Source organism: Thamnophis elegans, chromosome 1 (assembly GCF_009769535.1).
Source record: "Thamnophis elegans isolate rThaEle1 chromosome 1, rThaEle1.pri, whole genome shotgun sequence".
Lineage (NCBI taxonomy): Eukaryota > Metazoa > Chordata > Lepidosauria > Squamata > Colubridae > Thamnophis > Thamnophis elegans.
This window is the reverse complement of record NC_045541.1, coordinates 182,585,492-182,657,580: the sequence shown is the minus strand read 5'-3', so window position 1 is coordinate 182,657,580 and position 72,089 is coordinate 182,585,492. Positions and strand designations below refer to the sequence as shown.

The window sequence follows — 72,089 nt, the reverse complement described above, 5'->3', positions numbered from 1 at the left end:
GCAAACTGGTAGTGGTGGTGGCAGGAGGCTTTGCCCACCCACCCAGAAATCCTGGTTCTGAACCGGTAGCGAAGGTAAGAGGATTTCATGATGTCCATGGCTAACTGACTGATGTTTGCAGTTGGAACTTGTCACGTGTAATATAGCTAAAGGTAATCCCCATTTGATGAAACTAATTGACACACTAACACTTGAGCCACAGTATAGAAAAAAATCTCAGCTTTCCCAGCATCATCACATAACATGAAGCCCCTGCTGCTGTAGCATAGCCTCAGAGAGTAAAGTCCCCAGTCATTCTGGCCAAAGTCATAGTGCAAAGATCCAACTGCAGCCACCACCATCATCCTACAATCTACATTCCTGCAATTATCTTCTCCCTCAGATGACCTTCACCATATTTTTGCTCATGATGAAGCAAGCCCTGCCAGGCTATTTGGGAGGAAACTCATGTCCATATGAGGCTATTTCCCCAGAAGAAAACCACCATGAGTGACCTTGGGAAGAAAGCTTTATGCATGTCCAGGAGAACATGAGCTTTTTTTCTGAATTCAGGACATTTCTTTCCAGCTCACCTTTTTGGCCCAGATGATTGCATTGGAGTTGATGGTGAAATCCTGGCCTTGGGAAACCCTGGGATCCATTTGCCCAACTTTCATGTAGACAAAAGATTGATTGGGGAGGAAAATCCAGTTGAGAAGATCGTAACAAGCAGACATTGGTCCATTTTCTAAGAAAGAGACTTCATTTCCATCACTGTTATTGAACCTGATATTCTTCAAATAGGCAAGAAGCTGAAACAAAAGAGACCCTTGGAAAGTGGAGTAACAAAAATTGAGACATCATGGATTCTATCACTCTCTGCTGACAAACATTTTAGGAAATAATTACAAATCTTTAAATCTATTATCATGTGTTTTTCTGATTTCAAGTTCACTTTTAATAGAATAATTATGATATATTAATATTTTAATGCCCCTCTCCAAATGCAATTCTATAGATGCTGAGATAGTTATGCTTCCATTTTTAATCAAACCATTAACTGTTTGCTATTTAATAATTTATTTTATTTTCAGATGTAATTAGAAGGGCGGAAATTCCAATGAAATTCCTAAGGATCTGTGGACTGAATAAAATTCAGAGAAATTACCTGCCATGACTGGATATTTGTGATCCTTTTTCCAAGCCTCATTATGGCTGGTTGTGATCCTGATCCATGAATTGTATGTAGTGCATGTGCCACAGCATGAATGGCATTGTAGATATTATAACTTTCACCTGTCATGCTCGTTTCAAACATGTAAGATGGCACATTCTTTAAATTCTCCTTTCCTGTACAGTGTTTTTCCCCCTTTTTAAGGATCAATCCTGGTTTATGGATCTTGCAGCCGAAAATCCTTTCCCACCATAGAGGGAGAAAGACATCTCCTTGGGGGTTCAAGGGGTCTAAAGACAGAAGGAAATGCCTGAATTCTGGGTTATCATGGCTTTGATCCCTGAAATGGAAAGTACCATGGAAAGGCTTTAGATATTTCAACATTGTGTGAGATGCGCTTATTTCCCAATGGGAAGTCAGGATCCAAACAACTCTAACTGCAAAATTACTCTTGGTTTCCCAATGATAAAGAGAGAGATATATCATTTTAATACATTTGGATTCTCCAAATACAATAATCACCTCAGCTTTATCCCATGTTGGGATTAAAGAATGACATTTTTTTACTGATAGAAAAGGAGATAAAGATTCCAACAGGTGAGTGAAGGCCAGGCAGATCTCCTTCTCCTTCAGCATTGGCATCAGAGTTGAGATGAAAAGTTCTCCATTGTCATTTTCAGGGGCCACCAGCCCAACCCAGTTCCACTGGAAATACAGGAGCAGCCGGACTAAACCCACATACTGAGGAAATTCATTGGGGCTGATCCGGAAAAAAGAAGGAAAAGCAGTTTTGTCTCCTTGAGTGAACTTGAGGAAGTGAAAACCGAACTGCAGAAAAGGAGAGTCTTGTCATAATTTTTAGGACAATATTTTATAGTGATGTTAAGGGTCAGTATCAGTAGCTTTTTGCCCTGCCAGTTTGATTGATTCATTTTGAATGGAGTGAGAGGCTTCCAGTTACAATTACAAATTCAGATTTCAACAGGTGTGTGAAGATCATGCAGCTGAATGCTTTTTCTCTGCTATGTATAAACAAGATTGGTTTATTTTACAAGTGTACTTTGTTTAAGCACTATTAAATATAATTTTGCTTTTTTATCTATCACTTCCCTTTAACTGAGCTGAATTCCCTGTGACCAGATGGTTGTAGATGGTCTGCATCTTTGGATGTCAAGTCTGCCATCTTTGGCCTGGCACGTCACAGGCATCCTGCCATCAATGGCTGTGGGGTAGAGTGGTGGGCATGGGGAAAAAAATGGGCAATAAACCTGTGTGAGTAATTCATGAGAAATAAGGAAGGGGGAATGACAGCTTGAACCAGTTTGTGCCAGCCCTCAAGGCTATGCACCATGAAGAAGAATTTGGATTTCCCCAAACAACTCGGCGCTCTCAAATCACCTAGGGAAATCTACATTGGCTGAAGACAAACTGGTCATGGGGAATGCAGGGATGAGGGAAAACATTTTGTATTTTTTTCATGCCAGAAACATTGTGGTAGCTTCACTTTATGGCAGCCAATAACCTTCAGTAGGAGAAACTATCACTTCAACTAAATGGAGTTGAGGGTCTTTCTTTCCTAAGGGAGCTACCTGGGGCAGGTCTGACATTGGAAAACTTGTGGGTCTGTAAGGCTCTCCTACACCCTCAACTGGGATAGCTACAGAGTCCCCTTGCTCCTCCATCAAACTGTGCTTGAATCACATCTGGTTTGTTCAGTTTTCCACCTCAGCCACCTTTCTCTTTTCCACCCATATCTCATGCTTTTCTTCCTGCAATACAGGTGTGGTCCTTTGCTCTCTTAAAATGTCAACAAACCCAATCCGTAAGGAAGGAAAACTCACGAGAGCAGACTTGGGTCTTTCCTAAGACAAGGATAAACCTTGTGAAGAGTATAACTGACATAGTTTGCCTGGCTCTGATATATGAGAAGCCAAGGTAATAAATCATCAACGTGATTCACACAATAAACCAGACAGAAGCATGGTTACATTTACATTGCATTAGGAAAGAATTCATCCAGGAAAGCATTTCAGAAATACTTTATTATCTGTTTGCAATGTGTGTATAAAGAAATTTATCCTGACACACAAAATATACAACATGAATTCAACTGTGGCATCTTGTAATTCCTCAAATCTCGTAGTCCTGATTTTTCTCAAGTAACTTTGGCTTCATCTGTGACTTCTATGTCTTGTTTTCTGCTTGCTCTATACTGGCACCCTACACAAACCCTTTACCTGTGGCACCTTGAAGATGCTGAAGATGGAGGCCATCTGCCTTGAGTATTGGGAGTTGACATCTCCAACAACAGAGAGCAATGCATCCTGCTTGTCATATTTGTAACCTGGAACCATTTGACCTCGTGTAGACAGAAGAGAGAGGCTGTTCCAGGAAATTCTCCTAATACTATCCTTATTGTCATAAATATGGAAGCCGAGGGTGATGTTGGGAAGCAGAACCAAATCCTTGTTGATTTTTGTGACTGCGTGTATCACCGCCAGAAATAGCTGATAATTCTTGAATTCAACGCTATAATGAGAAAACATTGGGAAATATTAGAGAGAAGCTTTTGTGTGCTAAGGGAGGTTGTCTTTCCTTTATTGCGTTTGTATGTGTGCTCTCCCGGTCTTTGAGGTGTTGAATATATTTGTTGTGATCCTGATAGGTTTAAGAAGATCGTGTGGATGGTCCATGGTCCATGTAAAGAGGGGATGAGAAGTTTACACCTTTACAACCCTAAACAGCCATGACTCCTCCACATGAGAAATATCTTTAATAGATTTGGTAGTTTGATTAACCCTTTGAAGGGTGTTTCAGCTCTGGAATCACTCTGTTCACAATACTCCACTGAAGGCCACAAGATAATGAGCTATCCATTGTAACTGGATTTGCCTTTTTTTTGGAGTTTTCCAACATGACTTTTTTGACCTAATAAATAATAAATGACCTTTCTCACTAACCCAGTGCAATTTCTGACATGTGTACCCTTCCTCAATTATTCTGTTTATCATTTTCCTGATGAAACTGGTACATTCTATACTATTTTAGAATAATGCTTCTTTATCCAGGAAAGCACCAAGGCTTCTGAACCTCAAAGCATCATTTGAATAAATTTACGAAAGGAGTTTCCTGAATCCCAAAGAAAGCAGAATTTTTTCTAATCCATTACCTTCCAAGTGAAACTTACCTTCTTGTAATTCTTGTCTTTAATGGCTCACGGTCAAACTCTATCATTTGTAAGAGAGCAAACTTTTCCAGGAGCAAATTCCCCCCAATAATGAGATCCCCAGACTTGTAGTAGTCCTTTACAATTTGCAGAGGGGTCTTGGCTACACATACGGTTTGTGTTATTTTATGAGTTCCTGAAGGCAGGAGCCAAAGGAGAAGCAGCAGGAGAGGCAGCCCATTCATAATTCTCACCTTCCTTCCTAGATCACAAATCAACTTTTTTTGAGATGCTGAAGCAAGTGGGAGCAAGTGGTTCCCACAAAATCCCACCAAGGTTTTAGCAGAGAAGAAGCAGACTGTGCCACATGGGTGGACTTGAGGCAAATTAATAGCAAGTTAGCTTTCTCTTACCTATTCTGAGTTGTCACTGAAAACAAAACTGAGCCCAGTTCAGTTTCATGGATCTAAAGAAATGACTTGTTTGCAAAACAGCCTAAGGTGACATGTCCAGCTTCCCTTGGGAGAGTTCAGACATTATTTCATTTAAGCAAGTTTTATCTTGGAAGACTTCTGTGGGTAAAAATCTATGGGGGATACATTAAGAATTATTGTTCTTCTGATAATTGAAGGGAAGAGTAACATCCTATCCACTTAGCAATTTCCTTCCTGCACCAGAAGGGGAAAACATGTTTGTGTCTCTTGTTCTTCATCAAAGAACAGGTGGAATTGAGGGTCAGAGTCCAGGTGGGATTTGGCCTACCTGAAACCCCTCAGCACCAGCATCCAAGATAGAGTCTGGGTTGTGCAAGGTTTTTTTTCCAGATAGGGCTAAGCATGGTGATGAGTTGTAGCCTTGCAAAAGTGACCAATAATGCAGGTGTTTGTAGAAGAAGTATTTTTATTCTTACATGGTTAGGGATGATATAGAAGCTCATTTCTCTTATACCCCTTACAAATAGGCATTTCCTTTCCTCAAAGAACAAACTTTTTTTTTCACGCATACTATCTTTTATTGCATGAATGAAGTTGCCACAAGGAGAGCCGTACTCCGGTCCTTTGACGGTTTGCCCATTGAGGGAAAAAACCCCAAAACTCCTGGTCGTAAAAAATGAAACCGGAGAGGCTTTCTGGGTGTGTCATGCTCCTAGTCCTTAAGGACGAGAGGCGCCTTCGTCTGGGTGGCCACTTCCTTCCCCAGCAGCGTTTCCACGATCACCAGGCCAAATTCGAAACTGGTGCCCGTTCCGCGGCTCGTCATGATGTGCCCATCTTTTTCCACCCGATTCTCTGAGTATTTGTAGTGATCTCCACTCATCATCTTGTCTTTGGCCAAGGGGTGAGTGGTCACTTTGCTTCCAAAGCTGATTCTGTGGGCGAGGAGAGCTGTGGGACCTGCGCATATGGCTGCAATGAGGCCCTTCCTGCTCTCCTGATCCTTCAGCACCTCTTTCACCAGGGGGGAATCTGACAAGTTCTGAGCTCCCAGGTTGCCCCCTGGCAGGACCACCACATCATAAGGCCCCTTCTTCTTGGCTTCTTCCAAACTCGTATTGGGACAAATCACGACATCGCGGCTGCACTGGACAGGCTCCTTCCCAGACAATCCCGCTACCATCACAGAAATTCCTGCTCTGCGCATGAGATCCGTCGGGATGACCGTTTCCATTTCTTCCGCCCCTTTGGCCAAAATCACCAGCGCTCGCTTGGAGCCCATCGCGATGATCGCTCAATCTCGGCTAGAGCTCCGCTGACCCTGCGCGGCGCTCCGAAGGGCTGGTGCTGCGTCACCTGAACAAACATATTTAAATACATCATCTTGGCATGAACTGGTGAAAAGCCAGTTCTAAAGTTCCTGGGCTTTCCCTACCCAACTATGAATAAGAGTTTCCTATTTTTCCAAAACAATGTCCAACCGGGATGGAATGTGTCACTAACATTTCTGTATATATTGTATTTTAATAAAACTGAAGTTGAAGAAACCATGATACCCAATAATAAAGAGAAATTTCTGTTTGACCCATTGCGACCCCATGGACAACATTCCTCCAGGCCTTCCTCGCCTCTACCATCCTCTGTAGTCCATTTAAGCTCCCATCTACTGCTTCAGGGACTCCATCCAGCCACCTTCTTCTCTGTCATCCCTTTCTTCTTTTGCCCTCAATTGTTCTCAGCATTAGGCTCTTCTCCAGTGAGTCCTTCCTTCTCATTGAGTGGCCAAAGTATTTGCGTTTCATCTTAAAGATCTGGCCTTCTAAAGAGCAGTCCCTTCTTAAAAGATTCCAGTGTTGGAGCACTCACAACTTCTGGAGGCAACCCCCTTCACTGATTAATTGCCCTCATTGTCAAGAAATTTCTCCTTAATTCTAGTTGAATCACTTGTTGATAAAATTCTACTTTTACTTCTTATCCTGCCTTAAGGTGCTTTGCAGAATAGGTTGTCCCCCATTTCTCTGTGACAGTCCCTCAAATATTGGAAGACTGTTATCATGTCACCCCTGGTCCATCTCTGTTAGACTAGACATATACAATTCCTGATATCTAAATTAGATTAAATTAGACTAAACTAGAAACCAGTGAAATATTGTCGACATAATATACTTAGACTTCAGCAAGGCATTCGACAAAGTAGACTACAACCGACTTTTTGGTAAACTAGAAAGAAATGGGATACATAGCATCACCATCAAATGGATTTGCAACTGGCTGACAAACCATACTCAATGAATAGGGCTTAATGGTACTACATCTACATGGAGGGAAGTGAGCCACACCTAGAATACTGCATCCAGTTTTGGTCACCACACTATGAAAGAGATGTTGAGACTTGAAAAAGTACACAGAAGAGCAAAAAAGATGATTAGGAGATTGGAGGCAAAAACATACAATGAATGGTTGAAGGAACTGGGCATGGCTAGTGTAGTAAAAAAAGGATGGCACTGTTCCAATATTTGAGGGGCTGGCACAGAGAGGAGGAGGTCAAGCTATTTTCCAAGGTATCTGAAAGCCAGACAAGGAATAATGGATGGAAAGTGATCAAGGAGAGATTCAACCTGGAAATAAGGATAAATTTTCTGACAGTGAGAACAATCAACCAATGGAACAGAAGTTGCCTTTAGAAGTTGTGGGAGCTTCATCACTAGAGGCTTTCAAGAAGAGACTGGACTTGGAGGATTAAGCTCAATATCTTCCCACCATCTTTCAGAAATGGTATAGGGTCTCCTGCTTGAGCGAGGGTTGTACTAGATGATCTGCAAAGTCTCTTCCAACTCTGTTAATATGTATTTTGTCTATAGAAATTCTCAGTCATCCAGGTCATATTTGTCCCAAAGATTCTTTTTCAAACGGCAACTGGACTTTCTGGTTTTTCTTTGAAGACATTTCCTTTCTCATCCAATAAGATTCTTCAGCTTTGACTGGATGGTGGGGAATGGAAGGATTTATCTCCTTGCATTGGATTCATATCTTTCTATTCCATGCCATCCAGTCACAGATGAAGAAGATTCTTGGATACGAAGCAAAAATTCTTCAAAGAAAATCCAGAAAGTCCAGTTGCTTCTTGAAAAAGCACCTTTATGACATGGGTTCCTGCAATTATTCATCTTAGTTTTTGGCCTCCAGCCATCTAACCATCTTTCTTGCTCTTCTCTGCACTCTTTCTAGAGCTTCAACATCTTTTTTATATCATAGCAAAACTGGATGCAGTATTCCAAGAGTGTTCTTAAGAAGGTATTATAAAGTGGTACTAACACTTCATGTGGTCTTGATTCTATCCCTCTGTAAAAGCAGACAAAAATGTAAAGATGACTGTTCCTCCCATCCAACAGCCTTCATGCACCAGGGCAAAACCTTGGCAGTATTGTTTGGTTAGACCATGGATATACAACTGAATATCATCAGCATAAGGAAGATGCATGATGTCAACTGAGAAGGCCTTATTGATGCACCCTGAAAGTTGGTGGATTGAGCTCAATCTCTTCCCACCAGCCAACATTGAATGGATCCACCTTCAGATGAAGAAGAGAATCACATAACAGGATGCACAAATTCTCTGTTACTCCAGAGTCTAATTTCATCTGCTGCCCTGCGGTTACAAATAAACTACTATTTCCAACCAAGCATTGCTCACAGTTACAAGAGTATAACTGATTCTCATGTGCCACCAAACCCCATTATCATTCATGCTAGCTGACCAACTGTGACAAAGGCCAAACTACAACTTGTATGCAGGAGGTCACTTTCATGGGGGTCAAATTCACAACTTCACCGTGACTCCATCTGCTCTGTGAATTACAAGAAGAGACCCAAACATGTTTTCCATTTTGCTGCATGAAGCGAAGCTGTTGCTAAGGGGATGGGACAGTGGCTTTTCCCTGCAATTATCAGAAGAACAGTAATTCTCCATGTATCCCCTGTGGATTTCTAGACACAAAGATCTTCCAGGATAAAACTTGCTTTAAAAAATATCTCTGAGGTTTACCAGCTTTGGGAGAGGGGGAACATATCACCTTAACCTGTCTTGCAAAGAGCTCACTCCTCAGTTGGAACAGACTCACATCCCTTTGATGATCCCAACTGGACCTGTGAATGAATTTTCAAGAAAAGAATTTCAGACCTAGAAATTTGGGGAGCAGCACCCCAAAAGGCCAAAAGAGACACCTGGATGACAATTCCTACCCTTAGGCTACAGCAATGGAAATTTGCAACTCTTGCCAAAAAATTGCAGTTAATATCTTGAGATTCTTCCTCAAATTACATTTCTGCCTTGTGCCACTATACCCAAGTTGCACTCATATTATCTGACCAAACTGGGGCAAAAGCCCAAATCCATCTTGTATGCAGGGGTCACTTTCATGTAGGTCAACTACACAGCTTCCCCATGACTCCATCTGCTCTGTGCATTACAAGAAGAGACACAAACATGTTTTCCATTCTGTTGCATGAAGAGAGGCTGTTGCTAAGGATAGAGGCCCATGGCTTTTCCCTGCAATTATCACAAGTGCAGTCATTCTTCATGTATCCCCATGGGATTTCTACACACAAACATCTTCCAGGATAAACCTTGCTTCAAAGAAATGTCTCTGAGTTCACCAGAGAGAAGAACGTGTCACCTTTGGCTGTCTCACAAAGAGTTCACACCTGGGTTGGAAGAGACTCATGTTCCTTTGTTTCCTCCATGGTCACAGCCCAAACACAGGTAAGAGGAAGCATGGTTGATATAAATCTGTCCTGGGGCCATCAGGTTGGCACATGGGTTGTCTGCTCTGCTAAAGTTCTAGTGAGATTTCAGGAACATTCAAATCTGTTTCTGCATAAACCTTGATTTCTGTTCTAGGAGGGAAGGTGATAAGAATGACCAGGCAGGAGTCATGCTGCTTCTGATGCTGATGCTCTTCTGGCTCCTGGCTCCAACTACAGTAAAGAGGCTGCAAACCATTTGTGTGCTTAAGAATTATATCTCATTAGAGGAACGCCACTATAGGCCTGGTGATCTCATTATTGGTGGGAATTTTCCCTTCGGAACTATTTTCAGTTCTCCTGTCCAAGACTTTAATACATTGAATCATCCTCTACATGATACGTAAGTTTCAGCTGGAGGGGAAGCATGCAGATCATTATTCTCTTTGCTATAAATTCTGGGACCCCTTTCAGAAATCCTTCTTCTAGTGCTTTGAACTCTCCTGGTGTAGTACACATTTTGTGCTTTTTTCAATAAAATAGCAAGCTCTTAAAATAGAATGGAATTTCTTCATCAGGAAGATGATAAAAAACAGAAATGAAGATGTGCTGGCCTAGTGAACAAGTTGAATATAATAATAATCTTAATAGTTTACAGAACAAATTCTGGTAGAAAATTCAAATAAAAGTTCAACACTCTTCAAGTGTTCAGGAGTTACCAGAATAACTCTTTAGTTTTAGAGTCAGCATTGCTCATGTACAATGGCCTTCAGTACATCAATGAGGTGACCCTCCCTCCCACTGTGGTCCTATACTCAGCAATGTTTACCCCTCCTGAAGAAGCTGCTCCAAGAAAGACATTAAATAATTATGGTGAAAGGGGGGCAGTTGGAAAGGATTGCAGCCACTGCAGCAAAGTGAATATGGCAGGGATGATTTCTCACAAAGTTACCCAAGTTTAGTCAAGGGAAATCCTTTGAAAAGAACCAAACCCAAACCCAAGTTGCAAGTTTCTTCCCCCCAAAGTCCCCCCCCCACAAACAGTGAAGCAAATTCTACAGGCATGCACAAGCTTTCCTGTAATGTCCTCCAATGTTTTTCTCACTACAGAGTCATCACCAGTTTCTACCAGCAGTTCCTTGCATTGATGTTTGCTGTCTCCGAGGCCAATAAGGATTTTCTTCTGCTCTCCAACATCACCATCTACCGCCATTTCCAGAGGGAGATGGATATTTCCTTTAAAACTCTCTCCATGCTCTCCTCACAAGCCAAAATGGTTCCAGGTTACAAATGTGACACTCTGCAGGACACTCTCCTGTCCATCATTGGGGGTCTCAATGCCAAATTCTCAAGGCTGATGGCCTCCATCTTCAGCATTTTTAAGATCCCACAGGTAAGAGAATTCTCTTGGATACAGTATGGACTAGACAAAGATCAAAACCACACACAGAAGCTAAAGATGAAATTAAAATATTTTTCGTTGGAGAGGGGGAATGTAATGAGCTTGTGACACTTAATTTATTCTTTATTAAAGGGTAACAATCAGTTCAGTGCCATTTATTCTCTGTATCAGGTTGCTGGTTCCTTCTCTTGTCTTCTGAAGTACCACAACCAAAAAAATGGCTAAGAAGGGAAGAAGATTAGGTTTGCAAGTCAAAGAGAGTCAGCCTGACTGCGAGGGCCATCAACCACACAATGGTCACTACTAAAGTCAGCATAAAACTTTTACTTGGTCTTTGAAAAAAAGAATCTCTCTTTCTCCAGCTCGGTTTTAGATTTAGATTTAGATTTTAATGAGCATTTATATGCCGCCCTTTTCCCTGAGGGGACTCAGGGCGGCTTACAACAATGGGGGAAGGGAGTGCAAGACAAGACTTAAAAGAAAAAAAAATGTGAATAAAGAAATTAACCATAAAAACACAACATTCACTCAACATTCGGGCGGGGTGAGAATAAATCCTATCCCCAGGCCTGACGGGATAGCCAGATCTTGAGGGCTGTGCGGAAGGCCTGGACTGTGGTGAGGGTGCGGATCTCCACGGGGAGGGTGTTCCATAGCGTCGGAGCTGCAACTGAGAAGGCTCTCCTCCACGTAGTCGCCAGTCGGCACTGACTGGCGGATGGAATTCGGAGGAGGCCTACCCTGTGCGATCTGATGGAACGCAGGGAGGTAATTGGCAGGAGGCGGTCTCTCAAATAGCCAGATCCACTACCATGGAGCGCTTTATAGGTGGTAAGTAAGACCTTGAAGTGCACCCGACGATCAACAGGTAGCCAGCGCAGCTCACGGAGGATCGGTGTTATATGGGCGAACCGTGGTGCGCCCATGATCACTCGCGCGGCCGCGTTCTGAACTAGCTGGAGTCGCCGGATGCTCTTCAAGGGCAGCCCCATGTAGAGCACATTGCAGTATTCCAGCCTAGAGATCACAAGGGCTCGAGTGACTGTTGTGAGAGCCTCCCGGTTCAGGTAGGGCCGCAACTGGCGCACCAGGTGAACCTGGGCAAATGCCCCCCTGGTCACAGCCGACAAATGGTGGTCAAAATTCAGCTGTGGATCCAGGAGGACTCCCAAGTTGCGGACCCTGTCTGAGGGGTATAAATTTTGCCCCCCCAGCCTGATTGATGGAACGTTAGCCGAATTTTTGGGAGGAAAACACAACAGCCACTCGGTCTTTTCTGGGTTGAGCACTAGTTTGTTAGCTCTCATCCAGTCTTTAACAGCCTCAAGGCCCCGGTTCATCACGTCCACCGCTTCATTGAGTTGGCACGGGGCAGACAGATACAGCTGTGTATCGTCCGCATATTGGTGGTACTTAATCCCGTGCCTCCGAATGATCTCGCCCAGCGGTTTCATGTATATGTTAAATAGCATGGGGGACAGGACCGAGCCCTGCGGCACCCCACAGGTTAGGGGCCTCGGGGACGATCTCTCCCTCCCCACCAACACCGACTGCGACCTGTCCGAGAGGTAGGAGGAGAACCACTGTAAAACAGTGCCGCCCACCCCCACCTCCCGCAGTCGTCGCAGAAGGATACCATGGTCGATGGTATCGAAAGCCACTGAGAGGTCAAGGAGAACCAGGATGGACGCATAGCCTCCATCTCTGGCTCTCCAGAGATCATCGGTCAATGCGACCAAAGCGGTTTCAGTGCTGTAACCGGGCCTGAAGCCAGACTGGAAGGGGTCAAGATAGTTAGCTTCCTCCAAGGTACGCTGAAGCTGTAAGGCCACCACCTTCTCAACAACCTTCCCCACAAAGGGGAGGTTGGAGACTGGACGATAGTTATTAAGAACTGCTGGATCCAAGGACGGTTTCTTCAGGAGGGGCCTCACCACCGCCGCCTTAAGCGCGGTGGGGAGGTGTCCCTCCCGAAGAGAGGCGGTAACAACCGCCTGGATCCAGCCTCGTGTCACCTCTCTGCTGTTGGCAGTCAGCCAAGAGGGACACGGGTCCAGTATGCAGGTGGAGGAACTCACAGCTCGCATAGCCTTGTCCACATCCCCGGAGGCAACATCCTCAACCCAGAGATGGTCTACCAAGTCATTCCCTTGTGTCTCGGCTGGATCTGCGGGGGTGGAGTCCAGTTCCGATCGAAACCGAGCAACTTTGTCCGCCAAGAACTGACCATACTCCTCAGCCTTACCCTGCAGGGGGTTCCCCGTCTCCCTCCTATTTAGGTGTTGGCTTTGAGTTTTCTCAGGGAGAGAGAAGAGTTTATCCTTCCTTCTTCCGGATTAATCCCAAGGAATCTCCTCAGTATGTGGGTTTAGTCCAGCTGCTCCTGTATTTCCAGTGGAACTGGGTTGGGCTTTTGGCCCCTGAAGATGACAGGGGAGAACGTTTCATTTCAACTCTGATGCCGATGCTCCAGGAGAAGGAGATCTGCCTGGCCTTCACTCTAATGCAGAAATTGGATAGTATTCAAATCATTACGAAAAAGTTAATTCTCAATTTCCATACCTGGTTTAAAAAAGCAGAAGTGTTTATTCTGTTTGCAGTCCCAACTGTTACTGACAGTTTAATAGGGGCAGTATTTTTTTATGAACAATTCAAAAAAGTATCATTTAGGAAAGGTTTTATCTTCACTTCTCATTGGAAACTTGGTGTGAAAGAATTTGAACTCACATTGTCATATATAAAGCTTTTTCATGGGGTCTTGCATTTTAGGGACCACTCTGGGGATGTCTCAGAATTCAGCCACTTCCTCCTGTCTTTAGACCCCTTGAACCCCCAAGGAGATGTCTTTCTCCCTCTATGGTGGGAATTGGTCTTTCGCTGTGAGATCCATAAATCAGGAAAGATCCCTCCAAAGGGGAAAAAAACAATGTACAGGAAAAGAGAATGTGCAGAATCTGCCCAATTACACTATTGAAAAGAGAATGACAGGAGAAAGTTACAATATCTACAATGCTGTTTATGCTCTGGCACACGCTTTACATGCAGTGCATGGATCCAGAGCCCGACCGACCATGATGAGGCTTGGAAAGAGGATCTCAACTGTCCAGTCATGGCAGGTAATTTCTGTGGCTTTTGACTCAGTCCAGACGCTTAGATCAGAAAATCCCCATATGAATCTCTTCTGTTACTGATTAAATGTCTGAATGCTCCCATACCAATTCACCTGAGACCATGCCCTTTTCTTTGGTTTATCACGTGTTGTGATACTCAGCTTGCTGTGTGATTAATAATGGATGGAAAGTAACCAAGGAGAGAAGCAACCTAGAACTCAGGAGAAATTTCTTAATGAACAGATTATCTCTAGAAGTCATGGGCACTGTTCCCTCTAAGGTTGCGCATGTGGCAAGAAAACACCGCGCAGCCGTTTCCAACTGCGCGCAGTGATTTCTGTCACAGGCTCCGGAAGCTGAGGGGAATATCTGCTGCCGCCTCCTCCTCCAACAGCACTGCCAGATTTGCTGCCGGTGGCAGTGGTGCCTCCCCCTCCACGCAGAGCACCTGAGCTGGCCCCCGCGTTATCCCTCCCCCTTCCTCCTCCGCCATGCTTTTGAGGAGCCATTTGGTCGCGGGAGCTAGTAGGAAGGCGGCGGAGGGGGCGGGAGCAGGAAAAAAGGCCTCATGGCTTCTCAAAAGCATGGCGGAGGTGGAGGCGGTGGCAGGGGTAACCCAGAGCCCAGCTGAGGTGCTCCGAGTGGAGGGGGAGGCACCGCCGCTGCTGCCATGGGTGGGGGCGCCTGCGGGAGCTTTGGAGGCTTCACCTCGGCTGCAGCGCCGGGCAGCAAATATGTTGGTGCTGTTGGAGGAGGAGGAGGAGGAGGAGGCGACAGCAGTTATTCTAGCGGCGGGGGCTCGTCGGCATCTTCAGCGGCAGCCCTGCCCCCTGTGAAAAAACCTGAAGATGGAGCAGATCCACGCAGATGACGTTGCTGCAACATGACTGGAGGAGGAATTCTGGGAGTTGAAGTCCACAAATCTTAAAGCTGTCAGGTTTGAAGACCCCTGGGTTTTTTTTCTAAAGGGTTAGGGGTGCAAGGGTCTTGTAACTTGACAGCTTTAAGACATTCCCCTCAGGGAATGTTATCTTTTTTGTTCCTGCTGTGTTTTGGGGAATGTCTCCCCCAGTATGGAATATTCTTGCAATACTTTTGCGCACAACATGCAAAATACTAATTACTATCAATTACTTAAATGTCTTTAAAAAGCATAATAACTTACCCTATTTATCTGCCAAATGCAAATAGTTGCAAGATATACTGAGTTTCAAGAAAAATATTGAAATTAGGAGATACAAGCAACAATAATAGCTTTAGAATAATTGGTCATCCTCTGCTGAACCTAGCAGATATAAATATGAATTATTATTCATAAATACTAGGAAAATGTCCCTTCATGAAAAATTACTTTTTCAGTTAACTCTGCCTGGCATTAGTTGGGGGAACAGAAATATTAGTTGGCCAATTCTAAAAGAGAGCACCACAAAGAACTTAAAATATTTTTAAGAGAACTGGGTTTTTCATTTATATTATATGTATGAACAGAATTAACACAAATTGCAGATACCAATCAAAAATAAAAAAAAAGGATGAAATAAGGCTCATTTTTAAAAACGAAAATAAATGAAAATAAAAACAATATACCAAGAAGGTGGTATACTGGTTGTGATTTGATCTCTTCGGGGGATCCCGGGGATCCCCTGTACAAGTATTTTAATATTGTAGACTTGCAGTATTATAAGTCATACTGATATTATAGAACACTTTTAATTAAGCGGGTCCCTTGAATAAACATAACTTTGAATTTAAAATAATTTCGTTGTTGTCTTATGTGACATCTGTGAAAAAAATTCAGGTGCTCAGGCATGAAAATGTACCGCTCAAACACTATACTTTTCCGCTCACACTGAAAAAAAATTAGAGGGAACATTGGTCGTGGGTGCCCCATTGCTGGAGTCATTGAAGAAGAGACAGGATAGACACTTCTGTAAAACTGTAGAGGGTCTGTTGCTTGATCAGGGGGTTGGACTAGAGGACGTCCAAAATGGTGATTCTGTTTCTATGTCAACCACTGCACAGAGCAAGATTCAAAGGGGTCCTAATAGGTTCCCGGTCTGAAATTCATCAGAATTTCCTGCATCAAAGGCTAAAAAGTTGGACCTCTCTGAATAGTGACCAATAGAAAAGTGAAATACGTAGAAAAAAGAAATGTACAAAAATTATTGCTATGTCAGTAAATACTTAGTGGGGTAACCTTTAGCATGAATTACGGCCTTACAACGTCTTCCCATGGAGTGAACCAAATCTTTCTGCTCTGCAGCTGTTATAATGTGAAACCAAGATTGAATGATTGCTTCTATTGACTGGGTTTTATTGTTGGGTTGCTTTTGACTAACAAGTTTCTTCAGTCGGATCCATAAATTTTCAGTTGGGTTAAGGTCTGGACTATTCCCAGGCCATTCCAGCAGTGGAATATGATTCTCTTGAAACTCCAAAAAAAAGGGGGGGTGTTATTAGCCATCAAACCTCAACAATACACTTTTCTCAAAAGATTTCCACAATTTTGGCCACTACTATCAACATTCCCAACAAATTCTTATAATTCTTTGTTGCTATTTCTAGCATTTCTTCCTGCTGGATTATTTTGAAATAAGTTAATATACCTCTAACGTCCCAATATCCAAATAACTGAAAACTCCAGAAAGAAACCACTTGTTAATAAGATTTGGTCAATCCCAAAGTTATTCCTCCAAGTCCCCAAATTTTCTATTAGTTTGTGCTTCTCAGTTTTTATAGTTTCCAATTTACACCTTCCCAATTTTCCAGATTTTAAAGTCTTATTTATCTTTTCTTCTTTTGTTCCTTCAAGTCTTTCAAATCCTCTTTTTAGTATACAATTCTAGCATAGTTTTAGTGTTCAATTTATTTTTCTTTTTGAATCTTCAAAAAGCTCAGTGAATAATTCCCATCATCCACACCTACTAAGATAAAGTCAAGGTCAAGCAGTTCTCCAGATGTTATTTACTTCTCTCCCCACTTTCTTTTAAATTACACATGTTGCAGTAATCTTCTTTCTTCAGTAGATGGCTCCCCTGCTCCCAATTCCAGTGTTCCACAGAATAAAAAAAATCAGAAACAGCTGCTTGTCATCCAATCAGGGGAGTTAGAAATAGCATTTAGAAAAACAAATTAACAATGAAAATTGAATTTAAAAAAGGGATGATCAAAGGAAACCATTATAATGAAATGTGGGGGGGATTTATGAAATCAGTGTTGGTGGAAAGCAAAGGGAATAAACCTACTCAATATTATATGTTGTTTTGGAAGGGATAAGAGCACAATTGGAATATACTGTATAAACAATACAATACAATAGCAGAGTTGGAAGGGACCTTGGAGGTCTTCTAGTCCAACCCCCTGCCTAGGCAGGAAACCCTATACCGTTTCAGACAAATGGCTATCCAACATCTTCTTAAAGACTTCCAGTGTTGGGGCATTCACAACTTCTGGAGGCAATTTCTGTTCCACTGATTCATTGTTCTGTCAGGAAATTTCTCTTCAGTTCTAAGCTGCTTCTCTCCTTGATTAGTTTCCACCCATTGCTTCTTGTTCTACCTTCAGGTGCCTTGGAAAATAGTCTTTTAGTTATTATATGCGAAGAAATAGAAGGGGGGGAAACAGGCTATCCGAGTGGTGGGGGTGCACTGTAATATTAGGTTTTTTCCTTTTTCTTTCTTTTTTTGCATTTAGATGTATATTTTTATATTTGTATTATTTGCATTTTTAAAAATAAAAATATTAAATTTAATAGAAGATAAAAGAAAAACAATTTCTCCCAATAGTCACTTTTCACAATGTTGTTTCCAGTTTTTCTATGTTTTAAATCATACTTTAGGGCTTTTCTTTTACTTCTGAATCTTTCATCTTCCTCTTTAGTTTTTAGTTTTTAATCTTTCTCCATAAATCCAATCACCACTTTTTTAACATTTGGAGATCATTTTGTGGGTGGAACTTTTAACTTAGGTTCAAAGTTTTATGAACCACAGTGGCGCAGTGGTTAGAGTGCAGTACTGCAGGCTACCTCTGCGGACTGATGCCTGCATGGAATTTGGCAGTTCAAATCTTACCTGCCTCAAGGTTGACTCAGCCTTCCATTCTTTGAGGTGTGTAAAACGGGGATCCAAATTGTTGGGGGAAAGAGGCTGGCTCTGTAAAACCACTTAGAAAGGGCTGTAAAGCACTGTAAAGTGGTATATAAGCAGGGGTGGGTTTCAGGCGGTTCGCGGCGGTCCCCGCGAACCGGTTGGTTGGCGAACCCGGAAGTAAGTAACTTCTGGGAACGCTGAAGGGTCCACCTGCCCGCGTTTCTTACCTGGTTTTGACGAGTTCTGCGCTTCCACGCATGCGCAGGACGCATACAGCGCCTGCATGATCCTCCAGGAGCAGCTGGAGCATCGCACAGACGCTAGTACACATGCGTGCACTGCGCGCGTGCACGAGGACGCCAACGGCCCAGTTCCAACCGAACTGGTTGGAACGGGGCGAGAAACCCACCCCTGTATATAAGTCTAAGTGCTATTGCTATTAACTCTCTAAAGAACCGTATAAGACGCACCAGAGTATATGATGCACCCAGGTTTTGAAGAGGCAATTTTTAAAAAAAATAGGTAGGTAGATAGAGGGATAAAGAGCTAGAGAAACAGAGAGAAATACAGTAGGTAGAGAGAGAGAGCAGTTAGGTAGATAGGTAGATAAAGGGAGAGAGAGAGAGAAATAGAGAGAGAGAAATACAGTAGGTAGATAGGTAGGGAGAGAGAGTGTGTAGATAGGTAGGTAAGTACAGGGATAGAGAGAGAGAAATAGAGAGAGAGAAATACAGAAGATAGTTAGAGAGAGAGAGTGAGTAGGTAGATTGGTAGGTAGAGGGATAGAGAGAGAAAAATAGAGAGAAATACAGTAGATAGGTGGGGGGGAGAGAGAAATACAGTAGGTAGGTAGGGAGAGAGAGAGAGTAGGTAGGTAGATGTTTCCAGGTGTATTTATCCATGTGGTGGAGAAGGAAATCGCTGACAACTTGTAGCACTCTAAAACTTTGTTTCTGCTGGGACAGCACTTGATCAATCTAATTCTCATCAACTACTCTAACCAAACAGCTTTCCGAAAGGAAAAAAAAGAAGTTTTTGCACTCTGCAAACCTTCCCCAAATGGCCCATTTTTCACAATAACAGGCCTGTTTTTTCCCAAATAAAAGGCATGGATAGCCTTTGGGGGGGGGGGTGCTTGCAGAGTGCTCCTGCGGGGGATGGGGGGGTCAAAAATGAGCAAAAATGGTCTGTTTTTCGCAAAAATGGGCCGTTTTTTGTCAAAAGAAATTGCATGCATAGCCTCATGGAGGCTTGTAGAGTGCTACTGGGGGGGGGGACAGAAAACAGCCCGTTTTAGGCTCATTTCTGCCCTTCCCAGCCCCCAGGAGCTGTCTGAAAGCCTCCATAAGGTTATACATGGCCATTTTGGTGAAGGGGGTGGGGCTTCAGGAGGCAAAAATGCTGTATTTGGTGTATAAGACGCACCCCGAATTTCAGCCTCTTTTTAAAGGAAAAAGGGTGTGTTTTATACTCCAAAACATATAGTAGCTGTTGGAAATTTTCTCACTCAATGCTCTGTCTACACAGCACTCCAGTGCAAGATCTTAGTGTCTCAGATCTCCCATCTTGTGACTGACCAAAAATTACTGTTTCCCCTGCTATTGCTGGTGCTTTTTTCAGATCAGTGAGGAAATTGCAGTGTCCTCGTGATCGATGAAGGGTCTTTCCTTTCTTCACCTCCCCTCCAGGGAGCATTAACCCCATAGGGTTTCCCAGCAAGCAGTTGCTAGTTGCATTTCATGGAGCTGGTAGAACTCCACCATTTTCCAACTGTTTTCACTGAGACTTCAACTGAAAGTCCTCCCTGAATTTTCCATTGTTCTGATAGAAATCATTTATTCATTTCAAGCATTCATTTATCAGTTAACAAGAACTTGGGTCTGAAATTCATCAGATTTTCTTGCATCAAAGGCTAAAATGTTGGACCTCTCTGAATAGTGAAGTGACCAACCAGGCCAGATGCTTCCTTCCACATGGCCCAGTGGATCAAACCTGGTTCCTGCATTCTGCTGCCTTAACAATGAGCCACAGAAAAGCAGTTGAATTTTCTATGATTCTGATAGAAATCATTTATTCATTTCAAACATTCATTTATCAGTTAACAAGACCTTGGGCCAAAGTAACTATTGGAAAGTGCATGTAGCCAAGTATCAAAAGAGGAAAATCTAAACTTAAATTTAGATTGTGGAACTAAAAGTCTTGAGTTTTGGTGAAATTTGAGTTTATTACCATGCCCAGGAATAAAGGGGAAATATTTAGTTTCAGTGTTAAATATTTGGTGCTACAGGTCATTCCTCAGATCTCCACCAAGAAATGGAACTAGCTTCTCAAAATATTAATTCATTTTCTCAAGATGGACATTGTGTTATGATAGAAGCTATGATGTCTCATTTGTAGCTCTAGCCCAAATACTCCAATTTGTGAAAGTCTCATTTCTTTCAGATTCTTGCCTATTTGAGGACTGTGCAGTTCAACAACAGTGCTGGAGATGAAGTTTCCTTCTCAGAAGATGGACTGGGATCTGCTCGTTATGAACTTCTCAACTGGGTTCTCTTCCCCAATCGATCTTTTGTCCCCATGAAAGTTGGACAAGTAAATCCTGAGGCTCCCCCAGGCCAAGATTTCACCATTAACTCTGATGGAATCACCTGGGCCACAAAGGTGAGCTGCAAGGAAATGTAACCTCATGGAAAGATTCATTCTCTTCCTGAGATGAAGTGTGAAGGTTCCAAGAGCTGACCTAATTAATTTACGAGCCTCCAGACAAAGTTCAAAGAAAACCCATTAATTTCTTAGGACTAACATCTTGGCACGGACTTCTGTGGAGCCGAAAATAAATCCCACTTAATGGCGTCTGAACTTTACCCCGTGTCCCCTCCCCTCTGCCTGAAGTCATCAATCACCAACAGGGAATTAAGGCAGGGTTCTGGAAATGCACATTCACATCCCAGTTACAGAAATATGAGACTTTTACTCTGGCCAAAAGTATGCATGGAATTTTTCCCCCTTCTCAAATTGATAGTAGTCATGGAAATGCTTTAGACGTTGACATGCAGAATATCTTCCTAACCTGAAAAATAATCCATTGAGTCAGAAATTATGGCAGTCATTTGGTGAAAAACCTACTTTGCATGTAACACCTTTGAGAACTGGTTTGTGTCATTCCATAAAGGCTTAGGAACGACTTCTGCTTGAAATGCAGGATGCAAGTATAACAAGCAACAGTGATTTCCATGCACCATTATCACTCAGTTGTATCTTCATGGTTCTTTCTTTTAGAAATGCTGTGGTTCATTCAGAATCCTTCCTCTGCAGGAGGAAACCCCAGTTCCAATCTCCAGCATCTATTGATGTCTCGGGAATGCAAGTGGTCTGAATCTCTCAGGAAATATACACCGCTCAAAACAATAAAGGGAACACTTAAACAACACAATGTAACTCCAAGTCAATCACACTTCTGTGAAATCAAACTGTCCACTTAGATAGCAACACTGATGGACAGTCAATTTCACATGCTGTTGTGCACATGGAATAGACAACAGGTGGAAAGCATAGGCAATCAGCAAGACATCCCCAATAAAGGAGTGGTTCTGCAGGTTGTGACCACAGATCATTTCTCAGTTCCTATGCTTTCTGGCTGATGGTTTGGTCACTTTTGAATGCTGGTGGTGCTGTCACTCTAGTGGTAGCATGAGACGGAGTCTACAACCCACACAAGTGGCTCAGGTAGTGCAGCTCATCCAAGATGGCACATCAATGCGAGCTGTGGCAAGAAGGTTTGTTGTGTCTGTCAGCATAGTGTCCAAAGCATGGAGGCGCTGCCAGGAGACAGGCCAGTACATCAGGAGATGTGGAGGAGGCTGTACGAGGGCAAAAATCCAGCATCAGGACCGCTACCTCTGCCTTTGTGCAAGGAGGGACAGGAGGAGCACTTCCAGAGCCCTGCAAAATGACCTCCAGTGGGCCACAAATGTGCATGTGGCTGCTCAAATGGTCAGAAAAAGACTTCATGAGGGTGGTATGAGGGCCTGGCATCCACAGGTGGGGGTTGTACTTACAGCCCAACACCATGAAGGACGTTTGGCATTTGCCAGAGAACACCAAGATTGGCAAATTCGCCACTGGCGCCCCGTGCTCTTCACAGATGAAAGCAGGTTCACATTGAGCACATGTGACAGACGTGACGGGGTCTGGAGACACCGTGGAGGACGTTCTGCTGGATGCAACATCCTCCAGCATGACTGGTTTGGCAGTGAGTCAATAATGGTGTGGGGTGGCATTTCTTTAGGGAGCCGCACAGCCCTCCATGTGCTCACCAGAGGTACCCTAACTGTGATTAGGTACTGAGATGAGATCCTCAGACCCCTTGTGAGACCATATGCTGGTGCGATTTGCCCTGGGTTCCTCCTAATGCAAAACAATGCTAGACCTCATGTGGCTGGAGTGTGTCCGCAGTTCCTGCAAGATGAAGGCATTGTTGATATGGACTGGCCCGCCCATCCCCCAGACCTGAATCCAATTGAGCACATCTGGGACATCATGTCTTGCTCCATCCAACAACACCACGTTGCATCACAGACTGTCCAGGAGTTGGGGGATGTTTTAGTCCATGTGTGGGAGGAAATCCCTCAGGAGACCATCCGCCACTCATCAGGAGCATGCCCAAGTGTTGTAGGGAGGTCATACAGGCACTTGGAGGCCACACACACTACTGAGCCTCATTTTGACTTGTTTTAAGGACATTACATCAAAGTTGGATCAGCCTGTAGTGTTGTTGTCAACTTTAATTTTGAGTGTAACTCCAAATCCAGACCTCCATGGGTTACTAAATTTGATTTCCATTGATAAATTTTATGTGATTTTGTTGTCAGCACATTCAACTATGTAATGAACAAAGTATTTAATAAGAATATTTCATGCATTCAGATCTAGGATGTCTTATTTTGTGTTCCCTTTATTTTTTTGAGTAGTATAGTTGTTCTATATTTCTGATAGACCATGGCAATGCATCTCTTTAAAAGAGAATCTGAACATAGAAGTAGGAATAGGGAAAATAATGAATACAGCAGGTTCATTCCTTAAGCAATTTCAAATACTTGTCTTTCAGACAATCCCCATTGCAAGATGTGGAAGGAAGAGGTGCCATGAAGGAGAGAGGAGAAGAGTTCCAGAGGGCAAGCAGGTTTGCTGCTACCACTGTGACACTTGTCCAGAAGGGACCATTTCTAATGAGACAGGTAGAGCAGAGATGAAATTTAAATCTTCCAGAATCAAGGAAGTCATTCTTTAAATCAGTATATTTTTGTTATTGTATCAATTTTTAAATTGACATGACTCATACTTTTCAAAGGAACGTTGAGGTTTACAAATCTAAACTGTCCTGGGAAGAGAGGCCACCTTTCCCAATTCTCAACAAGGATAGTTTGAGGGTACAATTTATCAATCCAACTTCCATTTCTACTTCTATTTTCATATCCAATTGGGAAACCAACTTCCAATCTTCTCCTGAGGAAGTGGGGTACGAAATATAAGCTTTTATCTGATAATGTACAATGTGCTTCTTCCGGCAACTCTATCAACCTCTGAGGAAATAGACATGCCAGGGAAAAAGGTGATGTAGGTCTCTTTGATAGAGGAGGAGGGAGCAAAAAAAGTCTGAATGAACACTTGTGAAGCAGAAAGCAGAGAGGTTAAGGCGGGGATAATGTACTCAGGATCAAAACAGCCACATTCAGCATTCAACATCCAGCAACATTCCTGGATAACAGATCTCTTCTGTGGGTACCATTCTAAAATGGTGGAAAAAACAGGCAAGAATCTCAGGCTGAAAGACATATTACTTATTGAAGTGCACAGTAAATGTATAGCACTCAATCATTTTCTCTGGCTAATCTATCCCCAGGATGATCATAAATGAAGGATGATTTGCTCTTTTTCTGCCCCATAAATAGCACATGGGTTCTTTCATCATTCCCTTTGTGAGGAGGCCAACAGCAGAAAGGAAACACGCCTATCACACTTGTGGGAGGGATAATGTGAATGGCAGTTGCTCAAGAATTACTTAGAAAAATAATTTTTATTTCAGATGCAGCTCAATGTGAACCCTGTCCAGAAGACCAATATTCCAACAAGGACAAGGACCAATGCATTGCCAAGAAGATCCACTTCCTTGCCTATCAAGACACCCTGGGATACCTTTTAGTTTTTCTCACTCTTTTTTTCTCTGTGATCACTTTGGCAATCCTGGTGATTTTCCATAAACATCATGACACACCCATCGTGAAGGCCAACAACCGAGATCTCACCTACATCCTCCTGGTCTCCCTCCTGCTCTGCTTCCTCTGCTCTTTCCTCTTCATTGGACAACCTGGGAAGATCACCTGTCTCTTACAACAATCTGCTTTTGCCGTTCTCTTTTCCCTTGCGGTTTCCTCTGTGTTGGCAAAAACTGTCATGGTGGTTCTGGCCTTCATGGCCACCAAGCCAGGGAACAAGACAAGGAAACTCTTAGGAAAACCACTGACCAACTCCATTGTCTTAGCTTGTCCCCTGGTCCAAGCTCTTCTTTGTGCCACCTGGCTGGTAACCTCTCCCCCATTTCCTAACTTGGATTTCAATTCCTTGTTTGTAGAGACCATTTTAGAATGTAAGCAAGGCTCAGCTTTAATGTTCTACATTGTCCTTGCCTACCTCGGTCTTTTGGCCCTTGTCAGTTTCACAGTGGCGTTTCTAGCTAGGAAATTGCCTGACAGCTTTAACGAAGCCAAGTTTATTACTTTCAGCATGCTGGTCTTCTGCAGTGTTTGGATAACTTTCCTTCCCACCTACCTGAGCACCAAAGGGAAGTCCATGGTGGCTGTGGAGATCTTCTCCATTTTGGCCTCTGCGGCTGCTCTCTTGGCTTGTATCTTTTTCCCCAAATGCTACATTATTGTATTCAGGCCTGATCTGAATTGTAGAGAAAATATAGTAAGAAACAAGAATTTCTAAGTAATGCAAAGATTGGCTTCATTTATATTGGAACGTGATAAATGTTCTAAGAAATGATGGCATTAAGAGGAAATTTGTCCATAAAAGAATTCCTTATCAAGTGCTGCAACTGGTTACAATATAACTGTTTTTAACAACAAACAACCAGCATTTTGTTTATCAAATTTTATTATTTATTTTGTCGTGTATGTATCTTGGTGAGCTCCAACGCCCTCTGTGGATGGAAAGCTAGTTTTTAAAGAAATATTTATTATTTCAAGGAGTTGGGTTTTTTCTTATAAGGTTTTTGAATTCAGTTCAGAAGCTGATAATTCCAATGAAACGCTGAACATGAGGCTACTGATAATCAGATTTTTTTCTGCAGAAAGCAAAAAGAGTCGAATGTCATTTTAGTTTCCCACCTTAACAAAGCAGGCAGAGAGAGAGAAAAAAACAGGCTCATGCCTCATCGTGAAAAAAAACCCTTTTTGTCAAACTTCTTATAGTCTTATACAGCTTGCACAGATCGTCATAGTATTAGAAACATTTTTCATGTTATGCAAACCTCATGATTTTTCTCAGTGCTCCGAAAACAATAGACCTTAGAAGGGAAAAGTAATACATTTTCTGTCATAGAAGTCAGAGCTTTGTTAGGGAATGCTGAACACATATTTCAAGTTACAAGCAAGTTTACTTGGCAAAATACTTTGCTAGGCTAAGCTTGGCAATTCGCCTAAAAGTTTTATATATGAAGTTGGCATGTTAGGTTACAATGGAACTTCTCTCAACAGCAATTTAACAAAAACTGAATTAGGTTGCACTCTGTGTATGCTCTAATCCTTCAGGGATCCTTTCATTCTCCTTTTATTCTTTTCATTTAGTTATTCTTTCAAAATAGTGTTTGAAAGGATTGAGTTCAGTATCAATGTTTTAAGCAGGTGAGATTGTTTCCTTGGATTTCTGAGGCTTTATGGAGATCCCTATCAATATTCAGTTATTTTTGATAACATTGCCCTTTCCATCAAATGGTCTCTCATGTGGGAAGAAGAAACAAAAGGAATTTGTGCTAATTGCCCCATACAATAGCAAACTTGAATGCTCTCATGTTGATTCAGCTTTATCAACATTTCTATGGCAACACAACTGATTTGTATTTTTTTTTAATTAAAAGAATACTTCTTTGTTAAAAGGAGCAGTAGGATGGGAAAATAACTGATATTCAAAATTATGAATAGGTATGATTACATTATCTATTCCTTATGCATTTATCATTTTCTCCTCCTTTCTCAAATGTATGAATATAACTGCATCCTTTGGTTATAGCAATAGCAATAATAGCAATAGCAGTAGACTTATATACCGCTTCATAGGGCTTTCAGCCCTCTCTAAGCGGTTTACAGAGAGTCAGCATATTGCCCCCAACAATCTGGGTCCTCATTTTACCCACCTCGGAAGGATGGAAGGCTGAGTCAACCCTGAGCCGGTGAGATTTGAACCGCTGAACTGCTGATCTAGCAGTAGCCTGCAGTGCTGCATTTAACCACTGCGCCACCTTGGTTATCAAGCATCCCTCCCACTATTCTCTGGAGAACATTTATCCCTGGCATAATCTTAAGAAACAATACTGCTGTGAGACTAGATTATTGGTTTTTCATCCTGCATTTGAAGCCTGAAGGCTGAAGCAGATATAATAGCTACATATACATTACAGATAGTCCTTCTTTAGCAACAATGATGAAATAGTAACGTTGCAACCCATCATATTGACAGGAATAGGACAATTGGCAGCAGTCGCTTTGACCCGGCCATCTCACCCCAGCCCCCCCATCCCAGTTAACCCACCATAGCCACCCCTCCCCATCAGTCACTCCCCAATAGCCCCTCTCTATCATTCCCCCTGCTGATTCTCCGCAGCCACCACTCCTCACTTCCTCACTCCAGACGATTCACTGCAGTACAAATTGCCCCAGCAGATTTGCAATGTGGGACAAATAGCCCTGCATGTCTCAATTGTTCCCCCCACCAAAAAAACATTCCCAGAAGGTCCTTCTCAATGCAACAACCTCCTCCTCCTCTACTGATTCCTGGAATTGGGGCCCATTCCCCATTTTTTTCATCTCCTCCCATATGAGAATCACTCTCAGCGAAGAGGGACAGGGCCATGTGAGTTGCAGACAGTAAGAGTGATCTGCCATAAGGGATGAGAGTGGGGAGACAGGGAAGGGGGAATGACAGGAAAGAGAAGACAACGATTGAATGATACAAGGACACAGGTATGAGAACCGAATGCAAAGGGTCACCACAGAGGCACCAAACTTTAGAAACCAAAACAGCTAAACTTAACCTCATTGGACACAAACAAGATGACATATGGGGGAGAACCTGGCAGAAAGGAAAATTACATGGTTTATGCGGGAATCTTCAGATCTGGCTTTGCTTATGCTGTAACCACTTGACTTTTAGTAAATGTATTCCCAACTCTACAAATAGAGTCAAGAGTTTTTCTTTCCTAAATGTCTAAGGTGGGGCAAGCCTGACATTCTGTCCACCAGCAAGGCCAGCAAAGTGCACCCTTTGGTCCCAACTGGAGACCCGTAGATGATGCCTCCTAAATTAGAGGCTCTGTCACTCCAGGAGAGATTGAGAATTTTCTCCCCCCAGAAAGTTTTATGGAGAGCACAGTCCTGCCCTGAATTGACAAGAGGTTACAGTTTGCGGGCCCCTCTTTGCAAACTGGACACCCCAGGCCACAGAATTGATCATCAAATTGAAGCTCTGGGTTGGTTGCTGCATGGTGGGAACAGAAGCTGTCTGGCCTACCTGCTCACCCTACACACTTCAGTCAAAGTCGGGCAGCTCACAGGGAGTCAAAAGGCAAACATGATCACTCCTGCCATGGCCTGGGTTATCCATTTTGCAAAGAGGAGAGCGTGAACCATGGCAGCTACGGAGGGCTGAATGCAATGGGTCAGCTGGGGTGAGGGGGTTGGGATGTAGCCAATTGTCCTAACTACACATTGACAATGTTCACAGGTCTATAAAGCATAAAAACTGATGTTGTTCCATAAGTGTTGGGACACATTTGCTTAGCAAGCACTTCCAGCATGATTTTGGTAGCAGCCACCAATGGTGTCAGGTTTCCAAATCATGAAACCCATTAAAAGAAGAAATGTGCAAAGTTCATCTTTAAAAACAAGTTTCTTTTATTTAGGTAGACATCAAATTGGCAAAATCTGTTGTAATTCCTAATCTGAGACAAACCGGAATGACACCACATAATATTGTAAGTTAGAAACATCCTTCAAAAGTCACACTCTCCAATAAACACTCCATCCACATTGACCGGTGTCTTCAAACTCCACCTTCCATTCTCACCAGGAGCAGCCTCTGTTCCCACAGGAAAGAAGGTCACCTAGCCAGAACAATCCTCCCTATCTATTCACTCCTTCCCCCCACCCAACCTTAATCAAGTGGCGAGCCTGAAAACCCCCCTGATATAGTAAAGAGAAAGAAAAGGAATAAATGAGTATAATAGAGAGCTAAATAAAATGGTTACACATATGTCAAATTTGGGCTCGACAAATGGCCTCATTCAATTGTGGTCAGGTGGAATCTGTTTGCCACTTCTGTAATTGCACCATGTGGCTGTGTGACAAAATCATTTGTTCCGCTTCCCTCTTGCTGTTTGTGGAGCATTGCAGAAAACTCTGGAGCTCCAGAGAAGATGAAGTTTCAGGTGGGGGGGTCAACAACAGTGATTTCATTTAACAAAGATTATTAGGAGACTAGAGGCTAAAACATATGAAGAGTGAAGAATGGTTGCAGGAACTGGGCATGTCTAATTTGATGAAAAGAAGGACTCGGAATGACATAACAGCAGTCTTCCAATATTTGAGGGGCTGCCCCAAAGAAGAGGGAGTCAAGCTATTCTCCAAAGCACCCGAGGGCAGGGCAAGAAGCAATGCGTGGAAACTAATCAAGGAGAGAAGCAACTTAGAACTAAGGAGAAATTTCCTGATGGTTACAAAAATTAATCAGTAGAACAACTTTCCTCCAGAAGTTGTGAATGTTCCAATACTGGAAGTCTTTAAGAAGATGTTGGATAACCATTTATCTGAAGTGATATAGGATTTCCTGCCTAAGCAGGGCGTTGGACTAGAAGATCTCCAAAGTCCCTCCCAACTCTGTTATTGTATTCTGTTCTGTTCTCTTCTGTTCCATTCCATTCCTTCTATTTATATTATTTTTATTTATCTTACTATCTTACATTAAAAGGAGAAAATATGCCATTTTAAATTAGTAATTATTCTAAGTGGGGTCTCTCTTTGATAAGTTTCCAGCCATTACTTCTTGTCATTCCTTCAAGCGCTCTGGAGAATAGGCTGATCCCTTCTTCTCTTTGACAATCCCTCCAATATCTATGCACCTTTCTGGTCTAGCCATAATGGCCACATCACCATGTAAATTGTTTTCAGGCAACACTGGTTCCTTTGGCCAAGAAAGAGGGATGAACACCATTCGCAAGAGCTGAACACAGGCTGGTAACTTAGCTCTCCTGGTCCAAGGCCATGGAGGGCTTTCAATGTGATAACTCAAACCTTCAGTTGGACACGGATGCAACATAGAAACCAAGGCAGCTTGTAAAACAGGGCTATTACATGGGTCCATTCTAGGGGAAGATGACATTGTCCACCCTGTTTCATTCTGTTGCAGAAAATGACAGGGCGTAGACTTCTCGGGATGCAAGGAGACGTTTATTGGCAGCCAGGTTCAGAAAACTAGCCAAAGGCTAGGATTGCAAGCTCTGAACAACCTTCATGATCGGAGAACACATTCTTATACATGCAGTGCAATACGGAAACACTTAACTCATTTCTTGTTATGGTCTTACTTGTTGCCTGTGGGTCTGTAGTAGGTGTGAAATTCAACCGGATCAGACCAGATTGGGCAAATGAGTAGAGATGATTTGAATCGGTTCCCTGAACCCGTAGAAATCACTCCTGGTTGGCCTCGCCCATGCCCGCCCAGTCACCCGCCCAGTCACCCGCTCAGTCATCCAGTCGCTGTTCACCTCTTCTGGCCACTTGCTCGGCCGTTCCAGCTGTTTGACCCGCCCACCCAATCTGAACATTTCTCCCTCCATTCACAGTGGAGCTGCTGCAGCCTGTCCCTTTAAGGTAGTCCCTGGGAGGGAGGGGGCATGGGGGGTGCCAAAAAGGGAGCAGCAGCTCTGCTGTGAATGGAGGGAGAAAAGTTGGGATTCTCTCTGCCGCAGAATTCAACCTTAAATGCAGCTGAGAAAATCCGAACATTTCTCCCTCCATTCACAGTGGAGCTGCTGCAGCCTGTCCCTTTAAGGTAGTCCCCATGAGGTAGGGGGCTGGGGGGGCATTAAGAGAGCAGCAGCTCCACTATGAATTGGAAACCCTTCTCGTGCTCATACACAGATTTTTTTTACTGGGTTCTGTGGGTGTGGCTTGATGGTGGGGTTCCTGTGACTGAGTGGGTATGGCCATGAGTGACATTGAGTTGGCCATGCCCACTCAGCCACATGACCCTCCCACTAAGCCACACCCACAAAACCAGCAGGGAAAAATTTGAATGTCACCCCTGGTCTGTAGCCATCTGGTTATTATACATAATGGCTAAATGTAAAAAATAAATTAAAAGGAAAGAGGGGAACCTAGACTTGGGGAATGTCCTGTCAGCCCTGGAAGCTTCAAGCATCAGGGCTGCCACAGTCAATGTTGTGGGGAAACAGGAGGGAGTTTGCACGGAGTTTGTGGAGATTTATAGCCATAACAACATTCCTTTCCCTGGGAGTCAAGGACATTCGGCCTGCGTCTGGAGAGATTTAGAGATTTAGAGATTTATTAATATTTGTAGGCCGCCCTTTTCCCTGAGGGGACTCAGGGCGGCTCACATAAAATAGGGGAAGGGGAGATACAGACATTAAGATAAGACATATAATAAAATAATAAACAACATACATTCATCATTCGGGAGGGGAATTATCCTTGTCCCCAGGCCTGACGGGCGAGCCAGTTCTTCAAGGCTGTGCGGAAGGCCTGGACGGTGGCGAGGGTGCGAATCTCTACGGGGAGCTCGTTCCAAAGGGTCGGGGCTACTACTGAGAAGGCCCTCCTCCTTGTAGTTGCCAGCCGACACTGGCTGGCCGATGGTATACGGAGGAGGCCTAATCTATGTGATCTTATTGGTCGCAGGGATGTAATTGGCAGAAGGCGGTCTCTCAAGTATCCAGATCCACTGCCATGTAGGGCTTTATGGGTGACTAATAGCACCTTGAAGCGCATCCGGAGATCGACAGGTAGCCAGCGCAGCTCGCGGAGGATAGGTGTTATGCGGGTGAACCGAGGTGCACCCACAATCACTCGCGCGGCCGCATTCTGTACTAGCTGAAGTCGCCGGATGCTCTTCAAGGGCAGCCCCATGTAGAGCACGTTGCAGTATTCCAGCCTAGAGGTCACAAGGGCCCGGGTGACTGTTGTGAGAGCCTCCCGATTCAGGTAGGGTCGCAACTGGCGCACCAGGCGAACCTGGGCGAATGCCCCCCTGGTCACAGCCATTAAATGGTGGTCAAACGATAGCTGTGAGTCCAGGAGGACTCCCAAGTTGCGAACCCTCTCTGAGGGGTGTAGAATTTGACCCCCCAGCCTGAGTGATGGAATATTGGTCGAATCTCTGGGAGGGAAACACAACAGCCACTCGGTCTTTTCTGGGTTGAGCACGAGCTTGTTAACCCTCATCCAGTCCATAACAGCTTCGAGGCCGCGGTTCATCACGTCTGCCGCTTCATTGAGTTGGCACGGGGCGGACAGATACAGTTGAGTATCGTCCGCATATTGATGGTATCTAATCCCGTGCCTGCGAATGATCTCACCCAGCGGTTTCATGTAGATGTTGAATAGTAGGGGGGATAAGACCGAGCCCTGAGGCACCCCATAAGTTAGGGGCCTAGGGGACGATCTCTGCCCCCCCACTAACACCGACTGCGACCTGTCCGAGAGGTAGGAGGAGAACCACCGCAACACGGCGCCTCCCACTCCCACCTCCCGCAGTCGTCGCAGAAGGATACCATGGTCGATGGTATCGAAAGCCGCTGAGAGGTCGAGGAGAACCAGGATGGAGGAATGTCCTCCATCTCTGGCCCTCCAGAGATCATCGGTCAATGCGACCAAAGCGGTTTCTGTGCTGTAACCGGGTCTGAAGCCTGACTGGAAGGGGTCTAGATAGTTTGCTTCCTCCAAGGACCGCTGGAGCTGGAAGGCCACCACCTTCTCAACAACCTTCCCCAGAAAGGGGAGGTTGGAGACTGGACGATAATTATTAAGGATAGCTGGATCCAAAGATGGCTTCTTCAGGAGGGGTCTCACCACCGCCGCTTTCAATGCGGCGGGGAAGTTCCCCTCCCGAAGTGAGGCGGTGACAACCGCCTGGATCCAGCCTCGTGTCACCTCACTGCAGTTAGTAACTAACCATGAGGGACACGGATCCAGTACACAGGTGGAGGTACTTACAGCCCTCATGGCCTTGTCCACATCCCCGGGGGTAACGTCTTGAAACTCAACCCAGAGTTGTTCAAATTGATCCTCCTGTGCCTCGGCTGGAGCTGCAGGGGTGGAGTCCAAGTCCGACCGAAACCGAGCAATTTTGTCCGCTAAGAATTGGGCATACTCTTCGGCTCTGCCCTGCAAGGGTTCCCCCGCTTCCCTTTTGTTCAGTAGGGAGCGGGTTATCCTAAACAGGGCGGCCGGGCGGGACTCAGCGGACGCAACCAAGGTGGCTATATGGGATCTTTTTGCAGCCCTAAGTGCCCTGGTGTATTCCTTGGTGCAGGTGGTTACCATTGCTCGGTTCGCTTCGGACTTATCGGACCTCCAACGGTGCTCTAGGCATCTCCTCCGGCGCTTCATCTCCCGGAGTTCCTCGGTGAACCAAGGAGGTCTCCGGGATCCGCCGCCTCGGAGGGGCCGCAGTGGCGCAATCCGGTCAGGGTCTCCGATGCTGCCGAGTGCCACGCAGCAACCAGAGTCTCCACCGGACTGTGGGCGAAAGTGTCAGGAATAGCCCCAAGCTCTGTCTGGAACCTTGACGGTTCCATAAGACGCCTGGGGCGGAACCACCTGGTCGGTTCCTCCTCCCTACAGTGGGGGTTTGGTCTCCGAAAGTCGAGCCTCAGTAGGCAGTGGTCTGACCACGACAGGGGTATGATGTCGTTCCCCCTCAGACCAAGATCACAAATCCACTGCTCCGAGAGAAATACAAGGTCAAGCATGTGTCCCGCCGAATGGGTTGGGCCTCGAATTACTTGGGTCAAGCCCATGGCTGTCATGGAAGCCATGAACTCCTGCGCCCCCTCCGAGTTTTCACCGAGCGACGGCAAATTAAAGTCCCCCAGGACCATCAGCCTAGGGAACTCAACTGCCAGCTCGGCTACCGACTCGAGGAGCGAGGGGAGGGCTGCTGCAACGCTGTTGGGAGGCAGGTACGTTAACAGCAGACCCACTTGACCCTTGAGGTCCAACTTTAACAGCAAAGACTCACACCCGACAATCTCCGGAGCAGGGACCCTACGAGGAACTAACGACTCTCGGATAACAGCGGCCACACCCCCACCCCTTCCCTGGGCTCTCGGCTGATGTAGCACCTGAAATCCTTCTGGGCACAGTTCTACAAGGGGGACTCCTCCCTCTGGGCCCAGCCAGGTTTCAGTAATACATGCCAGGTCTGCCCTCTCATCTAAAATTAAGTCCCGGACGAGAGGAGCTTTATGTACAACAGACCTGGCATTTAGCGACAACAGCCTGAGACCAGGGTCCTGACTGCTTACGCCATCTGGTCTCGGAGTGGGACTCCTAGGGCCGGAAGGAGGGATCTCTGTAATGTAGCGAACCCTCCTTCCCCGGTAATGGCCTGCCCTAAAGTCCCCGCCGTATCTGCCTCTCCCTGTTACGACCGTAATACCCCGACCCTCTCCCGTGTCTCTAGTCCCCTCAACCACCCCCGTGGCCCCCGCATCTCCCGGCAGGTCCTCCGAATCATGCGTACTCATACACTCTTCCAAGCAGTCCCCACGTGAAAGTTAAAAAACACAAAATTTTACAACAATATGGTTATAAAAGTGGGCCATTCATTCATCTCACACATATCTCATACATATCCCATACAAAGAAAGAAGAGAAAGATGAAAGAAAAGGGAGAAATTAAAAATTGCGCAATTAATTAAGTTAAAGTGCGAGTTCAGGTGGTAAAAGTCGGCTCTCAATGTTCAGAGTTGGAATGGCTGGATAAAATCCAAAACAGAAGCCAACAACGGTCCCTAGAAGATATATAGATAGTATGCAGGGGAATGTCTTGTCTTCCCCCTCGCCTATAGGCCTGAAAGGGTCCAAAGTCTGGTGGTGGCTGGAACAGGTTGAAGAAGAAGGGGGGGGTATGTTGGTTGTTAGGACGCCGACTCCCCCTCCATATTTCTGCCATCCTCTATCTCTCCTTTCATAAAACATATGCACCACAAAAGCACAGTCCATGGCGTCCTGAGAGTTGTAATTAAGTGGGCGCTGTCCGAGTTGGTATTCCAGGGGCAGTGACGGGTAGCAATGTGGTCAGAGGAGGTCGGATGTTGAAAGGCCAAAATCAGATGGTCACAGGCCAGGATAGTGGAGAGCCCATGCTAAGCAAGGGAACAAGTGGAAGCACAGGCAAGCAACAGCAGCAGCAACAGGAGGGGGGGGGGCAGCAGCTCAGATATCAGCTTCAGCGTTTCTTGGTGAGAGAGCAGACTGCCCAGCTCTTAATCTCTGGCATACACACACACAGCTCCACGTAGCCCTAGCTAACCAGTTTCCAACGTCTGGCTCCAAGCAGCAACGGGAATAAGCTTCTCCAACAGGAGCTTCAATAAATCAAGGCTTCAATAAATCAAGGCTTCCCCGACAGCAGCAGTGTCAGCGTTGGCGTTTTCTTTGCCTAACAGCTCCTAGCAGCTCCGAGGAGACAAGTCTCCCCCTACGCTGCTGACACAGATGTTCTGGGGAGTTTGTTTACCTTCAGCCGAGCTCCTGGGCAGATATATCTTTCATTTAAGCCATTTTTCGGAGGAGTCGAGCTGGAGCGAAAGACTCAGCAGCCATCTTCCAGGGACATGCGCAGGGAGAGGCGTGGCAGGGGATCATCTCTGGATGGGATGGTTATTGATTGGGCCATGTGATGGACATGGGGGTGCAGGGGATGGACCTTTGACTTTCCTTTGGGTGGGGAAAACCCGAGGGCTTTCAGATTCGGGTTTTCCCAGATGTGACAAGGTGGCATCTCTAATAAAATGGAATTCTGAGGAATTGTTCAGTGTTTCCTTTGGTTGGGGGTGTTAATTGGAACCCTAACATGTCTATGGAGATTCTCAGTCATCCAGGTCAGGGTTGTCACCAAAGGTGCTTTTTTTCCAAGAGGCAACTGGACTTTCTGGTTTTTCCTTGAAGAAGTTTCGCTTCTCATCCAACAAGCTTCTTCAAGCTCTGCTGTTGGGAATCCCCCAAATCGTGTTTCAGGTTCAATATTCACTGACTGGAATCAGAGGTAGAGAAAAAGGAGAGCTGTATTGCATCATGTCCTCCATCTCACTCTAGGCAACAAGGCTGGAAGAACATTGTCCTTGATGGTGTTCTTCCCCTACCAAGTGACAGCAGACAAATTTCCTGGGCTCTAATCAGTTGTTAGGCAACACTCCCACACAGTTTAAGTTAGACTTCACCTCTCTGTTTTTCAGTCGAAATGAGATTCTATATCAACCCCAACCGAGCAGAAATAAATAATCTATTTCTTCATGTCCTCCATCTCACTCTATGCAACAAGGCTAGAAGAATATTGTCCTTGATGGTGTTCTTCCTCTACCAAATGACAGCAGACAAATTTCCTGGGCTCTAATCAGTTGTTAGGTAACACTCCCACACAGTTTAAGTTAGACTTCACTTCTCTGTTTTTAAGTGGCACAGGAGAAATGAGATTCTATATCAACCCTAACCGAGCAGAAATAAACAATCACTTTCTTCAAGAAACACACCTGCATTATTGACCACTCTTACAAAGCCACAGCTGATCACCATGCTTATCCCCCCCCCTCTATCTGAACAAATTCTGGCTCAGGCTGAACTCCATCTTGGATGCAGGTGCCCAGTTTCAGGTAGACCAAGTGCCACCTGCACTTTGACCCCCAGGTTCACCTGCTCCTTGGATCAACAAGAAAAAACACACACAGGTTTTTCCCTTCTGGTGTACGAAGAGAAGCTATTCCTAAATGTGTGGGATGGCAGTCAGCCTTGCAATTATCAGAAGAACAGTAATTCTTCTTGTATCCTCCATAGATTTCTAACCAGAAAAGTCTTTCAAGACAGAACTTGCTTAAATGATGTAAGGTTTGAGCCCCCCAAGGGGAGCTGGAGATGCCACCTTAGGTTGCTTGGCAAAGAAGTAATTTCTTGCAATCAACAAATCTTAACTGGCCTCAATGTTTTCTCCTGCAACAAGCCAGATAAGAGAAAGCACACTTGATATTAATTTGCCCCCAAGGCCACCCAAGTGCCACCATCTGCTTCTTCTGTGCTAAAGCCCTGGTGATATTGCATGGGAGGCAGGTGAAGTTCAGCTTCTCAACAGACATTGATTTTTGGTCAATGGAGGAAGGTGAAAAGAATGAAGGGGCTTCCTCTCCTCCTGCTTCTCTTTTGGCTCCTGCCTTCAACAACTCACAATGAAATGCAGACTGTATGTGTACCAAGGAACCCTTTGCGAATTATGGAGGACCACTACAGGCCTGGTGATCTCATTATTGGGGGGAATTTGCTCCTGAAAAAGATGTATGACGTTAGAGAGTTGAAATTTGACCATGAGCCATCAAAGGCACTAACTACAAGCAGGTACGTTTCACCTGGGAGGGAAAGGTGTTAGAGGATTATCTGCTTTTTTTGGGATTCAGGGACTCCTTTCAGAGATTCTTCTTCTGATGATGCTTGCAAATTCTGCTGCAGTTCAGTAGCTTTGCAAAATAAAGAACCATTTTAATAAAATAGACTTTTCAGTTTCATCAGGAAGATCATCAGTTTCATCATAAAGTGAGGACGTCTTGTTAGAAACTATGTTCTACATGTTAGAAACTGTGGTGTGAGTGAAGAAATTGACTTATAACATTAATTTGGACAGAAAGTCCTGGTGGAAAACTCAAAAATTCATTTACAGTGTTTGGTGTACAAAAAAGAGCAAACTGTATTTTGGAATAATTAATGGTCTTTTGAAACTCTATCTTGTAGCCTCCAGTGGAGTCCTGTGAACCACAGTGGTTCCTAGAACTGAGATAGCTTTTCAAAAGGACCACCAAACTGCTAAAGCTTCCTTAGATATTTCTCCCATGGATGAGCCATGGCTGTTCAGAGCTGCAGATGTGGTACTTTTGAACCCCTCTCCACACTCACCAGAGATTCAAGGCAGTGCCATCCACACAATCTCCTTAATCCCATTTCCTTGTCCAAAGGCTCAAAACAAATGGATTCACCACTTCAAAGTCCAGGAGAACACACACACACAAAGAGACAAACACATACTGAGGAAAAGCAAACTCCACCAGCATACAAAAGGTTCCCTGTAATATTCCCAAATATATTCTCTTTATAGTGTTACATTCAAGAATTATCAGCTGTTCCGGGCCTTGGGACTTGCAGTAACAAACATCAACCAGGATTTGGTTCTGCTGCCCAACATCACCCTCGGCTTCCATATTTATGACAATATGGAGACTGTTAGGAGGGTTTCCTGGAACAGCCTCTCTCTTCTGTCTACTCGAGGCCAGATGGTTCCAAATTACAAATGTGACAATCAGGACCCTCTGCTCTCTGTCATCGGAGAACTCAGCTCCCAACCCTCAAGGCAGATGGCCTCCATCTTCAGCACCTTCAAGGTCCCACAGGTAAGGGGGTTCCATAGGGTACCAGTATGGAGCAGACACAGAACAGAAGCCTACAAAGAAGTCAAAGATGAAGCTGAAGTTACTTTGGGGCAATTGGGAGGCCAACATTTGTTGAATTCATGCAAGTGTGGAATTTATTTTTATATGTTATGTATCAGAATATATTACTTTATAACCCCATCACAAAAACAAACAAATGATAAAGCATTTCTGAAATGCTTTCCAGATGAATTCCTTACCCCTAATTTATTCTTTGTAGATGTAACCATGTTTCAATTTGATTTATTGTGAGAATTGGATGATGGTTTGTTCTCTTGGTTTCTCGTATGCCAGAGCCAGGCAAACTATGTTAGTAATGCTCTTCATAATAGAATAACAACAGAACAACAGAGTTGGGAGGGACTTTGGAGGTCTTCTAGTCCAACCTGCCTGCTGAATGAGGAAACCTTGCTTCAAGTGAACTTGATTTTATTCCTCTGTTAATTCAGTCTATGACTGCATTTGCTTTTTTGGTAGGTGTAGCACATTGCTGACTCATATTTAAGGGATTGTCCACTAGGATTCCAATATCCCTTTTGAAGTTACTACTATAGAGCCAAGAACCACCTATTTTATACCTGTGATTTGGTTCTTCTTGGCTAAACGTAGAACCTTTATTGTCTCACCATTGAATTTGATTTTGATAGATAGGGTTTAGTATTCAAGTCTATCAGGATCCTTCTGTATCTTAAGCCTCTAAGGAAAAGGAAGCTTATATTTGCCATGTCTGGAAGGAAACACTCAAGGCTGCTGCTGTGAGTTTTCCTTCCTTATGGATTGAGTTCCTTGGGACTTTAAGAGACCAAAGGAGCACGGCTGCACTGCAAGGAGATAAAAGAGAAACATAGAAGGTATAGGGGATGGGTAGAAGAGAGAAGGGACCCTGAAGCAGCAGGAGATGTCTCTAACACAGTTTGGTGGAGACAGCAAGGGGACTCTGAAACTTCAACAGCTGATTAAGGTGATTAAGGAGCCTTACAGCCTTAGAAATCTTCCAAATACGAAGACCAGCTACAGCCATCAGGTCACAATGAATCACAAGGCTGAGTTGAAGTTAAGCAGAACCTACTGAAGCATCCAGACTGAAAGGTAGAGGACAATGTAGGATTAAGTGTAAATTAAAAGGAGATTAAGCCCTGGAAACAGGACTGGATTTCCCAATTCTTGAAAGTGAGGAAGAGGAAGGAATGGTAGTCGTGCAACCTTCATGGTTAGAAAAAGTGGGCAACTGAAAGAACCCAGAGTGAAAGTGAAACTTGTAACTTGCTTTGATATTGTCACTTATAACATTGTCATTTACAAACACATCACTAGGCACAGATAAATAGAAACATACGTAGTGGCACATTAGAAGAGCGTAGTTTGTAGAGTTAACCCAACTTGTTTCTACATAGCAAAGGAAAAGCATTTAGCTACCTGGTTTTCAGTTTGTTTCAAGCCTCTCACTCCACTCAAGGTGAATTTTTTAAAAAAGCCACAGAACGGTGATCCTTAAATGCATCATAAACTATGATGAACATCATAAACTATAAGAGCCGAGGTGGCGCAGTGGTTAGAGTGCAATACTGTAGGCTACTTCAGCTTACTGCTGACTGCTAGTTGCAGTTCGGCAGTTCAAATCTCACTGGCTCAAGGTTGACTCAGCCTTCCATCATTCCAAGGTGGATAAAATGAGGACCCAGATTTTTGGGGGCAAGAGGCTGACTTTGTAACTGCTTAAAGAGGGCTGTAAAAGCACTACCACTATGAAGCGGTATATAAGTCTGAGTGCTATTGCTATTGTTATGATCTTTTCATGAACAAATTCATTTATAAAACAAGACTATCTCTTTCTGCAGCTTGGGTTTGATGTCCTCAAGTTCACTCAGGCAGACAGAATTGATTTTCCTTCCTTTTTCCGGATCAACCCGATGAATTTCCTCAGTATGAGGGTTTAGTCCAGCTGCTCCTGCACTTCCAGTGGAACTGGGTTGGCCTTATAGCCCCTCAAAGTGACGATGGAGAACGTTTCACCTCAACTCTGATGCCGATGCTGAAGGAGAAGGAGATCTGCCTGGTCTTCACCCAGCAGTTCAAATTTGAACATGCTTTCATTTCAGGGATGAAATTGTTACCTTTCATCATAACTTGGTTTAATGCTGAAGTGATTATTTTGTTTGGAGAACCCAAATCTATTAAAACTATATATACCACTCTGGAGTTATTTGAAAAATACATTAGGATTCCATTTAGAACTGTTTGGATCCTGACTTCCCATTGGGAAATCAGTGCATCTCCTGAGGGTTTGTCACTTCTAAAGCCCTTCCATGGAGCTTTGCATTTCAAGGACCACAGCCACGATGTCCCAGAATTCAGGCAATTGCTCCTGTCTTCAGACCCCTCGAACCCCAAAGGAGACGTATTTCTCCCTATATGGTGGGAAAGGCTCTTTGACTGCAAGTTCCACAAAGCAGGAGTGATCCTTGCAAAGGGGGAAAGAGAATGTACTGGAAAGGCGAGTTTGCAGAGTCTGCCTTCTTATATGTTTGAAGCAAGCATGACAGGTGAAAGTCACAATATCTACACTGCCGTTTATGCTGTGGCACACGCCCTGCACGACATGCATGGATCATGAGGGCGACCAGCCATGATGAGGCTTGGAAAGAGGATCTCCCATATACAGTCATGGCAGGTAATTCTGAAACTTTCTATCCAGGTTTATTTTTAGACGTCCTCATGGATGTTTAAATAATTCCATGCCACCCATCTCACTATATTTGAACATAAATGAAATCAGCAATTATTAAAGAACAATAAGTATGATGATTTGATTTTTTTAAAAAGGGAAGAGTAACCGTACAAATTGTCAGTAAGTTCCAGAAAGGAAAGTTCTTCTTACAAGGTCTTCAGTGGTTGTTTGAGTTTCAGGGGATGAAGCATCATTCCAGGGAGGAGGAAGATGATGAAATGGGTTCCTTAGTGCTTGGTGTTGTTTCAACAGATCAGTAAAACGTCTCCCTAGCCACTTTTGCAGAACCACTAAAGTTTCTTTCGGAATGTAGCCTGAATCCAATCTCTAGCAGGACATTTTATTTTCATTTTATTTTTAATGGTTTAGCATCCTGTGTGAGCACAGACCATTTGTTTAATATAGTATTTGTTGTGCTGCTTAGCTTGCTGGCCGAAAGGAGCCTCTGTGAATCTCAGCTCCCACAGAAGGGCCCTTGTGCAAAATGGTTTCTGAGCTTCATCAAGGCTTAACCTGAGTTCCTTCTCGTTCATGGAGGGACAAATGCCGTCCGGCTGTTGCTTTTGCCTGATTATGTCATATGTAAGTCAGAGACTCTGCACGGCAGATGACCAGACACAGATGCTACATTCAGTACTTTTTGAGTATCAGAATAAAAGAGTTGGAAGAGACCTTGGAGGTCCTCTAGTCCAACCCTCTGTTCAAGTAGGAAAACCTATATCATTTCAGACAAGTGGCTGTCCCGTCTCTTCTCAAAACCTTCAGTGATGGAGCATCCACAACTTCTGGAGGAAAGTCATTCCATTGACTAATTCTTCTAACTGTCAGGAAATTTCTCCTTAGTTCTAGGTTGGTTCTCCCCTTGATTAGTTTCCATCCATTGCTCCTTGTCCTGCCTTCGGGTGCTTTGGAGAATAGATTGACCCAGTCTTCTTTGGGGCAGCCCTGTAAATATTGGAATTCTGCTATCATGTCACTTCTAGTCCTTCTTTTCATTAAATTATAGATGTCCAGTTCCTGCAACCCTTCCTTATATGTTTTAGCCTCCAGTTGCCTAATCATCTTCATTGCTCTTCTCTGCATTCTTTCTAGAGTCTCAACATCAATTTATATCATGGCAACCAGAACTGGATGTAATATTCCAAACGCAGTCTTACCAAGACATTATAGAGTGTTGCTATTATTTCACGATTCTAGTCTTTTATTAATGCAGCCCCAGGACTCCGTTACCTTTCTTGATTCATATTTAATTAATTCTCAATCGGGACTCTCTGATCTCTCTCACAGATACTTCTTTTGAGCAAAGTTTCACCTATTCTATATTTGTGCATTTGTTTTTTTTTTTTTTTTTGCCTAAGTGTAGAACCTTACTTGTCCAACCCTTGGATTTGATTTTGTTAAATAGGGCCCAATGGTCAAGTCTATCAAGATCCCTCTGTATCTTGATTCAATCTTCTGGAGTGTTGGCTATTCCTGCCAGCTCGATACCATCTGCAAATTTGATGAATTCATCTTCTAGCATTAGCACTCAACTTACATATTGCTCCATAGTTCTTTACAGCACTCTCTGAGTGGTTTACAATGTCATTACATTGTCCCCAACCAACTGGGTCCTCATTTTACTGACCTTGGAAAGATGGAAGGATGAGTCAATCTTGCGCTCATCAGAATCAAACTCCAGACTATGGGCAGAGACAGCCTGCCATACTGTGTTCTAACCACCACACCATCATGGCTCCTCAAGTAAATCACTTATTAAGATATTAAAGCATACTTAAGACAGAGCCTTGAGCCACTGCATGCTTCCCTCCATGTAGATGCAGTGCCATTAATTACATGTTTAGTGTGGATGGTCAGCCAGTTACTAATACATCTGGTGGTGATGCTGTCTAATTCACATTGTTTCTATCTTAGCAAATAGTAGGTTGTGGTCTACTTTATCAAATGCCTTACTAAAGTCCAAGTAAATTATGTCCACAGCTTTTGGCTGGCTACTAATTTAGTCATGCTGTCAAAAAATATAATAAGATTTGTCTGCCATGATCTCTTTGGGAAGCCAGCAGAGAAGATCAGCAATGGTGATCACATCACTACAGAATGCCACAATCAATCATAAGTATGATCTTGTTGCCAAATTCCCAAATATTTTTGAATTACTGTGGGGCTGATATAAGGGGCAGAACTTTTGGGAATAGTAGGAAGTCATGTTATGCAGTGCCTTTGTAACTTCAAAAACTCTTTGAATGAATGGTCATAACTCAAGAACTATCTGTATTCCTACCTTAAATAGCATTTGTCTTTTATAAAACCTGGGACCAAGAGAAACATTTGTGAAAGTAGCCAATCAACCAATCAATTAGAATAGACACTGGAGATTTTCTAGTCCAACCCCCTGTTTAAGCTGAAGACCCTGTACCATTTCATACAAGTGATTATTCAGTCTCTTCTTAAAAACATTCAATGATGAAGCCTCTACAACCTGTTCCACTGGTTAATTGTTCTCATCCTTAGGAATTACTCCTTAATTCCAGATTGCTTTTCTCCTTGATTTGTTTCCATCCATTGTTTCCTGCCCTGCCCTCTGCTGCTTTGGAAATAAATTGACCCCCTCCTCTTTATAACAGCCCCTCTAATATTGGAATACTTCTGTCCTGTGCCCCCCTGGTCCTTCTTTTCTCTAGACTGGTCGAACCCAAATCCTGCAACCATTCTTCGTAAAGTTTTAGTCTCCAGGACTTTAATTATCTTAGTTGCTTTTCTTTGCACTTTTTCCAAAGTCTCAACATCTTTTTTGTAATGTGGTGACCAAAACTGGATGGAGTATTCCAAGAATGATAGCAGCTACAATAAACACAAATATTTGGAATATTGTATGAAAACTTTTGCTAGAAGCCATAGTTTCTCATTTCCAATCACCCCAGTTGTTAAGGATCTATTTTTTCTTTCAGCTTCTTGCCTATTTGAAGAATGTTCGATTGAATGACAGCTTTGGAAATGAAGTCACAATCTCAGAAAATGGACTTGGAACAGCTCAGTATGACCTTCTCAACTGGCTTTTCCTCTGGAATCAGGCTTTTGTCCCCATGAAAGTCGGACAAAAAAATCCCAGGCTTCCCCAAGGCCAGGATTTTACCATCAACTCTGGTGCAATCACCTGGGCCAGAAAGGTAGGCTAGAAGAAAATCTTATGAATCCAGGAAATGATTCATTCCCTCCTAGTGATGCAGAATTTCCTTGTCATTGGGGGGGAAAAGATTGAACCAGAAAAATTGACATGGTGAAAGATCTTTTCATGAAATGGATTCAAGTACTATTTGTGCCATGTGCAAGGAGGGTTGGAATTAGGAGAAAATAGCACTAGAACTTAGACTTACATAGTACTTCATAATGCTTTCCAGCCCTCTCTAAGTGGTTTGCAGAGTCAGTCTATTGTCCCCAGCAATCTGGGTCCTCATCTTACTGACCTCAGAATGATAGAAGTTGGAGTCAACCTTGAGCCGGTCAGGATTCAATTCCTGGCAGTAGGCAGAATCACCCTGCAATACTGTATTCTAATCACTGTGCCACCATGGCCCTTCCCTTCCTCCCTCCCTCCCTCAGCAGTGGTTCAATCAGAAACTCTCCAAGGTCCCTTCCAACTCTGTTCTTCAGTTAATTTGGAAATTGAATGATGCATGATCATTGAATGGACCATCTCAAGCATTTCTCTTTTCTGTCTTAGAAGGTGCCCTTTGCCAGGTGTGGCAAGAAGAGGTGCCAGGCAGGAGAGAGAAAAAGTGTTCCAGAAGGCAAGGAGGTTTGCTGCTACCAATGTGCCCCCTGTCCAGAAGGGACCATTTCTAATCAGACAGGTAGAGTATACATCAAATGTAGATCTTCCAGGATCAAGGAATGAACCCAAATATGAAGGGATTCTTGGCCATGTGTGGTAGGTATAACCTGCTTCACAACACAGATAAAAATTATTCTGATCCCCTGTTTAATTGTCCATATCTGAAGAATGGGGATAGGGAGAATTGCTCTCCTGACCCAATTTCACACAGGGTGAACCCAAGGCAAACATTTTTCAGATTTCTTGCTGTCGTTTCCCGTCCTCCTGTCACATACCGGTGGGGAAAAGAAACTCCTGATCACTTTTCTGAATGAATGACACAGAGTGGTGGTTGAGTATTCAAATGAATCCATTAGGTGGAGTCAAAAGAACTTTTACTGAGAGAAAATTATTGCATGAAAGCAAGGCGAGATCTGAAAAACCCTACGCAAAGCACACAGCATTCTTTCATTTCCCCAAACCCAGGCACCATGACCAGTCCACCGGCAGCCAATGTTATGTCACAAGATTGTTGTGGAAACTCCAAGGTGGTAGGCAGATAACGATTCATGCTTAGGACATGATAACCTTGAAGTCATGCTGTAACCTGCAATGAGCCATGGTGGCGCAATGGTTAGAGTGCAATACTGCAGAATACTTCTGCTGCTTGCTGGCTGCCTGCAATTTGACAGTTCAAATGTCACCAGGCGCCTTCCATCCTTCCGAGGTGGGTAAAATGGGGACCCAGATTGGTGGGGGCAAGAGGCTGACTCTTTAACCCTCTTAGAGAGGGCTGTAAAATACTGTAAAATGGTATATAAGTCTAAGTGCTATCGCTAACTGACTGGGAGGGGATCTGCTCAATCTCCAAAGACAGTCCCTCTCCCTAATTCCTAAGCAGTTACAGTCAAAGCAAAAGTATGTGAGAATGCCAGCAAGCTTCCTCTCCCCCTCTTCCAGCAGAATGGCAGGACACAACAGTGGGCCTGACAGTTGTTTAACTTGTCATGTGCTGCTTCTGTCAGGACGATCAGTCTCCCTGAAAACATTCAGGCCTGTCAGAGAGAGATCAATCTGCCTATGTCTGTTATTTACTTCCTGCAAAAAAAGTCTGATTGAATGATGGGAGAAACTGATTTCAATTTGAGGAATTGGCTCTCCCACCTATTGCAGATCTCTCTCTCTCTCTCTCTCTCTCTCTCTCTCTCTCTCTCTCTCTCTCTCTGTGTGTGTGTGTGTGTGCTTGTGTGTTGCATATATTAGCATCAATTTATGATCTTATAATGCACCAAATGACAATGTAATTAAGCAGCAAAAAGCAGGATTCCTGACTGGCAGGTCAATCTTCTTCAACGTCCGCTATGAAGGAGAACAAAAGATGCCTATCTTTTTCTGTCAAAAAAGCAAAAATAACAACACAAGTGCCCAGAGATTGGAGTGGGAGAAATGACAATTTCTGACAAATGTTTCCCAGGCTTATTTTGAACCAGGAAGATTTGCCCTTTTCAGGGACATAAGTTGACCCACTTCCACCACTTTCCTTTTGAGTTGGCCCCTATAGATGGGAGTCACACCGGAGACCCTAAGTGGATGGGATAACGCTCATTGTGGATGGCCATGAAATACTGAAACAAACACTCTTCATTTCAGATGCTGCTCACTGTGACCCCTGCCCAGAGGACCAATATCCCAACAAGGACAAGGACCACTGCATTTCCAAGAAGATCCACTTCCTTTCCTATCACGAGACCCTGGGATACACTTTAACTTCTCTGGCTCTCTTCCTTTCTCTGATGACATTAGCCATATTGGCAATTTTCCTTAAGCAATGCGATACACCGATTGTCAAGGCCAACAACAGAGATCTCAGCTACATCCTCCTGGTCTCCCTCCTGCTCTGCTTCCTTTGCTCCTTCCTCTTCATTGGTCGACCTGGGAAGCTCACCTGTCTCTTCCGACAAATCGCCTTTGCCATTCTCTTTTCTCTTGCTGTTTCCTCTGTGTTGGCAAAAACTGTCATGGTGGTTCTGGCCTTCATGGCTACCAAACCAGGGAACAAGACAAGGAAACTCTTAGGAAAACCTCTGACCAACTCCATTGTCTTGGTCTGCCCTCTGATCCAAGCAATTCTTTGTGTCACATGGCTGGTAACCTCTCCCCCATTTCCCAACTTTGACTTCTACTCCTTGGTAGGAGAGGCCATCTTGGAATGTAATGAAGGCACAGCTTCAATGTTTTATGCTGCCCTAGCATACTTGGGTTTCCTGGCTCTTGTCAGTTTCACAGTGGCCTTTCTGGCAAGGAAATTGCCCGATAGCTTTAATGAAGCAAAGTTCATAACTTTCAGCATGCTGGTCTTTTGCAGTGTTTGGATCAGCTTCCTCCCGACCTACCTGAGCACCAAAGGGAAGTCCATGGTGGCCGTGGAGATCTTCTCCATCCTGGCCTCTGGAGCTGGTCTTTTGGCTTGCATCTTTCTCCCCAAATGCTACATTATCATACTGAGGCCCCATCTTAACTGTCGGGAAAATATGATGAGGAACAAACATGTCTAACTGATGCACACATGGGAGACATTTAAATTTATCTTTGAGGCACATTTAGTGTCCTATGACTTTTCTAAAACTTGCTGACCATAAAACAGGAACATTTCCATTAAACAATGCCTTAACTGGTTACAAAAGAGTTGCTTGCTTGAGGTACACAGATATAGAGGTTGAATGAATAAGTAAATGAATGAACAAATAAACCTGTTATCAACAGCAATAATGCAGACATTTTGATCCCATGCCTTCCAGTTGTCTACAGTGAGGCCCAGTTCCCTAGGTAAAAAGAAAGCTTTCTGTTAAAGATAAGTTCATTATTTCAAAAAGTATATTTTCCATTTTATTCCTTTTAATTAGCTATTCCAGTTTTTTTAAAAGTTAGGTGCCATATCAATGTGTATGTATGTATATATTTTTTCCATAGTCTTCTGACTCTTTGTATAATTTCCTGCTTGTATTCCTTTTTTTAAATAGTATAGATTAAATTTTAACAAAGCCAAATTCATTACTTTCAGCATGCTGGTCTTCTGCAGTGTTTGGATCACCTTCCTCCCCACCTATCTGAGAACCAAAGGGAAGTCCATGGTGGCCATGGAGATAATAAATAAAGGGTCTGCAACAGTCACCCACTCTTTTCATTTTTCACAAAAGCCACTTGTTCCCAGTGAGATTGTCTCCCCAACTTGGTAATAGAGGTTGATTTTGGGGAAAAAAATGTTGATTTCCAGCAGGACTTTTGTCCCTTTATTTGTTTTAATAAAGAATCTTTGAAAAGAAGTGTCAAGTTGCATTACCATGGGAAAGAAAATTCATACAGAAATAATAAAACTAACATTGACAGCATATGTGTAAAGATGGGCTCTTGGGACTTTGCAGAATTCTCTATTCATTTTTTTCATGCAAGTATTTCTCATTGTATATTTTGAATGCGAAAGATTAAATTGTATCGAGTGTTCTCTTCATGATGAATAGATAAACATGCTTTATTAATAAACAAGGCCATACAAAGTGGATATTAAGAGATCTTCTCCTGTCCCTCCTATTTTTCATGCTCTCAGATTATTATGGGGATGGATTGATGGGTGTGAATTAATGGAACAGTACCAAATTGTTCAGTCTGGGGCAGAGAGGAAGGAAGGCAACATTGAGTGACAGTCTTAGGTATTTCATGAACGTACAAGAATGCTTAGGGATAGAGAGGGTGGGAGAGAGGGCCAACCCTGCAGCACCCAAATGGCAGAGCGAGCCCCCTGGGCTGACCTCTCACCTTCCCCCACCACAGACGGAAACTGTCCCTCAGTGGAACCAGAGCACAGCCAGGTCTCCAATCTTGAATCTTTCTAGCTGGATACCCTGCTTGATGGCATGAACACCCCATGCATGAGAAGGAGGAGGAGGAAGATGTACAATGGGGCACCTATCATCTCTCTGCGTCACTGCAAACACAGGATTTGTCTCATAGGGTGATGATTGGGTATTATTCTTGTCACTCAAAGAAAGATCCATATTTTTAAAGATGATGTTTATTTATGTATTTGTTTTTGTACATCCCAATATTATTATCAGAAATACCTCAAGGTGCTAAGATATCCAACACACCTTCTTCCTCCTATCTTCCACATGTTGACAGTGGGCAGAGTTTGCCTGCAATATTGCTTTCTAACTACTATGCCACTATGGCTCTGGTTTCTGCATTCTGTTCTCTGTCTATCACAGAAAGTGAGTCGAATTGTACACCATTTGGAAAGAAATCTCTCTGGGGATTGCTTGGGTGAATGGATGTGTTGTATGTCTGAGTAGGCTGGGACCACAACCGGGTATCCTCTGCACTGAGTGCACTGCAGAAGTGTCAGTGGGGCCTGGGCCTAATCCCAGCCTAGGATGTTTGATTTGAAAGGCCTGCCAAAGAATGCAGTAGCCAGATGGAACGATGGGGGGACCACGGACCCGGGAGTGGGCCAGAACATTACGGTCATAACAGGGAGGGGCAGATATGGCGGGAACTTTAGGGCTAGCCATTACCGGGGAAGGCGGGTTCGCTACGTCTCAGAGATCCCTCCTTCCAGCCCTACTAGTTCCACTCCAAGGCCAGATGGCGTGAGTAATCAGAGCCCTGGTCTCAGGCTGCTGTTGCTAAATGCCAGGTCTGTGGTTCACAAGGCTCTCCTCGTCCAGGACCTAATTTTAGACGAGGGGGCAGACCTGGCATGTATTACTGAAACCTGGCTGGGCCCAGAGGGAGGTGTCCCCCTCACTGAGATGTGCCCAGAGGGTTTTCAGGTGCTTCATCAGCCGCGACCCCAGAAAAAGGGGTGGGGGAGTGGCTATCATTATCCAAGGGTCTCTAGTTCTTTGTAGGATCCCTGTTCCGGAGCTTGTTGGGTGTGAGTCCTTGCTGGTGAAGTTGGACCTTAGGGATCAAGTGGGCTTGTTGTTAACATACCTGCCTCCCAACAGTGTTACAACAGCCCTCCCCTCACTCCTCGAGTCAGTAGCCGAGCTGGCAGTTGAGCTCCCCAGGCTTATGGTGCTGGGGGATTTCAATCTGCCTTCGCTCAGTGAGCACTCTGATGGAGCGCAGGAGTTCATGGCTTCCGTGACAGCCATGGACTTGACCCAAGTAATCCGTGGTCTGACCCACTCAGCGGGTCACACACTCGACCTCGTATTTCTCTTGGAGCAGTGGAGTTGTGATCTTGGTTTGAGGGGTAGTGAGACCTTGCCCCTGTCATGGTCGGACCACTTTCTACTGAGGCTTGACTTTCGGAGGCCAATCCCCCACTGTAGGGAGGAGGAACTGATTAGGTGGTACCACCCCAGGTGCCTTATGGACCCTCCGGGCTTTCAGACGGCGCTTCGTGTTATACCTGATACTCTCGTCCACAGTCTGGTGGAGGCCTTGGTCGCTGCTTGGAACTCAGTGGTGGTGGAGGCTCTAAACTGGATTGCGCCTTTATGGCCTCTCCGAGGTAGCGGATCCAGGAGGGCCCCTTGGTTTACTGAGGAACTCCGGGAGATGAAATGCCAAAAGAGATGCCTAGAGTGCCGCTGGAGGTCCAGTAAGTCCGAGTCAGACCGAGCACTGTTGAAAGCCTGCATCAGAGCCTACCTCCTGGCAATTCAGACATCAAAGAATGCATATTTTGCCGCTCTGATTGCATCTGCTGAGACGCGCCCAGCTGCCTTGTTCAGAATAACCCGCTCCCTCTTGAAAGGCAGGGATGCGGGTAACCCTTTACAAGGTAGAGCTGAGGAATTTGTCCAATTTCTCGCAGATAAAGTTGCTCGGCTTCGGACAGACCTGGACTCCAATTGCTCAGAGCCAGCCGAGGTACCGGGGGAGGGTTTTGAGCGGAATTTATGCATTGATTTTCAACTTGTCACACCTGAGGAAGTGGACAAGGCCATGGGAGCAGTGAGTGCCTCCACTTGTGTGCTGGACCCGTGCCCCTCCTGGCTGGTCGCGAACAGCAGGGAGGTGACACGGGGCTGGATCCAGATGATAGTTACCGCCTCTCTTCGGGAGGGGTCCTTCCCACCCCTTAAAAAGGCGGCGGTGGTGAGACCCCTCCTGAAGAAGTCGTATCTGGATCCAGCCATCCTAAGTAACTATCGTCCAGTCTCCAACCTCCCCTTCGTTGGGAATGTTGTTGAGAAAGTGGTGGCCTCTCAGCTCCGGCGGTCCTTGGATGAAACCGATTATCTAGACGCCTTTCAGTCTGGACTCAGGCCTGGCTACAGCACAGAAACTGCTTTGGTCGCGCTGATCGATGATCTCTGGAGAGCCAGGGATGGGGGTCATGCCTCCGTCCTAGTGCTCCTTGACCTCTCAGCGGCCTTCGATACCATCGACCATGGTATCCTTCTGCGACGGTTGCAAGCGGTGGGGGTGGGAGGCACCGTTCTTTGGTGGTTCTCCTCCTACCTCTCGGACAGGTCACAGTCGGTGTTGGTTGGAGGGAGGAGGTCGACCCCTAGACCCCTTAAGTATGGGGTGCCACAGGGTTCGGTCCTGTCCCCCCTCCTGTTTAACATCTACATGAAGCCGCTGGGTGAGATCATTTGGCGGCACAGGATAAAATATCACCAGTACACGGATGATATGCAGTTGTATCTGTCCGCCCCGTGCCAACTCAGTGAAGCGGTTGACGTGATGTGTCAGTGCCTGGAGGCTTTCAGGGTCTGGATGGGAATGAACAAGCTTGCACTCAATCCCGACAAGACCGAGTGGCTATTGATGCTCCCTCCCAAAGATGGTCCAGCTATTCCATCTCTCAGCCTGGGGTGTGAAATTATACGTCCCTCAGACAAGGTCCGCAATTTGGGAGTCCTCCTGGATCCACAGCTGACTTTAGATCACCATTTGTCGGCTGTGACCAGGGGGGCATTTGCCCAGGTCCGCCTGGTACACCAATTGCGTCCCTACCTGAACCGGGAGGCTCTCACAACAGTCACTCATGCCCTTGTGACCTCAAGACTGGACTACTGCAAAGCGCTCTACATGGGGCAGCCCTTGAAGAGTGTTCGGAGACTTCAGTTTGTCCAGAATGCAGCTGCGCGAGCGATTGTCGGTGCGCCTTGGTACACCCACATTACATCTATCCTCCGCGAGCTGCACTGGCTGCCTATTGGTCTCCAGATACGCTTCAAGGTGCTAGTCGTCACTTATAAAGCCCTACATGGTAGTGGACCTGGGTACTTGAGAGACCGCATTCTGCCAATTACCTCCCATAGACCAATTAGATCCCACAGATTAGGCCTCCTCCGAATTCCATCTGCCGGCCAATGCCGGCTGTCGACCACCCGGAGAAGGGCCTTTTCTGTGGCTGCTCCGGCCCTCTGGAATGATCTCCCTGTGGAGATTCGGACCCTCACTACCCTTCAGACTTTCCGTAAAGCTGTTAAGACCTGGATGTTCCAGCAGGCCTGGGGCTGCTGAGTTCCACCCCCACTCGAATTGGTCGCGCTTGTTGAGACTTTTAAATTGGTCCTGTATTGTTGTCTGTCTTTTGTTCTGTTTTTTATATTGTACTCCTTCCCCTCCCGGTTTGTCAGCCTCCCTGAGTCCCTTCGGGAATAGGGCAGCATACAAGTTAAATAAAACCAAACCAAACCAAACCAAACTATCTTCAACAGAGAAATATTATCTTAATAAAATAAGTATTTCAGTTACATTGCCATAGAAATTTTGATAAAGCTTTATTGAAAACCAGAGAATTTGATTTTGCTATTTTATGGAACAATTTGCACACATTCTTCCTGTGCTTCTCTTTCTCACACGAGAGGCCACCAGATGGAAATGGAGATGTTATCACCAAGATACCAATTGTGCCCTACCCAGGATTAAATGACATGTCCCAGGATTCTGATTGATAGCTCCCTCCTGACTTTGATGACTGCCATTCCTTGTCATACCTTGAATGACATTGCTGGGAACTTGTCGTCATTAAAGAAATGTGATTGTGATGTTGGGCATGGATAGAAGGATTCTTGTGGAGACCTTCTGTGCACACAGATCTCATAGAACAGCATAGTTTACCAGGGAAGTCCAAGAGATGAAATGTCACAAGAGATGATTAACCTACTGCATACAATAATGACGTTCTTTGCCCATTCCTCTCAGGGAAATTCTGCCCAACCTTGATGAGGCAGCACTGCAGATCTGGATGTGAGGGGGATTTAAATTCTGATATTTCAACAACAATTGAATAATGTTCTATAAAGTTCTATAAAGCCTCAAACATCTAAGGAAACAGCCATATATGAATAGAAACACTGATATTGAGCACAATCATTTAATGCACTACCTTAAAAATAAACTCAATAAAATAAGGAATAAAATAAGAAAATTTCCTCCTTGAAATAATAAACATGAATCTTTTTTCCAGTTTCACATTTTTATTAGGTTATAAGATAAAATACAAAATAAAAAAGTAAATAGGAAGACACTGTAGAGGGGGAAGGGGGAAGAGAAGGAGAAATTGAGGAAAAGAAAAGAAGAAACATAGACTTCTGGATCCCTCTGTTGCAGTAAAAATAAAGCATTAACATCAAACTACAACTTTTTGTTTTTCCCTAATAATATAATCTAGCCATTTCAATGAAAACATATCAATCTAATCATTAAACCCCAAAATCAAAGTTTCATTTTTTCCCCACCTCAAGCACAAAGTTCAGAAGTGGTTTCCATGTGGAAACAAAGGTACTTTTATTCTTTCCTTTAACCAAAATAATCAATTTTGCCACTTCTGCCAACTCCATCAGCTTCTGTAGCCATTCATCCGTACTGGGAATCTAAGTCTCCTTCCATTTTTCTTTGTATAATATTGCTACTGTCAACATATATAAGATCAAATTTTTTCTCCAAGTTCTTTTTCCATTAAACCCAAAGGGAAAGTTTCTGGTGTCATTTTTATTTTCATATTAAGACTATTCTGTATTATAATATGAATCTTACTCCAAAATTTCTTTGCTTTGTCATATGTCCACCATAAATGGTCAAAAGTTCCTTCTTTCTTTTACACTTCCAACATTCATTTGAAATACCTTTATACATTCTGGACAACTTATGTGGTGTTAAATGCCAGCGGTACATCATCTTATACAATTCTTATTTTAAATTATAGTCTAGTGTAAATTTTAAACTTTTCATCCATATATTTTTCCATTGTTCAAGCATCAAATTATATCCAAAATTCCTCACCCACTGAATGATACAATGTTTAACATATTCACTTTCCAAATATAATCTCAATAACATTTTATAAATCTTAGCAATAATATGCTAATCACAACCAGACAGTAAGATTTCCAATTCATTTTTAGCAAAATGAATTTAGCAAAAACCCACAACCCTTTTTATTTGATTTAAACCATTCTTTGAGTTCTTGATATGTAAACCAATGATAAATATAACCCTCTAATTCACGTTCTTCCCTCAACTTTAATGTAGAGTTTGAAGAAAATATGTTACTATATGTCCACCAGTCTGGTTTCACCACCATTCTTTTTCTTTAAAAAGCTTCTTGGGGGGGGGTACCCAAAAAGGAAACTACGTATATAACTTTGTTGTATAATTATTCCAAACACTTAGTATGGGTATTCTAGCAAAGTGATTTTTAAAATCAACATTAACTTTAATTTTATCGTACCATAAATAACCGTGCCATCCAAACCTTAATTCGTGGCCCTCTAATTCAAGTAGACTCTTATTCTTGAGGTTCACCCACTCTTTTAACCAGGCCAAACAACATGCCTCAAAATACAATTTCAGGTGTGATAAACACAACTCCACCTTTTCTTTAGCATCTTGCAGTATTTTTAAGTTAATTTTGGGTTTGTTCCTTTGATACATAAATTTAGAAATATCTGAAATAATAACCACATCATTAATAACAAGTTTTCCTCCCATACAGGGCAATGGACCTCACTAAGGACAATTTGAAAACATGCTAAACAAAAAACTGACCACAGGAATATTGTAAGTAATTGCAGAACTTGATAAGGAATTCTTTGATGGAGAAATTCCTACTTCACATCATCATTTATTATAATCTTATCACATTATAAACTTACAATGAAGAGAAATATAAATGAGGCAACTCCTGGAATTAGTTAGAAAGTTTTGTTTCTTACTATATTTTCTCTGCAATTTAGATCAGGCCTCATCAGAATAATGTAGCATTTGGGGAAAAAGATACAAGCCAAGAGAGCAGCTCCAGAGGCCAAAATGGAGAAGATCTCCACAGCCACCATAGATTTCCCTTTGGTGCTCAGGTAGGTAGGGAGGAAGGAGATCCAAACACTGCAAAAGACCAGCATGCTAAAAGTAATGAACTTGGCTTCATTAAAAATATCAGGCAATTTCCTAGCTAGAAATGCCACTGTGAAACTGACAAAGGCCAGAAGACCTAGGTAGGCAAGGACAATGTAAAACATTAAAACTGAGCCTTGCTTACATTCCAAGATGGTCTCTCCAAACAAGGAATGGAAGTCCAAGTTAAGAAATGGGGGAGAAGTTCCCAGCCAGGTGGCACAAAGAACTGCTTGGAGCAGAGGACAGGCTAAGACAATGGAATTGGTCAGTGGTTTTCCTAAGAGTTTCCTTGTCCTGTTCCCTGGCTTGGTTGCCATGAAGGCCAAAACCACCGTGACAGTTTTTGCCAAAACAGAGGAAACTGCAAGGGAAAAGAGAATGGCAAAGGCAGATTGTTGGAAGAGACAAGTGATCTTCCCTGGCTGACCAATGAAGAGGAAGGAGCAAAGGAAGCAGAGCAAGAGGGAGACCAGGAGGAGGTAAGTGAGATCTTGGTTGTTGGCCTTGACAATTGGTGTGTCATGATGTTTATAGAAAATCACCAGGACTGCAGAAGTGATCACAGAGAGGAAAAGAGCAAGAAAAACTAATGTGTATCCCAGGGTGTCTTGATAGGAAAGGAAATGGATCTTTTTGGCAATGCATTGGTCCTTGTCCTTGTTGGGATATTGGTCTTCTGGGCAGGGTTCACAGTGAGCTGCATCTGAAATCAAAAGTCTTTGTTTAAGGATTTCTTGAGCAACTACCATATGTATTATCCCTTCCGCAAAGATGATAGACATATTGCCTTTCTGCTATTGCCCTACACACAAAGGGAATGATGAAAGAACACACTGTACTATTTATGGAACATCAAAAAGGGCAAACCATCTTAAATGCATGATGATCCTGGGGATACATTAGCCAGAGACAATGTTTTGTGTTATTCAGTTCCAGTATCCATTCATTGTTCACTTCCATGAGTAATGTAGCTTTCAGTCTGATATTCCTGCCTCTCCCATCCCCCCCCTCCAATTTTATAATGGAACACATAGAAGACAGACATATATATTATCCAGGAATGTTGATGTTTTCTTTGTACATCATCCCTTAACTTTATAGCCGTAATCTCTCTGCTTTGTACAACAAATCTGTTCATTCAGTCTTTTTCTCTCTCCCTCTATCAAAGAGGCATAAATAGGTGGATCTCTTCTTTCTCTGGCACGTTTATTTCCTCAGAGCTTGATAGAGCTGCTGGAAGAATCACACTTTAAATGGTCAAATAAAAGCTTAGACCACATGCCCCACTTCCTGAGGATAAGACTGAAAGTTGGTTTTCCAATTGGAGGTGAAGGACCGTTTAGGTAACCAAACATGGTTACTAATATGAAATTGGCCAGCCCTTATTGCTTATCACCAGGCGGCATCGCTTCGACATAGACTGTATAAGCCTTTGCATATGATCTTTGGTGACAATGTGGTGCCAGGCTGCAATAATGCATTCAATTATTTCCTGCTTGGTCTTTGGCTGCTTCTTGCTTATTTCATAACCAATTTTGGCCCACAAGTTCTCAATTGGGTTCAAATCCAGGCTCTGAGCTGGCCAATCCAGGAGTCGAGCACCATGCTTCTTCATCCACTGCTGGACGGACATGGCTCGATGACTAGGAATATTGTCATCCTGGAAGTAAAAGTCCTTCCCTACAAGTTGCTGAGCTGAAGAAAGCATGGTCTTTTCAAGGACTTCAACATACTGCTTGGAATTCATGATTCCCTGCAAAATTTGTATCCGACCAATACCAGAAGCAGCGATACAGCCCCAGATCATCACGTGCAATGGATGCTTCACAGATAGATTCAGGCAGTACGGCCTAATTTTTTCAGCTGGAAATCTTCTTCTATGTTCAGATTCTCTTCTAAAGAGATACATTGCCAATGTCTATCAGTAATATGGAACCGTTCCTGAGGGATTCAGGCCACTGGCATTCCTGAGATAGGTGCTGGAGATTGGAATTGGGGTTTCATCCTGCAGAGGAAGGCTTGTGACTGAACTACAGCATTTCTAAAAGAATTTTTTCAGCTGGAAATCTTCTGACATACTTATTACACTGATTCCCAGTCAAGTAGAAATTGCTCTCATCACTGAAGATGACCTTGGCCCACTGTTCGTTGGTCCACTTGGCATATTTCTTGGCCCATGCACAATGACGAGATTGGTGAGCACCTGTGAGCAAAGGTTTACTTCAAGCCCTGCAGCCTTTGATCCCTCTGGCAAGCAGATGAGATGCTCTGTGCTTGTGCACACTTTTACATCACATGTTTCACCCCAAATTCTTGTAATCTGAGGTGAGGTGAGCTTCCTGTCAGTCATCAAAATGCGTTGCAGAGCACGATCTTGCCATTTTGTTGACTTTCTTGGTCTTCCAGAGAGGAGCCTATCATCAACTGAACCAGTTAGTTGGTGTTTTTCAACCACTCTGCTCACTGTGGTGCCATGGCATTTCACTCTCTTGTCTATTTTTGTACAGGAGTAACCCTCTTCATAAAGCACAATGATTCTATGCCGCTGCTCAGTACTGGTGAAAGCAAAGGCCTTCATCCTTGCCTGCAGCCAGAGCTAAATTAAATTTCTCAATGCTTTTCATGCCTATTTATAGTCAGAGAGTATGACAACATTGATTGGCTCATAGATTTAGTCTCTGTGCATTTTGATTCATCAGCCAAAGTTCGCTGCTGACTGGCAACTTTCGATTCTAACATTCTCGAAAATTCAAGTTGTGTTTGTTTTAGCACATAAACTCACTCAAAAAGTTTAAAAGACTTTGGTCACATTAATACAAATTATGCATCTCAATCCGACTACAGAAATTTTCATCAAATTATTAATTTTGTGTGGGTTCTATGAGTGAAAAGTTGATTAAACATGTAAATACAGCTTAAAACCGAAAGCGTGCAGGACTTTTTTACACAGCTATAGAAGCAGAAATGGAAATTGGGGATTGATAAATTGTACCCTAAAACTATCCTTGCTGAGTATCGGGAAAGGTGGCATCTGTGGCCAGGGCAGTTTAAATCAATAGAAAAGTATGAGTGCATCTCAATTTTAACAAAAATGACACGATAATAAAAATATATTGATTTAATAAATGTCTTGCTCGATACCTGAAGTTTCATGATCTACCTGTCTGATTAGAAATGGTCCCTTCTGGACAAGTGTCACACTGGTAGCAGCAAACCTGCTCTCCCTCTGGAACTCTTCTCCTCTCTCCTGCCTGGCATCTCTTCCTACCACATCTAGCAAAGGGGATGGTCTGAAAGAGAAATACTTGAAATTACTTAAAGAATGAACCTGCTGCATTCATTCCTTTCCCCATTCCTACTTCTATGTTCAGATTCTCTTCTAAAGAGATGCATTGCCAAAGTCTATCAGAAATATGGAAGACCTCCTGAGGGATTCATGCCACTGGCATTCCTTTTTTTTTTTTTTTTTTTAAAGATTTTATTGGTAAAAAGAAAATACAACATCCATAGCTTGTAACAAACAATACAACTACATTTCGCGATATTCCCATACTATCAAATCATTATAAACATCAAAGGTTAGGTATCTTTCCCTCCCTCTTTTCTTCCCTCCCCCCCTTACTTCCTTCTCCCCTGCCTTCCCTCCTTTCTTTTCTCCTTTCCTCCTTTCCTTCCCCGTCCTTTCTCTCCCTCGGTCCCCCCCTCCTTCTCACATACCTTTCCTCCTTCCCTGCCTCTTTCCCTCCTCCTTCCTTTTAATCTCCCTCCTTTCCTCCCTCCTTCCTTTCAACTCTCCTTCTCTCTTTCTTTCCCTCCCTCTTTCCCTCAGTTGTCGGCTGTGACCAGGGGGGGCATTTGCCCAGGTTCGCCTGGTGCACCAGTTACGTCCCTACCTGAACCGGGAGGCCCTCACAACAGTCACTCGTGCCCTTGTGACCTCTAGACTGGACTACTGCAACGTGCTCTACATGGGGCAGCCCTTGAAGAGCATTCGGAGACTTCAGCTTGTCCAGAATGCAGCCGCGCGAGCGATCATGGGTGCACCTCGGTTCACCCACGTAACACCTATCCTCCGCGGGCTGCACTGGCTGCCTATTGGTCTCCAGATACGCTTCAAGGCGCTAGTCGTCACTTATAAAGCCCTTCATGGTATTGGACCTGGGTACTTGAGAGACCGCCTGCTGCCAATCACCTCCACTAGACCGATTAGATCCCACAGATTAGGCCTCCTCCGAATTCCATCCGCCGGCCAGTGTCGACTGGCGACTACCCGGAGGAGAGCCTTCTCTGTGGCTGCTCCGACCCTTTGGAACGAACTCCCCGTGGAGATTCGAACCCTCACCACCCTCTAGGCCTTCCGCAAAGCCGTTAAAACCTGGCTGTTCCGACAGGTCTGGGGCTAAAGAGCTGTTGCCCCCGTCTCGAATGGTATGACTGTTGTGTGTTTTTAAATTATGTATTGTTATGTTTCGTTTTTTTTTTGTCTGTACCCCTCCTTCTCTGATTTGATTTGTTAGCCGCCCTGAGTCCCCTTTGGGGGAAAAGGGCGGCATATAAATATAATAAAATGAAATGAAATGAAATGGAGGGAGGCATTGTATTTGGCCTGCCCCGTCCCAGCTGGGATGGCCATGAGGAAGCAAAAACAAATGGTGGGACAGAATGGGTTCTCACCCAGTGCATTCAGCAGGCCTGATCACATTCCTATCCTGCCTTGGAGGGCCATCCCAGCAGTCCTTTTGCTTGGACCTACCTGCGCAGCACAGGCATGGTTACTGCCAGACATTATTGGCCCCTGTGCACTTGCCACCTCCTATACTTGAACCAGGGTGGGATCAGCCTTGTGTTTGACATATCTGAGCTCCAGCTTCTTTTAAGACCTATCCCAAAGCAGTACAAGCTTCAAAATATCAATATTTTTCCATTCTTATTACATTTCTTATAGCACTGAGGGACACCCTATGGGCTTTTTAAAGATTGTCCAGAGGCTTCTGGGTAAGGGCCACATGTAGGTTTTCCTTCAGGCTTCACAGAGGAATTCTCTGTGCATCCGTTTGATAAACGTGGATCTTTTTGCATCCAGTTGATAAAATTGCTTGGATCTGTTCACAGTTGGAGGCCAAGCAGTGGGAAGTTTCTATGGAGATGGATGACAAAAGGACTTGACCAATTACTTATGAACAATTTGATCCTGTCAATCCCAAGGAAGTCAACAGAGTCCTTGGGATGTAAATGTGACTACCTGTGAAGTAGATCTATACCCATCTTGGCTAGTCAACACTACCTTGGAGGAGGAGATTGGAGTAGTGGGAAGGACCTTCTGGGAATGGTTTTGTTCTGGGAACCATTGAGACATGTACAGCTAATTGTCCCGCATGGCAAAGCTGCCACAGCTATTTGTACTACAGTGAATCTCTTGGGGTGAGGCAATGGGGGAGGGTGTCTGGGGAAGGGTGTCTGAAGAGAATCAGTTGGGGGGAAGATAGGCTGGGGCTATCAGGGAGGGACTGATTGGGAGATGCAGCCATGGTGGGTTATCTGAAAAGGGGAGGCTGGGATGAGGTGGCCAGGGCAAGGCAACTGAAGCCAATTGCACCATTCTCATCAATGTGATGGGTTGCAAAGTTACTATTTCATCATTGTTGCTAAATAAAGACTATCAGTAATGTATATGTAGCTAATACAACTGCTTAATACTTCAGGCTTCAAATGCAGGACCAAAAAGAAATAATCAAGTCTCACAGCAGTATTGCTTGTTAAGAGGTTGCCAAGGATAACTTTTCTCCGGAGAATAGTGGGAGGAACCCTTGAAGACAAAAGGATGCAGCTATATTCATTCATTTGAGAACGGAGGAGAAAGTGGTCTATGCATAAGGAATAGATGATGTAAGCATAGATATTCACAATTAACAAACTATCAATTATGTTGCCACTCTTCAATTGTTAGTATTTTCAACAGAGAAATATTCTCTTAATAAAAAATGTATGTCACCTACATTGCCATAGGCATTTTAATAAAGTTGATTGAAAACCAAAGAATTCAAGTTTTCTATTCTAAGGGGCCAATTCACACACATTCCTCTTATGCTTCTATTACTCACACAAGAGGCCTTTTTATGGAAAGGGAGATGTTATTAAAAATAACTGAATACAGGTATAGAACTGGTAGAGATGTCTCAGACATCTAAGGAAATAACCATACATGCTTAAAAGCACTCATACCAACTCTCTGAAACACTATTTTTTTAAAAAATAATTAAATTAAACACAATAGAATGAGAAAATGTCCTCCGTGAAATAATGAATACATCTTTAATAACTAGTTTTCCATCCACATCAGGCACTGGACAACATGAGAATACTTTGAAGACATGATAAAGTTGGTGCTTGCGGTTGACCACATGTAAACTGGAACTAGGAATGTTTAATGTAGAAATTCCTCTTTGATGCCATCCCTTTTTTTTTTAGAAATCATAAATATTTTAAACATCGCTCAAAGACAAATATAAATGAAGCTGATTCTTCCATGAGTTACAAATTCTTGCTTCTTACTAAATTTTCTCTCCTATTCAGATCGGGTCTCAGAAGAAAAATGTAGCATTTGGGGGAAAAGATACATGCCAAGAGAGCAGCTCCAGAGGTCAAAATGGAGAAGATCTCCACAGCCACCATGGACTTCCCTTTGGTGCTCAGGTAAGTGGGGAGGAAGGAGATCCAAACACTGCAAAAGACCAGCATGCTAAAAGTAATGAACTTGGCCTCATTAAAGCTGTCAGGCAATTTCCTAGCTAGAAATGCCACTGTGAAACTAATGAGGGCCAACATTCCTAAGTAAGAGAGGACACCATAAAACATGAAACCTGAGCCTTGCTTACATTCCAAGATAATTTCTCCAAACAAGGACTGGAAGTCCAAGTTAGGAAAAGGGGGAAAGGTTCCCAGCCATGTGGCACAAATAAGTGCTTGGACCAGAGGACAGGCTATGACAATGGAGTTGGTCAGTGGTTTTCCTAAGAGTTTCCTTGCCTTGTTTCCTGGCTTTGTAGCCATGAAGGCCAGAACCACCATGACAGTCTTTGCCAACACAGAGGAAATTACGAGGGCAAAGAGAGTGGCAAAGGCAGATTGTTGGAAGAGACACATGATCTTCCCAGGTTGACCAATGAAGAGGAAGGAGCAGAGGAAGGAGAGGAGGAGGGAGACTAGGAGGATGTAAGTGAGATCTCGGTTGTTGGCTTTGACGATTGGTGTATCATGATGTTTATAGAAAATCACCAGGACTGCAGAAGTGATCACTGAGAGAAAAAGAGCAAGAAAAACTAAAATGCATCCCAGGGTGTCTTGATAGGAGAGGAAGTGGATCTTCTTTGCAATGCATTGGTCCTTGTCCTTGTTGGGATATTGGTCTTCTAGGCAGGGTTCACAGTGAGCTGCATCTGAAATCAAGAATCTTTGTAGATTTTAAACTTGAATTGTTTTTATTAGGTATATAATATCAGAAAAATATGATCAAAATATCTATTTAATATTACATGTCTTAACAGCAGTGAGAATTATTTTCACACAATACTGGAAAAATGAAGGTGTACCACAAGGTGAAGAAAAAGTCAAGAAGATACTAGATTGTGCAGAAATGGATAGATTGACATTGAAAATTAAAAAGAAAGAGGATGTACATTATTATCAAACATGGAATTTATTTACCAATGGTTGGAAAAAAGGAGTGGAGATAAAGAATGTAATCTGCATTGTTAAGCAAATTAAATACCCAGACAACAGGATGTTTCTTAAGCACTAAGAAATGAATTTAATAGAAAATCAATAAAATAAAAAAGAATTTTTGTCTAAGGATTTCTTGAGACACTATTATGCACATTATCCCTCCCACAAAAGTGATACACGTGTTGCTTTTCTGCTGTTGACCTCCCCACAAAGAAAGTGATGAAAGAACCCACTGGGCAATTTTTGGGGCATCAAAAAGAGCAAATCATCCTTCATTGATGATGATCCTGGGGATAAATTAGCCAGAGACAAGGATTTGTTCAGTTCCAGTTATCCATTCACTGTGCACTAACATGAGTAATGTGGCTTTCAATCTGAGATTACTGTTGATTTCCCCCCCTACTTTGTACTGGAACCCATAGAAGACTGACAGATCTGATATCCAGGAATGCTGTTGTTTTGTTTGTGTGTACATTATCCCTGCCTTAGCTTCTTTGCTTTGTACCTCAAATGTGTTCATTCAGACTTCCTTGATCATTCCTATTCTATTAAAGAGACATAAATAGATGGATTCTCTGGCAGGTCTATTTCCTCAGAGGCTGATAGAACTGCCAGGAGAATCACACTCTAAATGATAAAATTAAAGCTTAACCACACACACCACTTCCCCAGGACAAAATTCGAAGTTAGTTTTCCATGCTGGATGTTAGTTTATGAATAGAAATGCAAGTTGGGGATTCACAAATTGTGCCCTACATCTATCCTGCAAGCAATTGCTGAGGATTAGAAAAGGTGTCCTCTTTGACCAGGACAGCTTATTGAAAGGTTCTGCTGAAAAATATGAGTGCATCTCATTCTCATCAGAAATGACAACAATAACAAATAAAAATGATTTCATTATTTAACATCTTCCTTGAGCCTTGAAGATTTACATTTGTTGTCTGCATTATATCAAGATTGAACTTCCGGGGCGGGACTTTGCCGTTGGCGGTGGTTTAATTGAGCTGCCCCCAGATTTCTGGCTCGTTATCTACTTAAACACCCGTAGATATCTCTTTCTTCAGACAAGAAGATAGCAGAGAGAGATCCAGCCGGTAAGAACTTTCTTTGAAGTTTGCAGCTTTCTTTTTTGCTGCGAACAGAAGGGGGGAGTTAACCAAAGCTGAGTCATACCTCCGGCCAAAAATCTTGGCTGTTTTTACAGCACAAGGCAAAGAAACCCCTCTTAGGACAATTTTTGAAACTATTTTATCTGAAACTAATACAAGCAGAGCCCGTACCTGAGAACTTTATTTGTTATTCCTAAGAAAAATCCTAGCTTCGGTGTTATAAAGGCTTCCTTTGTGCAACTGTTTTCAAAATGGCGATTCTGCAGCTTTCGCATTTGCAATAATGGTATATCCCTAGTTCCTTGGCAAGGAATCAAAGGAATAGCCTGTCACGAATTAATCAGCTCTACTTCTCTGAAGATTCTTTTCTTATCAACCTCTAAAAGTTTTCAAAGACTTTTTGCTAACATAGAGACATTCCAAACAGAGGTGTTTTTTTTTTTTTTTTTTGCTGAACTGTTTTGGTGTAATGCCAGTCTTTTGAAACCTTCCGTAAACTCTCTGCAAAAAGGGAGGAACTTTTCCTTTCCTTTTTTTTTTTTTTTTTTTTTGTAACTTGCACAGCGGGCCAGCAAAATTTGATTAAGTGCTTAAAGTAAAGACATAATGGCATCAAAATTAAATCCAGCGAAATTACCTCCAAGAGCTACATCCCCCATACCTGGCACAAAGTCGCAGCCCCCACCCTCTATGCCCCCTAGTGGAGAAGTACCAACGAAAGAATTCTTTTTGGAAATGTTTAGAGAATCTAGAGAACAGAATTTAGAAACTTTCAGAGAATTCAGAGATGAAATAAGGAATGAGATAAAAGTCTTATATGATAAGTTTGATACTAAGATCACCAAAATGAATGATGATATGATGGGAATTGTAAATGTACTGACAGAATATGTTTCCGGAATGGAAGAGAACTTAGAGGTTCTTAATGAAGCTAAAACTAACTTGACATCTAAAACTGAAGTGGTGGAACAAAAAGTTGAAAATGCTGAAAAACAAATTATTATGATACAGTATAAACAGATGGAGCTTGCATTAAGAGTTAGGGGGCTGCGTGAAGAGAAACAGAATTTAAAGCAGATGTTTTCAGAGGCTTTTGACTGTCTGATGGGAAGACCGGGATCCAATTTTGATTGGCAGATCGACAAAATTTATCGCATTAATTCTTGGGCGGCAAAACAGAAGCAACTCCCTCGAGATGTGGTAATATACTTTGTTACAAGAGAGTTCAGAAACATGATACTACAAGAGTCCTATAATACCAGGCTTCAAATTGGCGGACAGGATTTGATTGTCTTGAAAGAAATACCACCTCAAATGCTAAGAGCCATGAGAGATTATGCTTTTTTGGTGGAAGAGCTCAGAAAGCGTCAGATACAGTATAGATGGGACGTCCCATGTGGTATCATAGTTACATTTGACAAGCAAAGATATCGTCTCAACTTTGTATGGAAAGCTCGAGATTTCTATCATAAGATCCTGAAGGTGGGACACCCTGAATCATCTGGATATGGAGAGAGACCACAAGAAGGACAAGATAAACAGCAAACCACACAACTACCAGACAAAACGTACCATCTTCCCCTCCCGGAAGGGCAAGGGGTCAAGGAACAAAGACCTAACCGTACGACTACCAGACAAATGGAAAAACAAGCCACAACACAACAATCTCAACAACCATTGACCATTGATCAAGGAGTCACAGCAACAAGTTCAGAAGTCGTGGGAGGAGCCAGACCAAAGGTTAGACAGGCCATGCGGGAGGCTCTAAAAAAACTTCAGGCAACCAAAAATGGCAACTAAGATTTTGACATGGAATGTGAACGGACTGAACTCTCCACAGAACAGAAAGAAAATATTTCATTATCTCAAACAGTTTAAGAATGATATAATTTGTTTGCAAGAAACTCATATCAAATCAACTGATCAAAAATACTTTAATTTTTTTTTAATTTAATTTTATTAATATTTATAGGCCGCCCTTTTCCCTGAGGGGACTCAGGGCAGCTTACAAAGTATAGGGGGGGGGGACACAAAAATGATGAACATAAACATTACATGAGTATAAAATAGTACACACCATTCATTCATCATTTGGGTGGGGACAGATTACGATCTTCATCCCCAGGCCTGACGGGATAGCCAGGTCTTAAGGGCTGTACAGAAGGTCTGGATGGTGGTGAGGGTATGAATCTCCACGGGGAGATCGTTCCAAAGGGTCGGAGCTGCTACTGAAAAGGCTCTCCTCCGTGTAGTTGCCAGTCGACACTGACTGGCGGATGGAATTCGGAGGAGGCCTAATCTATGCGATCTAATAGGTCACAGGGAGGTAATTGGCAGGAGGCGGTCTCTCAAGTACCCAGATCCACTGCCATGGAGGGCTTTAAAGGTGGTAAGTAGCACCTTGAAGCGCACCCGGAGATCAACAGGTAGCCAGTGCAGCTCACGGAGGATAGGTGTTATGTGGGCAAACTGAGGTGCGCCCACAATCACTCGCGCGGCCGCATTCTGGACTAGCTGAAGTCGCCGGATGCTCTTCAAGGGCAGCCCCATGTAGAGCACATTGCAGTATTCCAGCCTAGAGGTCACAAGGGCCCGAGTGACTGTTGTGAGGGGCTCCCGGTTCAGGTAGGGTCGCAACTGGTGCACCAGGCGAACCTGGGCAAATGCCCCCCTGGTCACAGCCATCAAATGATGGTCGAAGGTCAGCTGTGGGTCCAGGAGGACTCCCAAGTTGCGAACCCTGTCTGAGGGGTATAGAGTTTGACCCCCCAGCCTGAGTGATGGAACATTAGCCGAATTATTGGGAGGAAAACACAACAGCCACTCGGTCTTCTCCGGGTGGAGTACAAGCTTGTTAGCCCTCATCCAGTCCCTAACGGCTTCGAGACCCCGGTTCATCACATCCACCACTTCATTGAGTTGGCACGGGGCAGACAGATACAGCTGTGTATCGTCCACATATTGATGGTATCTTATCCCGTGCCTCCGAATGATCTCGCCCAGCGGTTTCATGTAGATGTTAAATAGTAGGGGGGATAAGACCGAACCCTGTGGCACCCCATATCTTAGGGGCCTAGGGGTTGATCCCTGCCCCCCAACTAACACCGACTGCGACCTGTCCGAGAGGTAGGAGGAGAACCACCGCAAAACAGTGCCTCCCACCCCCACCTCCCGCAGTCGTCGCAGAAGGATACCATGGTCGATGGTATCGAAAGCCGCCGAGAGGTCAAGGAGAACCAGGATGGAGGCATGGCCTCCATCCCTGGCTCTCCAGAGATCATCGGTCAATGCGACCAAAGCGGTTTCTGTGCCGTAACCAGGTCTGAAGCCCGACTGGAAGGGGTCAAGGTAACTGGCTTCCTCCAAGGACCGTTGAAGCTGGAAAGCCACCACCTTCTCAACTTGTTTAATTCCAAACTTGGTCAACATTTTGTGACCTCTGCTACGGAAAAGAAAAATGGCATAGTTGTATACTTAAGAAAAGACATTAAAGCCGAGCTAATTGAAGCAGATCCCTTTGGAAGATATATCGCACTAGACCTAATCTTAGAAGGGAAAAAGACATTACTTTTGGGAATTTATGCTCCTAATCAACAGCAAGATGGATTTTATAGAAATCTCCATGCTAAATTAGTACAGTGGGACTTTAAGTCTTGTATACTACTGGGTGACTGGAATGGGGTGATTGATACTAAAAGAGATAAGAAGACATCTCGCCCGAACACTAAAATCCGAGCTAAGTTACCCAAATCTTTTTTTGACATGATGGATGATTTCGAATTGCGAGATGTTTGGCGCGAAAGGAATGCAGAGGAATATGACTTCACCTTTTTTTCTGACAGACATCAATCTTTATCAAGGATTGATTTTATACTAATTACTAATGATTTACTTTCTAGGGTGAAGAAGACAAAGATTGCAGCGAGAGTTCTTTCGGATCATAATCCAGTTTGGATGGAACTGGGAAGGATAGTGCAGGCAAGAAGGTCTTGGAGGTTGAATGAAAATTTATTTAGATATGAAAAGTACATTAATGATTGTAAAAAATTGTTATCTGAATACTTTGCTCTCAACATGAATCAGGGTACATCTATGGAATATGTATGGGATGCAAGCAAAGCGTATATGAGAGGAGTACTGATGAATATAAACAAAATACATAGACACAAACAAGGGCAAAAACGAAAAGAATTGGAAGAGGAAATTAAAGGGAAAGAGTTGGAATTAATGCTGAATCCAGGCGATATAAAGGCTAAGGAAGCAATCTCTATATTAAAATCCCAATTTGATATGCTGATCTCTGACCAGGTAGCCACCAGTTTATTATATGCAAAACACAATACTTTCTGCAATGCAAATAAACCCGGTAGGTGGTTGGCTTATCAGATTAGGAAAAAAAAGAAAAACTCGAAATGTATCTAAATTGTGTTATAGAGGGAAGGAGGTGTTTCAACAGGAGGAGATCCAAAAGGCATTTCGGGAATTTTATACAGAACTGTACAAAGGGGACAAAATTAGGGGTTTAGACATAGATAAATACTTAGATAAAGAGAAAATCCCCTTAGTTAGAGAAGAATACAGGCAAAAGTTGAACCAACCAATAACCTCTGGGGAAATCCTGCAGGTAATTAAACAACTAAAGTTAGGGAAAGCACCAGGTACAGATGGCCTAACAGCGGTTTATTATAAAAACTTACAGTTAGAAATGGTAGAACCTCTTAGAGAATTATTTAATAAAATTCAATCGGAAGGTAAAGTGCCCCCATCATGGAAGACAGCGTTTATATCGTTGATACCCAAAGAAGATCAAGATATTACTCAGCCAAAAAATTATAGACCTATTTCATTACTTAATGTAGATTATAAAATTTTTACTAAAATATTAGCAAATAGGTTAATGGTGGTCATTCAACAATTGATACATACCGACCAAACAGGTTTTATACAGGGGAGACAGATGAAGAGCAATGTTAGATTAATCATTAATGCTTTAGAATATTTGGGAAAGAATAATCAAATCCCTGCCACATTCATATTTTTGGATGCTGAGAAGGCCTTTGATCGAGTTAATTGGCAATTCCTGTTGAAGATATTGTATAAAATGCAGATAGGAGATTTTTTATGGTCAATTGATGCAATATACCAACAGCAAACAGCCCAAATCATAGTCAATGGAAGCTTAACAGACTCTTTTCAAATTGAAAAAGGTACAAGACAGGGCTGTCCTTTGTCCCCACTATTGTTCATTATAACTTTGGAAGTATTGTTGAATAAAATACGGGGCTTGGATGGTTTAAAAGGGATCAAGATTAGACAGCAAGAATATAGGGTCCGCGCCTTTGCAGATGATTTGGTCATAATATTGGAACAACCGCAGGAATCCAGTATGGTTTTAATGAATACGATTAATCAATATGGCCAAGTCTCTGGCTTTAAAATAAATTTAGGAAAAACTAAAATATTAGCCATAAATATGAATACTAAACAAAAGGAAGAATTAAGAGTGATGCTAGGATGTGAGGTAGTTAAAAAAGTCAAATATCTTGGAGTTAATATTTTAACTTCAAATGGGAAATTATATAAGCATAATTATGAACCACTTTGGCACAGTATACAGACGGAGATGAAAAAGTGGGAGAAACTGCACTTATCTTTGTTGGGTAGGATAGCGGCAGTGAAAATGAAAATCTTACCAAAAATTTTATTTCTTTTTCAAATGTTACCAATACTTAAAAGAGATGCGAACCTTCTAGAATGACAGAAGGGTATCAACAAATTTGTATGGGCAGGAAAGAAGCCGAGGGTAAAGATGAAAATAATGCAGGATGTACGTGAAAGAGGAGGATTGAAATTACCTAACTTAAAATTATATTATGATGCAGTGGCATTATCTGCAATTAGTGATTGGATCCATTTAACCAATGATAGAATATTGAATATCGAGGGACATGATTTGTTATATGGTTGGCATGCTTACTTGTTATTTAACAAAAAATTGGATAAGAATTTTAAAAATCATATTTTAAGAAATGCTTTATTGCGGGTCTGGAAAAAATATCAACACAAACTAAACGATAAGTTGCCCATGTGGGCAATTCCTAGACATGCAATTCAAAATATGAATATAGAACAAAAACATGATAGAACCACTTACAGACAACTTCTTACTTCAGAAAGGGGAGTGTTACAATTAAAATCTTTAGAGGTACTTAAAGAGGAGAAGGTAGTTCAAACATGGTTTCAGTATGGCCAATTACAGGCTAGGTGGAAAACAGATAAAAAAACTGGCTTTGTTAAAGTTGAGGACAATCTGTTTAAACAAATAAGAGATCAAAGCTTAATGCATATAAAGAGGATATATAATGTACTAATACAGATGGATTCCGAAACGGAACTGATTAAAGACTGTATGATAAAATGGGCTCAGAATATTGAGGAACCAATAATGCTGGACACATGGGAAAGAATATGGGTAAGAAATGTGAAATTTACACAAGCACAAAATTTGAGAGAAAATTTTTATAAGATGTTTTATAGATGGCATTTAGATCCCAAAAAGCTCGCTTCTATGTATCCGAATGTACAACCTAAATGTTGGAGATGTGGTTCTCTTGATGCTACATATTTTCATATATGGTGGACATGTCGTAAGGTTAAGGCATTTTGGATAAAAATATGGTGGATCATGCAAAATATCTTCAAAAGAAGGATAAAATTCACCCCTCAGTTGTTTTTATTAGGTATATGTACTGATTTTACAGCGGTGGAGATTAACTTGGTTCTGTATTTAATAACGGCAGCAAGACTGTTGGTGGCGCAATATTGGAAGAAGGAAGACGTGCCTACAACTCAAGAATGGACTTTGAAAGTTATAAACTTAGCCGAGATGGCAAAAATTTCAGCATATCTTAAAGAACATTCAAACGAGAGATATAAACGAGACTGGAAAAAATGGATTGATTATACACAAAGCAAATATGGGACTAAGAAACTCCAGATAGCCTATGCTTAAAATTAGTAATAAGTTAAACTGTTTAAAGTTTGGGTAACAGTAAGAAGCTGAGTTGTTTTAAGATACTTTAGACTGTGTTTGTTAAAAAGTTATACCGTGTAAGGGCTCTGGGAAGTCAGGGGGAGGGAAGGGAGGTGGGGTTTTAGGGGGAGGGGGGAGGGGGGAAATATAATATGTGTTAGATCTTAAAGTACATGATTGCACTTGTATACTGTGGCTTCTTAATGTTAGGGTAAGAATAGGACAAGCGGAACATATTGATAGACAATACAAATACACCGAAGAGAGGAGTAGAGCGAAAGAAGAAAGAGGGGTAGAGAGGGTGGGAGAGAGGATTGGAGGCAGGAGGAGAAGGAAGGGAGGGAAGGTATTGGGAGAGAGGAGTGCTAGAGAGGGAGGGGAAGTAGGTAGAGGGGAATGTCGGAAGGAAGAATGAAAGTTGGAGGGGGGTGAAAGAGGGTGTATGGTGGGTCAAGGTGGTATATTGGGTTTGTATTTTGGGGGGTATTGTTTATAAAAGCGAGGGCTGTGTTTATTATTCAATGTTATATGCCCCGGTTATGCACAGTATACATGTGATGGTATGGAATGAAATGGAAATAAACGTATTTTCACAAAAGATTGAACTTTTTTTTAAAAAAATGTTTGAATCTTATCACTATTCAACTTGCCAAAGAACTGGGAGGGAAGGGTGAGAAAAAATGCAGACACTTCAGAGACAGACAGTGAGAGCCAAAAACCTACCAACGTCATTGCTGAAAATGTCCAACAAAGAAATGAACTGTTCTCAAAACAAAAGGATGATTTATAATTGGACAATGTGAACAGCCAGGGGTGGGTAGAATAACTCTACCTGTCTGATTAGAAATGGTCCCTTCTGGACAAGCATCACACTGGTAGCAGCAAACCTGCTTGCCCTCTGGAACTCTTCTCCTCTCTCCTGCCTGGCATCTCTTCATGCCACACCTGGCAAAGGGCACCTTCTGAAAGAGAAATACTTGAAAAGATCTAAGCAATGAACCTGCTACGTTCATTCTTTTCCCATTCCTATTTCCCTTTCTTATTTATATCAGATTTTTTTTCTAAATAAATATTTTGCCACTCTCAATCAGCAATCAAAAATGGTCCTGAGGGATTCAGGCCCGACACACTCATGAATGTGGAAGACTAGAACTGGGATCTCAGCCTTCAGAGGAAGGCTTGTGACTGAACTACAGCATTTCTAAAAGAAAGAACCATGAATTGAGCATCAATGGTCCAAGGAA

The 72,089-nt window shown here is 43.2% G+C and overlaps 2 protein-coding genes and 1 pseudogene across 2 annotated transcripts; 1 reads left to right on the top strand and 2 right to left on the bottom strand.

The window, feature by feature from the left end:
- Positions 1-5,350: 5,350 nt before the first annotated feature.
- Positions 5,351-6,103, bottom strand: PARK7 (Parkinsonism associated deglycase). The gene has a single exon (XM_032238539.1). The coding sequence runs from the start codon at positions 6,033-6,035 to the stop codon at positions 5,466-5,468; it is 570 nt and encodes a 189-aa protein (XP_032094430.1). The 5' UTR covers positions 6,036-6,103; the 3' UTR covers positions 5,351-5,465.
- A 15,628-nt stretch (positions 6,104-21,731) lies between these two features.
- On the top strand, positions 21,732-47,174 carry LOC116506776 (annotated as a pseudogene).
- A 7,605-nt stretch (positions 47,175-54,779) lies between these two features.
- On the bottom strand, positions 54,780-55,658 carry LOC116506770 (vomeronasal type-2 receptor 26-like; the record flags this gene model as incomplete). The annotated part of the gene is made up of 1 exon (XM_032214675.1): positions 54,780-55,658. A coding segment is annotated over one exon (879 nt), but the record flags the coding sequence as incomplete, so codon positions are not given.
- Between the last annotated feature and the right edge of the window lie 16,431 nt (positions 55,659-72,089).

What these genes read in the sequence shown, in the direction of transcription:
- PARK7 (XM_032238539.1), bottom strand. Translation starts at nt 6,035, where the DNA reads ATGGGCTCCAAGCGAGCGCTGGTGATTTTGGCCAAAGGGGCGGAAGAA.